This window comes from Salvelinus alpinus, chromosome 12, assembly GCF_045679555.1.
Source record: "Salvelinus alpinus chromosome 12, SLU_Salpinus.1, whole genome shotgun sequence".
In the NCBI taxonomy this organism is placed as follows: domain Eukaryota; kingdom Metazoa; phylum Chordata; class Actinopteri; order Salmoniformes; family Salmonidae; genus Salvelinus; species Salvelinus alpinus.
The window spans coordinates 45359510-45431598 of record NC_092097.1 but is presented as its reverse complement, the minus strand read 5'-3'; the positions used below and the strand labels follow the sequence as shown (position 1 = coordinate 45431598).

General features: G+C 43.0%; 4 protein-coding genes across 5 annotated transcripts in view; 2 read left to right on the top strand and 2 right to left on the bottom strand.

Annotated features, from left to right (window-relative positions):
- Window positions 1-6559, top strand: part of LOC139536227 (V-set and transmembrane domain-containing protein 2-like protein) — a 45517-nt gene extending 38958 nt beyond the window's left edge. Inside the window, exons 2-4 of the mRNA XM_071336556.1 lie at window positions 2248-2414; window positions 4395-4436; window positions 4589-6559. Coding sequence (XP_071192657.1) covers window positions 2248-2414; window positions 4395-4436; window positions 4589-4903 — 524 coding nt within the window. The 3' untranslated portion in view covers window positions 4904-6559. The remainder of the gene's footprint in view (window positions 1-2247; window positions 2415-4394; window positions 4437-4588) is intronic.
- A 3758-nt stretch (window positions 6560-10317) lies between these two features.
- Window positions 10318-14963, top strand: LOC139536226 (V-set and transmembrane domain-containing protein 2-like protein). The gene is made up of 3 exons (XM_071336555.1): window positions 10318-10602; window positions 12519-12560; window positions 12713-14963. Exons 1-3 carry the CDS (start codon window positions 10492-10494, stop codon window positions 13025-13027), a joined length of 468 nt encoding a protein of 155 aa, XP_071192656.1. The 5' UTR covers window positions 10318-10491; the 3' UTR covers window positions 13028-14963.
- Window positions 14964-23750: 8787 nt separating this feature from the next.
- LOC139536225 (protein-glutamine gamma-glutamyltransferase 2-like) lies at window positions 23751-51595 on the bottom strand. Its single transcript, XM_071336554.1, has 13 exons — window positions 51466-51595; window positions 42134-42313; window positions 33889-34107; window positions 33136-33254; window positions 32120-32248; window positions 31757-31934; window positions 29963-30098; window positions 29651-29754; window positions 29177-29416; window positions 28600-28875; window positions 26598-26758; window positions 25928-26064; window positions 23751-24189 (listed from the first exon to the last, which is right to left on the bottom strand). The coding sequence occupies exons 1-13, from the start codon at window positions 51473-51475 to the stop codon at window positions 24039-24041; spliced, it is 2040 nt and encodes a 679-aa protein (XP_071192655.1). The 5' UTR covers window positions 51476-51595; the 3' UTR covers window positions 23751-24038.
- Window positions 51596-65380: 13785 nt separating this feature from the next.
- LOC139536247 (pleckstrin homology domain-containing family G member 4B-like) overlaps window positions 65381-72089 on the bottom strand; it is a 156697-nt gene continuing 149988 nt past the window's right edge. For both annotated transcript variants that reach the window (XM_071336605.1, XM_071336604.1), the window contains exons 20-24: window positions 69520-69636; window positions 68978-69253; window positions 66255-66469; window positions 65933-65983; window positions 65381-65739 (exon numbers count right to left, since the gene is read on the bottom strand). In XM_071336605.1, the coding sequence (XP_071192706.1) occupies window positions 65945-65983; window positions 66255-66469; window positions 68978-69253; window positions 69520-69636 (647 nt within the window). In that variant the 3' untranslated portion in view covers window positions 65381-65739; window positions 65933-65944. The remainder of the gene's footprint in view (window positions 65740-65932; window positions 65984-66254; window positions 66470-68977; window positions 69254-69519; window positions 69637-72089) is intronic.

Below are 72089 nucleotides of genomic sequence, written 5' to 3'. Positions count from 1 at the left end.
TTACCACCACATGACCTCAGGCTCAACTTCTACACTTTGTAGACCAGGAACTGAATGCATATAGTCTCACCACACATTGTTAACCACTTTCATTAGTACAGTATGATGATAGATCAAATGAAGATAGATCAACATGATGGATGTGGCACAAAATGAACCGGTTGCCCTGCATGGTGTTGCATAGACCAGGGAACTCTTAAGTGCGGCCCTGGAGAGCTACTGGGTGTGCAAGCTTTTGTTTCAGCCCAACGCTAACTCAATTAATTCACCTAATCATGGTCCACATTTGAAACAGGTGTGTTATGTTGGGCTGGAGTAAAAGCCTGCACACCCTGGAGGAGATTTGGAGACCCCTGGAAAATACCTTGAATTGATAGAGGCATGATACAGTGATACTGTGTGTATTGTAACCTGTTGTCATGCATGTACGGTAGGGTTGGTAGGGCAATATGCTATTACACAAATAGGTCAAAGGATGCTATATGACAGGAATAATGTTTCCTTACATGTTCTAACAGAAGGGGTAGCTGTATGACAGTTAGGAAAACAATAGGCTGTCAAGGAGAAGGATTTTGAGATGTAACACTTCGATCATGCTATATCTTTTAGATAAGACACATCTCAAATCAAAGTTTATTTGTCACGTGCGCCGAATACAACAGGTGTAGACCTTACAGTGAAATGCTTACTTACAGGCTCTAACCAATAGTGCAAAACAAGTATTAGGTGAACAATAGGTAAGTAAAGAAATAAAACAACAGTAAAAAGACAGGCTATATACAGTAGCGAGGCTATAAAAGTAGCGAGGCTACATACAGACACCGGTTAGTCAGGCTGATTGAGGTAGTATGTACATGTAGATATGGTTAAAGTGACTATGCATATATGATGAACAGAGAATAGCAGTAGCGTAAAAGAGGGGTTGGCGGGTGGTGGGTGGGACACAATGCAGATAGCCCGGTTAGCCAATGTGCGGGAGCACTGGTTGGTCGGCACAATTGAGGTAGTATGTACATGAATGTATAGTTAAAATGACTATGCATATATGATTAACAGAGAGTAGCAGCAGTGTAAAAAGAGGGGTTGGGGGGGGCACAATGCAAATAGTCCGGGTAGCCATTTGATTACCTGTTCAGGAGTCTTATGGCTTGGGGGTAAAAACTTTTTGTCCTAGACTTGGCACTCTGGTACCGCTTGCCATGCGGTAGTAGAGAGAACAGTCTATGAGTGGGGTGGCTGGGGTCTTTGACAATTTTTAGGAAGTAGTTATGTATTATGATACATTTTGAACTCATGCTTCTCATTACCTGAAGGACAACATCCATAAGAAGCATGATTCAAAAATGTAATTAGATTATCCAGTAAAGTAACATTTGTCTGATACATTTCCAATGTCTATACGAATTAACTAAGACACACAAAACATATCTCCCTTTCTTGAAGACACATCTCCCAACCGCATGCAAAAAAATCCTCCCTAAAATCCCCAAAGTACCCTTCAACTTAATTATCTTCATCCGCCTGTTGTTTCTTGCTGAAGTTTTATCCTCGTAACAGTCGGCAGATGGTGCATCTTAAACAACAGCACATCGCTTAAACAAAATACCATTGACTACTTTATCTTTCATAGACTTGTCTATAAGACTGAAGCTCTCGGTGGAGGAAGTCTCTGTGGTGGTGAAGTTATAAAGGAGGATTAGTCTCTTGAATTAGCAATGTGTTTTTAACAGAACTGGCAAGAGGATTTAGCCTAATAGCTAGATGTGTGAGGATAGATAAGGGATATGGGGGAGTGATGTTTTCGTTTGAGAAATGTCCCAGGCTACTTTGGCCCTCTGAAGGGCCAAATTTGTCTGAGTCAACAGAGCTGGGTCCTATTCATTAGGCACCAAATGGAAGAAAAGGGACTGAAATATGGAGGGACTACCCAGGACTTGTCCAATAAGAAACAATCTTTTTCATTTTCTGTAGCAAAATGTTTGGCAACATTTAACATTCAGAGGCCGTCGCAGGAGAAAGATTTGGATTTTTAACCTTTGATCTATAACCGTTATTTCCAGTGGTACGCCAGCACCTGTTTGTAAACTTTGGGGGTGGGTTTTCTTCACTGGGAAGGAAAGTTACAGATTGTAAAGATGTTCGAGTAGTTTGTTACATTGATTGCTTGATTGGTCGGTCACTTTTTTGAGCCACTTTTCAGGTGCATAAATACTCTTCTCTCTCTTCATTCCCTCTCTCTTCACTCAGCTGTCTTCACGGAGGTTCCTCATGACATCACGACGCAGAGCGGTCAGGACGTGGAGATGGCCTGTTCGTTCCGGGGGGCGGGCCCCTCCTACTCCTTGGAGATCCAGTGGTGGTACATGAAGAACCACAGAGACTGGCCAGAGAAACCCACCTGGACCACCAATCAGGTGAGCCGCTGAGAGAAATGTTATGGTCGCAGGGAGAGTTTTATTTAAGGGAGAGTTTTATTGGCCCGGGGGTGACACCTATGAGTTATTGAATCCGAGTAACTGTCTGTGATTCTGCTCAACATAGAGTAGCAGTGCTTGTGTTTGCTCAGGACTTGATGAGCACAATAAAACAATGTAGACCTACCCACTAAGAGATTAGTAACTGTCAACACTGGTTTGTCTGTTGAAAGGTTACAAATTATGCCCTAAATCCTAACTTGAGATATGTTTGTCGGCATGTGTATAACCTCCTCCCTTACAGGTCAATGCATTATTCACTTGACTTATGTGCTTGTTTCTTAAAAGAGGAGCCCTGTATCTGATTATCATCATCATGCAAAAAACATTCATTAAGCCCACATAGACTTTGTTAACACACTATTACCATACAAAGAGATAATGTACATTACTGTGGACAGATCTGAATTGACTGAATCCACATTAGCCTACAATACAGCAGGCAGAGGAAAACATTAGCTGCAGCCCTTGGCACAGGAAAGAATAGATCATTGCTGATTAGCATTTTTCTAGCACTGTGGGAGCAGGTTGACTTCTCTAACTTAGGGAAACTTAGAGCTCCTGCTGTGGTGCTAGACACTATAATTGTCACTAAGGAAGAAATAGATTTTCCACATCTCTGTTCGATGCATAATGCATACCTATGCCCCAAAATAATTCCTTCCCCTCCCCAACTTTCCCAGATATTTTCTTCACTCGACGCCCCGAAATAGCTAGCTATCAGACACAACAACAACCAAGATATTGGGCTACCCAGTACAACAGGAACCAAGATATTAGGCTACCCAGTGACATAAAAACAACCAAGATATAAGACTACCCAGTGATATAAAAACAACCAAGATATAAGACTACCCAGTGACATAAAAACAACCAAGATATAAGACTACCCAGTGATATAAAAACAACCAAGATATAAGACTACCCAGTGACATAAAAACAACCAAGATATAAGACTACCCAGTGATATAAAAACAACCAAGATATAAGACTACCCAGTGACATAAAAACAACCAAGATATAAGACTACCCAGTGACATAAAAACAACCAAGATATAAGACTACCCAGTGATATAAAAACAACCAAGATATTAGGCTTACCAGTGACATAAAAACAACCAAGATATAAGACTACCCAGTGACATAACAACCAAGATAGTAGGCTACCCAGTAACATAACAACCAAGATAGTAGGCTACCCAGTGACATAACGACCAAGATAGTAGGCTACCCAGTAACATAACAACCAAAATAGTAGGCTACCCAGTGACATAACAACCAAGATAGTAGGCTACCCAGTGACATAACAACCAAGATAGTAGGCTACCCAGTGACATAACAACCAAGATAGTAGGCTACCCAGTAACATAACAACCAAGATATTAGGCTATCCAGTGACATAACAACCAAGATATTAGGCTACCCAGTGACATAACAACCAAGATATTAGGCTACCCAGTGACATAACAACCAAGATAGTAGGCTACCCAGTGACATAACAACCAAGATATTAGGCTACCCAGTGACATAACAACCAAGATATTAGGCTACCCAGTGACATAACAACCAAGATAGTAGGCTACCCAGTGACATAACAACCAATATATTAGGCTACCCAGTGACATAACAACCACGATATTAGACTTCCCAGTGTGGATAGGAAATTGTTTATTTGATCACAGTGCTAAAGGTTTTGAATTGCAGATGTGTGAATACTAAAATATGTACACAGTACGACATACCATTTTCAGGTGGTGGACTGTAACACATTTTCATTTGTTGATGATCTGACGTGTGACATATTTGAAAGGGTCGATATATTTCAAGTGATATTTGATTCTTATCTATACTGATACTGTATGTCACTTGCTAATGTTATTTCAGCCATGTGCCTGACTTCTTTCCATCAATTCCTTATAGGTGGTTCCCATGGAGATGTCTAAAGATGCTGCCAAAATAAGTGTGAGTAGACACATCAGTGTACAGTACTGCACTGGAAACTAAATTGACTGTAAGCTAAACATGATTAACTCATTGTCAACGTACATACTATTGATACCGAGGAAAAGGATTAATATGCTTATGATTTACAAAAACATTATCTTCTGCCACAGGTGGTAAAAGTGGCCGGGAGCAACATCTCCCACAAGCTTCGCCTCTCCAGCATCAAGCGGTCGGACGAGGGCACGTACGAGTGCCGTGTCATTGACTTCAGCGGCAGCGTGGCGCAACACCACCGCGTCCGGGCCTACCTGCAGGTGGAGGCTGAACGAAGCCTGGGCCACATCTCGGCAGACACCCTGCCTCAGGAGCCTCGGCACAGGGGACAGGGGAGCCAGGCGGACCTACACCAAACAGAGGGCCGGGAACTGAAGAGGCGTTCGGCCGATGACAGCACCACGGACTGCACTGAGAGCTGTGTGCTCTAGAGGTTATTGTGTCCAGATGGGAAGAACAGGAGTGCATGTTCCCGATTATCATAAAAAGGATGATTGTTTTAACACCCACAGAGAGGCCTGGACAAAAACAGGACTCTTTCTGCTTAATTTATATGTTCATTTATGAATCGATTTGTTTGGCTTGTTTGTTTGTCTTATATTTCTTTATGATTGTTTGGATTAGGATTGTCAAAGACCACCAGGGTGCATGATCGTACGCTATCTTGGTTCTCAATGTAATGCTATTTCTCGTCGCTTTCGTTAAAGCCCCAGTGCAGTCAAAAACGTGTTTTCCTGTGTTTTATATATATTTCCACACCATGAGGTTTGATTAATACTGTGAAATTGTCAAAATTATGATTATGCCCTTTTAGTGTAATAGCTGTTTGAAAAGATTGACTGAAATTTCTGCCTGTTTCGGTGGGATGGAGTTTGGCCTGCCTCGTGACATCATAATGGACCAATAAGAAAGAGTGTTCCAGACCTCTCTGGCAGATAGTTTTCCCCTCCCCACTCGGACCACTCCCAGACAGTCCTATCAACATTCTTGGTTTAGAAATTGCTCTTTGCTAAGAACCTATTTTTGTTTATTTTTTTACAATTAGATTTGGAAACTATCACAATAAGGTACTTAATTGTTACCCAAAAATGATTTGATATTGAGATAAATATGGCTGTATTTGACCTTTAAATGCTTTGTCCATGATTTCTGACTCTGGGATTGTGATGGGTGAAGATGAGGATATTGTTGGCTGGAGAGGAGATGGAGGTAAGGCCTGTGTCTCAAAAGTCTGAATTTCCTTCCTTCCCTTGTCTCCTTTCCTTCTTAAGCACTGATATGAAATGACTGGAAAGGGACAAGGCAATATAGTAGGAACCAATCCAGATCTTTCCCTATCTGTAGTTGTAAAGGAGAGAAAGACACACCCCATGATAGATTGATTGGATAGGGAGATTTTGCTCTCAGTGATGTATACATTGAAATGCCTCGTTCCTCAGTGGTGTTTTATGGAAATGTATGCCAAAAAAAGCTACAGTATTTACATGCAAACTACACTTTTTATTTAATCAAGGTCTGTGAAAGTACTTTGGAGAGTTGTTTTTTTGGTTTGTACTTACATTTTGCTTTATCGAAAGGGTGTAACTATTTAAACCACTTCTAGAATGTCTAACGGAAATCCAAACATACATGTATGCCTTCATTACTTGGAATAAACGGTATAATATTGTCTTCACAATACACACACACATTTTTCCTATCAACACAACACAATTTATTCAGTGCTAAGTAACCAAATGAATCATATGGCACATAGTGGGTTGGTTTTCTGGACCCAGATTAAGCCTGTGCTGGATGAAAATGCACTTCAATGGAAATTCCCCATTGAGAATGATTTTTAGTCCTGGACTAGGCTTAATATGTGTCAGAGAAACCTCCCCAGAGTATGTTAATCCTTGATTATTTTGTCATTATATTTCCAACTAGTGTTGGGCTTTTTTGTGCAATTATTTCATCAGTAGAGTTCAAATGACAGTTAAGGTATGTTTTTTTCAACTCTTTTCATGTTCGTCTTCTTGACAGTGTTTGTTCTTCAATCTAAATGCTGCTGATATCTATTCTGTTAAATACATTCATTTGATGGGAAACCTTTGGTCTTTAGATTTATTTATTTATTATTGTTTCAGTTAAAGTACTGTTATGTCTGCGTGATCTCCTGTCAGAGTAAAAAAGTAATTCACAGAAATCAAAACATTTGAACTTGATGGTTGATGAAACAGTTGATTCTCAATAGGCGGAGTGCGCTGTTTGAAATGTGCGAAGGAAAGGGAGGTCTTAAATGCACAACAGGACCATGGATGCTTGTATTCTTCTACATCTGCTTTGCTGTGATCACAAATACACCAGCAAACACCTTTTGAAGCATCTGTCAGATATACAGTAGTTGTCATGAATGACATGTAAGGAGAACAGAAGCTTCATTATTGCAGTGTTTTGAGATTTTAGGACAGACTATGTACCACCTGTTAGTATTTCCAAGATAAACGGACAGGTACATATTTAACAAAACCCTGAATAACCCGTGAATAATATATTAACTTTTACGCTTCTCTTGCTTAGCTGCTTAGCTGGTAAATTGTTTGAATTACACATTTGGAGTAGAATGAAGTTGTCGCTATACACTGAAGGACAGACAGTTCTATGTTTTAAAGTGAAATCATTCATTCCATATCATTGGAAGGTGTCGGCGTCGGTTATATACTCTGAACATTTAAAAGGAGAGGGGATGTGGAATGCAGCATCATCAATGTTATGCTGCCATTGTGAAATATTTTAGGAAATATATGGAAAAATCCTGTCATATTTATTAATATATTTATTTTGTCCCTTCAGTTGGTCTATGTTGGTTTGAGGACACAACAACGGAATATGAAGTGTTACACATCCCCCTTTTTCACTCTTCCCATCTTATCCTCTATTTACAGTGAACTACTGCCACACACAGTCCTAACAATGAATTACAATTACCAGTGCTCCTCAGCCTGCTTAATTGCACTTCCTTGTTTAAACAATAGAGGTCCGTGTTACACATCCTATCACCTGCTGACCATATTGACCATAAAAAAACAGAACCCTAACCTGCCATTACACATATCTGAGACTACTTATCCCTTTGAAAAGTAAGTTCCCAGTAACGACTCTGGTGCAGTTTTCAGTGGAGTGATTTTACAATCACGGACCACAGTAACAAAAGGTTGCACCATGAACCATGCAGTCAACTCTCTGTCTTCCTAACTTAGAAAAGTAAGGTTATGGTCATGAGGTTCTGCTGATGCCAAAATATCCACTGTGAAGTTAAAGCATGTGAGGTAATTCCCGCATGGATGTGAGGCAGTTCAAGTCTTTTCAGATGGTTGGAAACATGCTTCATTTCAGCAGAGCTAGTTCACTGTATTGCTCTTAAAGAGGCAATCTGCAGTTACCACATCAATTTAGTTTACTTATAAATTAATGACATGTAGCCATTGATTCTTGAAGAATCATGAGCTTAGTTCAACCATTATACCCCATCAGAACCCAAAATATAAACTTGTTTTATTGCAATGTTTGTAAACAAAGCCAATGTAAAGAAGCACCATATAGCGTCAAAACATGGTTAAAACTATAATTTTAATACCAGGGATGGTCAGTCCTTGCATCAATAGCTCTGTATATGAATTTGAGAGTGGTTATATTTCTCCAGCTCCATCCCTCAGCTTTTTACTGAAACGGAAGGGGAGAATGCCAACTGCTGATTGTCACTTTAAGCGTGTCTGGAAATGCTGTAGGAATTCCAGCCCAGATGAACACGCTGAAGTGATCAATGCATCAACATGACACAACAGCTGCAATGTTGAGAATATGCCAAGGGCAGGTTAGAGTTGTCTGAGGTCATTGGTAAAACTACCTTCAGAATAATAGTATGTTTGTGTTTGCACATTTGCTTTACAACTTATACTTGTACTTGTTTAGCTTGTTTTCAAACAATCAAATTATTTAACAGGAAATCATAAAGTAAGAGAAAAATAATTCAGAATTTCTTGGGGGAGGGGTTTTGTAAATCTGTCACCATCGCTTGGTAGCAGTAGATTTTATGGTATCTGACATTTTATAAATACAACGTAATGTTTTGTCAAAGTTAACAATTAAAATGAACAATCAGTGCATAGAATCTTCCTTGTGGCTAACTTGGCTGTGCACCACAAAATGGAGGTCCACTCGTAAAAACAATAGAGCTGAACCTAACCAGAACCAGACCGTTACATCAACACTTCGATCATGCTATATCTTTTAGATAAGACACACCTCAAATCAAAGTTTATTTGTCACGTGCGCCGAATACAACAGGTGTAGACCTTACAGTGAAATGCTTACTTACTTAATGCTTACTTACTTAAAGTCTAACCAATAGTGCAAAACAAGTATTAGGTGAACAATAGGTAAGTAAAGAAATAAAACAACAGTAAAAAGACAGGCTATATACAGTAGCGAGGCTATAAAAGTAGCGAGGCTACATACAGACACCGGTTAGTCAGGCTGATTGAGGTAGTATGTACATGTAGATATGGTTTAAGTGACTATGCATATATGATGAACAGAGAGTAGCAGTAGCGTAAAAGAGGGGTTGGCGGGTGGTGGGTGGGACACAATGCAGATAGCCCGGTTAGCCAATGTGCGGGAGCACTGGTTGGTCGGCACAATTGAGGTAGTATGTACATGAATGTATAGTTAAAATGACTATGCATATATGATTAACAGAGAGTAGCAGCAGTGTAAAAAGAGGGGTTGGGGGGGGGCACAATGCAAATAGTCCGGGTAGCCATTTGATTACCTGTTCAGGAGTCTTATGGCTTGGGGGTAAAAACTTTTTGTCCTAGACTTGGCACTCTGGTACCGCTTGCCATGCGGTAGTAGAGAGAACAGTCTATGAGTGGGGTGGCTGGGGTCTTTGACAATTTTTAGGGCCTTCCTCTGACACCACCTCTCACAATCTATGGAAGTAGTTATGTATTATGATACATTTTGAACTCATGCTTCTCATTACCTGAAGGACAACATCCATAAGAAGCATGATTCAAAAATGTAATTAGATTATCCAGTAAAGTAACATTTGTCTGATACATTTCCAATGTCTATACGAATTAACTAAGACACACAAAACATATCTCCCTTTCTTGAAGACACATCTCCCAACCGCATGCAAAAAAATCCTCCCTAAAATCCCCAAAGTGCCCTTCAACTTAATTATCTTCATCCGCCTGTTGTTTCCTGCTGAAGTTTTATCCTCGTAACAGTCGGCAGATGGTGCATCTTAAACAACAGCACATCGCTTAAACAAAATACCATTGACTACTTTATCTTTCATAGACTTGTCTATAAGACTGAAGCTCTCGGTGGAGGAAGTCTCTGTGGTGGTGAAGTTATAAAGGAGGATTAGTCTCTTGAATTAGCAATGTGTTTTTAACAGAACTGGCAAGAGGATTTAGCCTAATAGCTAGATGTGTGAGGATAGATAAGGGATATGGGGGAGTGATGTTTTCGTTTGAGAAATGTCCCAGGCTACTTTGGCCCTCTGAAGGGCCAAATTTGTCTGAGTCAACAGAGCTGGGTCCTATTCATTAGGCACCAAATGGAAGAAAAGGGACTGAAATATGGAGGGACTACCCAGGACTTGTCCAATAAGAAACAATCTTTTTCATTTTCTGTAGCAAAATGTTTGGCAACATTTAACATTCAGAGGCCGTCGCAGGAGAAAGATTTGGATTTTTAACCTTTGATCTATAACCGTTATTTCCAGTGGTACGCCAGCACCTGTTTGTAAACTTTGGGGGTGGGTTTTCTTCACTGGGAAGGAAAGTTACAGATTGTAAAGATGTTCGAGTAGTTTGTTACATTGATTGCTTGATTGGTCGGTCACTTTTTTGAGCCACTTTTCAGGTGCATAAATACTCTTCTCTCTCTTCATTCCCTCTCTCTTCACTCAGCTGTCTTCACGGAGGTTCCTCATGACATCACGACGCAGAGCGGTCAGGACGTGGAGATGGCCTGTTCGTTCCGGGGGGCGGGCCCCTCCTACTCCTTGGAGATCCAGTGGTGGTACATGAAGAACCACAGAGACTGGCCAGAGAAACCCACCTGGACCACCAATCAGGTGAGCCGCTGAGAGAAATGTTATGGTCGCAGGGAGAGTTTTATTTAAGGGAGAGTTTTATTGGCCCGGGGGTGACACCTATGAGTTATTGAATCCGAGTAACTGTCTGTGATTCTGCTCAACATAGAGTAGCAGTGCTTGTGTTTGCTCAGGACTTGATGAGCACAATAAAACAATGTAGACCTACCCACTAAGAGATTAGTAACTGTCAACACTGGTTTGTCTGTTGAAAGGTTACAAATTATGCCCTAAATCCTAACTTGAGATATGTTTGTCGGCATGTGTATAACCTCCTCCCTTACAGGTCAATGCATTATTCACTTGACTTATGTGCTTGTTTCTTAAAAGAGGAGCCCTGTATCTGATTATCATCATCATGCAAAAAACATTCATTAAGCCCACATAGACTTTGTTAACACACTATTACCATACAAAGAGATAATGTACATTACTGTGGACAGATCTGAATTGACTGAATCCACATTAGCCTACAATACAGCAGGCAGAGGAAAACATTAGCTGCAGCCCTTGGCACAGGAAAGAATAGATCATTGCTGATTAGCATTTTTCTAGCACTGTGGGAGCAGGTTGACTTCTCTAACTTAGGGAAACTTAGAGCTCCTGCTGTGGTGCTAGACACTATAATTGTCACTAAGGAAGAAATAGATTTTCCACATCTCTGTTCGATGCATAATGCATACCTATGCCCCAAAATAGTTCCTTCCCCTCCCCAACTTTCCCAGATATTTTCTTCACTCGACGCCCCGAAATAGCTAGCTATCAGACACAACAACAACCAAGATATTGGGCTACCCAGTACAACAGGAACCAAGATATTAGGCTACCCAGTGACATAAAAACAACCAAGATATAAGACTACCCAGTGATATAAAAACAACCAAGATATAAGACTACCCAGTGACATAAAAACAACCAAGATATAAGACTACCCAGTGATATAAAAACAACCAAGATATAAGACTACCCAGTGACATAAAAACAACCAAGATATAAGACTACCCAGTGATATAAAAACAACCAAGATATAAGACTACCCAGTGACATAAAAACAACCAAGATATAAGACTACCCAGTGACATAAAAACAACCAAGATATAAGACTACCCAGTGATATAAAAACAACCAAGATATTAGGCTTCCCAGTGACATAAAAACAACCAAGATATAAGACTACCCAGTGACATAACAACCAAGATAGTAGGCTACCCAGTAACATAACAACCAAGATAGTAGGCTACCCAGTGACATAACAACCAAGATAGTAGGCTACCCAGTGACATAACAACCAAGATAGTAGGCTACCCAGTGACATAACAACCAAGATAGTAGGCTACCCAGTGACATAACAACCAAGATAGTAGGCTACCCAGTAACATAACAACCAAGATATTAGGCTATCCAGTGACATAACAACCAAGATATTAGGCTACCCAGTGACATAACAACCAAGATATTAGGCTACCCAGTGACATAACAACCAAGATAGTAGGCTACCCAGTGACATAACAACCAAGATATTAGGCTATCCAGTGACATAACAACCAAGATAGTAGGCTACCCAGTGACATAACAACCAAGATAGTAGGCTACCCAGTGACATAACAACCAAGATATTAGACTTCCCAGTGTGGATAGGAAATTGTTTATTTGATCACAGTGCTAAAGGTTTTGAATTGCAGATGTGTGAATACTAAAATATGTACACAGTACGACATACCATTTTCAGGTGGTGGACTGTAACACATTTTCATTTGTTGATGATCTGACGTGTGACATATTTGAAAGGGTCGACATATTTCAAGTGATATTTGATTCTTATCTATACTGATACTGTATGTCACTTGCTAATGTTATTTCAGCCATGTGCCTGACTTCTTTCCATCAATTCCTTATAGGTGGTTCCCATGGAGATGTCTAAAGATGCTGCCAAAATAAGTGTGAGTAGACACATCAGTGTACAGTACTGCACTGGAAACTAAATTGACTGTAAGCTAAACATGATTAACTCATTGTCAACGTACATACTATTGATACCGAGGAAAAGGATTAATATGCTTATGATTTACAAAAACATTATCTTCTGCCACAGGTGGTAAAAGTGGCCGGGAGCAACATCTCCCACAAGCTTCGCCTCTCCAGCATCAAGCGGTCGGACGAGGGCACGTACGAGTGCCGTGTCATTGACTTCAGCGGCAGCGTGGCGCAACACCACCGCGTCCGGGCCTACCTGCAGGTGGAGGCTGAACGAAGCCTGGGCCACATCTCGGCAGACACCCTGCCTCAGGAGCCTCGGCACAGGGGACAGGGGAGCCAGGCGGACCTACACCAAACAGAAGGCCGGGAACTGAAGAGGCGTTCGGCCGATGAGAGCACCACGGACTGCACTGAGAGCTGTGTGCTCTAGAGGTTATTGTGTCCAGATGGGAAGAACAGGAGTGCATGTTCCCGATTATCATAAAAAGGATGATTGTTTTAACACCCACAGAGAGGCCTGGACAAAAACAGGACTCTTTCTGCTTAATTTATATGTTCATTTATGAATCGATTTGTTTGGCTTGTTTGTTTGTCTTATATTTCTTCATGATTGTTTGGATTAGGATTGTCAAAGACCACCAGGGGGCATGATCGTACGCTATCTTGGTTCTCAATGTAATGCTATTTCTCGTCGCTTTCGTTAAAGCCCCAGTGCAGTCAAAAACGTGTTTTCCTGTGTTTTATATATATTTCCACACCATGAGGTTTGATTAATACTGTGAAATTGTCAAAATTATGATTATGCCCTTTTAGTGTAATAGCTGTTTGAAAAGATTGACTGAAATTTCTGCCTGTTTCGGTGGGATGGAGTTTGGCCTGCCTCGTGACATCATAATGGACCAATAATATACACTGAAGGACAGACAGTTCTATGTTTTAAAGTGAAATCATTCATTCCATATCATTGGAAGGTGTCGGCGTCGGTTATATACTCTGAACATTTAAAAGGAGAGGGGATGTGGAATGCAGCATCATCAATGTTATGCTGCCATTGTGAAATATTTTAGGAAATATATGGAAAAATCCTGTCACATTTATTAATATATTTATTTTGTCCCTTCAGTTGGTCTCTGTTGGTTTGAGGACACAACAACGGAATATGAAGTGTTACACATCCCCCTTTTTCACTCTTCCCATCTTATCCTCTATTTACAGTGAACTACTGCCACACACAGTCCTAACAATGAATTACAATTACCAGTGCTCCTCAGCCTGCTTAATTGCACTTCCTTGTTTAAACAATAGAGGTCCGTGTTACACATCCTATCACCTGCTGACCATATTGACCATAAAAAAACAGAACCCTAACTTGCCATTACACATATCTGAGACTACTTATCCCTTTGAAAAGTAAGTTCCCAGTAACGACTCTGGTGCAGTTTTCAGTGGAGTGATTTTACAATCACGGACCACAGTAACAAAAGGTTGCACCATGAACAATGCAGTCAACTCTCTGTCTTCCTAACTTAGAAAAGTAAGGTTATGGTCATGAGGTTCTGCTGATGCCAAAATATCCACTGTGAAGTTAAAGCATGTGAGGTAATTCCCGCATGGATGTGAGGCAGTTCAAGTCTTTTCAGATGGTTGGAAACATGCTTCATTTCAGCAGAGCTAGTTCACTGTATTGCTCTTAAAGAGGCAATCTGCAGTTACCACATCAATTTAGTTTACTTATAAATTAATGACATGTAGCCATTGATTCTTGAAGAATCATGAGCTTAGTTCAACCATTATACCCCATCAGAACCCAAAATATAAACTTGTTTTATTGCAATGTTTGTAAACAAAGCCAATGTAAAGAAGCACCATATAGCGTCAAAACATGGTTAAAACTATAATTTTAATACCAGGGATGGTCAGTCCTTGCATCAATAGCTCTGTATATGAATTTGAGAGTGGTTATATTTCTCCAGCTCCATCCCTCAGCTTTTTACTGAAACGGAAGGGGAGAATGCCAACTGCTGATTGTCACTTTAAGCGTGTCTGGAAATGCTGTAGGAATTCCAGCCCAGATGAACACGCTGAAGTGATCAATGCATCAACATGACACAACAGCTGCAATGTTGAGAATATGCCAAGGGCAGGTTAGAGTTGTCTGAGGTCATTGGTAAAACTACCTTCAGAATAATAGTATGTTTGTGTTTGCACATTTGCTTTACAACTTATACTTGTACTTGTTTAGCTTGTTTTCAAACAATCAAATTATTTAACAGGAAATCATAAAGTAAGAGAAAGATAATTCAGAATTTCTTGGGGGAGGGGTTTTGTAAATCTGTCACCATCTCTTGGTAGCAGTAGATTTTATGGTATCTGACATTTTATAAATACAACGTAATGTTTTGTCAAAGTTAACAATTAAAATGAACAATCAGTGCATAGAATCTTCCTTGTGGCTAACTTGGCTGTGAACCACAAAATGGAGGTCCACTCGTAAAAACAATAGAGCTGAACCTAACCAGAACCAGACCGTTACATCAACATTTTGGAATTTGTTTGTGCATTTCCCCCATGGATTTGATTTCCCTCAGCTTTTTGCATGGTACTATATGTAAACTGATGGATTACTAGCTCCTCTCACTGAGGTCAACTGAGTTTTACAGCCAAGACTGGAGACCTGTTTCTTCTGACTGCACCTTGGTCCCCTCACCAACACCTCCCATCATAGTCTGCTTATGACTTCTAACCTGCTCTTAATGTTTCTGTAGCTGAAGTCCTGTAGGAGATTGGTGGTGTAGAATCAATGGAAGCGAATGGATTATACCCAGTGCAAAGGTTTAGTGGTAGTATTTAACAGGTAGTATCACCAAACCTTCCCAACATGGCATATTCCCGGGATAAAATTGCCCGAATTCTTCTTAGAGATGTCTGGTAGAACAGAATCTCAGAAGCATGGGGATATTTTTTATGATATTGTGTGTGGGTTGAGTGTTACCACAGTGCCACCACAAACTGAAACCCAAATGTATTTGATGGACACATTTTTCGTAAGGGAAAATCAAGTCTAAAATGTCAAAGTGGAAAAACTAACTTCAGAAGCTAACTTCATTTTTGCAGGAAAGGTCTCCAGCAACAGGTTGATCAAAATAAGGTCCTACATACAGTTGAAGTCGGAAGTTTACATACACTTAGGTTGGAGTCATTAAAACTCGTTTTACAACCACTCCACAATTTTCTTGTTAACAAACTATAGTTTTGGCAAGTCGGTTAGGACATCTACTTTGTGCATGACAAGTCATTTGTACAACAATTGTTTACAGACAGATTATTTCACTTATAATTCTGTATCACAATTCCAGTGGGTCAGAAATGTACATACACTAAGTTGACTGTGCCTTTAAAAAGCTTGGAAAATTCCAGAAAATGATGTCATGGCTTTAGAAGCTTCTGATAGGCTAATTGACATCATTTGAGTCAATTGGAGGTGTACCTGTGGATGTATTTCAAGGCCTATCTTCAAACTCAGTGCCTCTTTGCTTGACATCATGGGAAAATCAAAAGAAATCAGCCAAGTCTTCAGAAAAATAATTGTATACCACCACAAGTCTGGTTCATCCTTGGGAGCAATTTCCAAACACCTGAAGGTACCACATTCATCTGTACAAACAATAGTACGCAAGTATAAACACCATGGGACCACGCAGCCATCATACCGCTCAGGAAGGAGATGCGTTCTGTCTCCTAGAGATGAACGTAGTGGAGTGAAAAGTGCAAATCATTCCCAGAACAACAGCAAATTACCTTGTGAAGATGTTGGAGGAAACAGGTACAAAAGTATCTATATCCACAGTAAAACGAGTCCTATATCGACATAACCTGAAAGGCTGCTCAGCAAGGAAGAAGCCACTGCTCCAAAACTGCCATAAAAAAGCCAGACTGGTTTGCAACTGCACATGGGGACAAAGATCGTACCTTTTGGAGAAATGTCCTCTGGTCTGATGAAACAAAAATAGAACTGTTTGGCCATAATGACCATCGTTATTTTTGGAGGAAAAAGGGGGAGGCTTGCAAGCCGAAGAACACCATCCCAACCATGAAGCATGGGGGTGGCAGCATCATGTTGTGGGGGTGCTTTGCTGCAGGAGGGACTGGTGCATCACAAAATGGATGGCATCAAGAGGTAGGAAAATGATGTAGATATATTGAAGCAATATCTCAAGACATCAGTCAGGAAGTTAAAGCGTGATCGCAAATGGGTCTTCCAAATGGACAATGACCCAAAGCATACTTCCAAAGTTGTGGCAAAATGGCTTAAGGACAACAAAGTCAAGGTATTGGAGTGGCCATCACAATGCCCTGACCTCAATCCCATAGGAAATTTGTTGGCAGAACTGAAAAAGCATGTGCAAGCACGGAGGCCTACAAACCTGACTCAGTTACACCAGCTCTGTCAGGAGGAATGGGTCAAAATTCACCCAATTTATTGTGGGAATCTTGTGGAAGGCTACCCGAAACATTTCACCCAAATTAAACATTTTAAAGGCAATGCTACCAAATACTAATTGAGTGTATGTAAACTTCTGACCCACTGGAAATGTGATGACGAAATAAAAGCAGAAATAATTCATTCTCTCTACTATTATAATGACATTTCACATTCTTAAATAAAGTGGTGATCCTAACTGACAGAATTTTTTGTGCTATTAAATGTCAGGAATTGTGAAACTGAGTTTAAAATTATTTGGCTAAGGTGTATGTAAACTTCCGACTTCAACTCTATGTACTTAATGGCACACCTATTCTTTATGGCAACATCATCCAATGACGGACATTATCCAGCTAGCACATAACCATATGTTTCTTAGAGCATGTTGAGAGAGTGGTTATCCTATGGTTATTTTGCATACAACCTTTCCACAACTTTCTGGGAATCGTGCAAAATAGTTGCTTGGCATTGGAACATTCTCAGCACATTTAACGAATTTTACAAAAACAACTTTATATTCTTGGTATTTCATTACTTTAACAGAACGTTTCCTAAAAGTTAAAACATGGTTTCATTTCAATTTTGGTAATGTTTTAGGAACGTTCTCCATTCTGGTTTGACTTTGGGAATTTTCTCAAAAAGTTTAGAAAACGTTAAGAAACAATGTTCTTCTGTGGGAATTTCAGTACTTCATATCATTTCCAACAAGTTTCATCATGATTCTATTTAAAGTCATGTTCTCAAATTGTTCTGAGAACGTCAACATTTTCCATAAAAACTACAAGAACTTGATTAACTCTCAGAGAACGTTTTAAGAATGTTATTTAAAAACATATACATTCCATTCTCAGCGTCTACCAAATGCTCTATATCCTCTATCTTGTTGAGTGTGTTCAGGTGTGTTGGCCACGCCCACTAATTGGCCACATCTGATCCTAATGAGTTCTTGTTTCCTTTGAAATGGAGTCTGTGTGAATAGACTGAAATTAACAGGTTTGTATGCGCAAAAATACCTGCCACATTTGCTCCATCCTGGTGGCTCAGTGGACTAATTCCATGGATAATGAACAGAAGACTATAGGTCCAAATCTTACTGATGGAGTGTCACAATGTTTGGATGATTAATGGCTAAGGAAAGGAATTTCCATGTGTCCTATCTTTTTTTTATTTTTATTTAACCAGGTAGGCTAGAACATGTTCTCATTTACAACTGCTACCTGGCCATGATAAAGCAAAGCAGTGCAACACAAACAACCACACAGAGTTACACATGGAATACATACAGTCAATAATACAATAGAGAAAGTCTATATACAGTGTGTGCAAATGAGGTAGGATAAGGGGGGTGAGGCAATAAATAGGCCATAGTGGTGAAATTATTACAGTATGGCAAATTAAACACTGGGGTGAAAGATGTGCAGAAGATGAATGTGCAAGTAGTGATACTGGTGTGCATAGGAGCAAAATAAAAAAAATAAATAACAATATGGTGATGAGGTAGTTGGATGGGCTATTTACAGATTGGCTATGTACAGGTGCAGTGATCTGTGAGCAGCTCTGACAGCTGGTGCTTAAAGTTAGTGGGGGAGATATGAGTCTCCACCTTCAGTGATTTTTGCAGTTCGTTCCAGTCATTGGCAGCAGAGAACTGGAAGGAAAGGCGGCCAAAGGAGGAATTGGCTTTGCGGGTGACCTGTGAAATATACCTGCTGGAGCGCGTGCTGCGGGTGGGTGCTGCTATGGTGACCAGTGAGCTGAGATAAGGCAGGGCTTTACCTAGCAACGACTTAAAGATGACCAGGAGCCAGTGGGTTTTGCGACGGATATGAAGCGAGGGCCAGCCAACGAGAGCATACTGGTCGCAGTGGTGGGTAGTATATGTGGCTTTTGTGACAAAACGGATGGCACTGTGATAGACTGCATCCAATTTGCCGAGTAGAGTGCTGGAGGCTATTTTGTATATGACATCGCCTAAGTCAAGGATCGGTAGGATAGTCAGTTTTACGAGGGTATGTTTGGCAGCATGAGTGAAGGATGCTTTGTTGCGAAATAGGAAGCTGATTCTAGATTTAATTTTGGATTGGAGATGCTTAATGTGAGACTGGAAGGAGAGTTTACAGTCTAACCAGACAGCTAGGTATTTGTAGTTGTCCACATATTCTAAGTCAGAACCGTCCAGAGTAGTGATGCTGGACGAGTGGGTAGCTGTGGGCAGTGATCGGTTGAAGAGCATGCATTTAGTTTTGCTTGCATTTAAGAGCAGTTGGAGGCCACGGAAGGAGAGTTGTATGACATTGAAGCTCGTCTGGAGGTTAGTTAACACAGTGTCCAAAGAAGGGCCAGAAGTATACAGAATGGTGTCGTCTGCGTAGAGGTGGATCAGAGAATCACCAGCAGCAAGAGCAACATCATTGCTGTATACAGAGAAAAGAGTCGGCCCAAGGATTTGAACCCTGTGGCACCCCCATAGAGACTGCCAGAGGTCCGGACAACAGGCCCTCCGATTTGACACACTGAACTCTGTCTGAGAAGTAGTTTGTGAACCAGGCGAGGCAGTCATTTAAGAAACCAAGGCTGTTGAGTCTGCCGATAAGAATGTGGTGATTGACAGAGTGGAAAGCCTTGGCCAGGTCGATGAATACAGCTGCACAGTATTGTCTCTTATCGATGGCGGTTATGATATCATTTAGGACCTTGAGCGTGGCTGAGGTGCACCCATGACCAGCTCTGAAACCAAATTGCATAGCGGAGAAGGTACGGTGGGATTCAACATGGTCGGTGATCTGTTTGTTAACTTGGCTTTCGAAGACCTTCGAAAGGCAGGGTAGGATAGATATAGGTCTGTAGCAGTTTGGGTCTTGATTGTCTCCCCCTTTTGAAGAGAGGAATGACCGTGGCAACTTTCCAATCGTTGGGAATCTCAGCCGATACGAAAGAGAGATTGAACAAGCTAGTAATAGGGGTTGCAACAATTTCGGCGAATAATTTTACGAAGAGAGGGTCCAGATTTTGCAGCTCTTTCAGAACATCAGCTATCTGGATTTGGGTGAAGGAGAAACGGGGGGGCTTGGGCATGTTGCAGTCAGAGGTGCAGGGCTGTTGACCGGGGTAGGGGTAGCCAGGTGGAAAGCATGGCCAGCCGTTGAAAAATGTTTATTGAAATTCTCAATTATCGCGGATTTATCGGTGGTGACAGTGTTTCCTAGCCTCAGTGCAGTGGGCAGCTGGGAGGAGGTGCTCTTATTCTCCATGGACTTTACAGTGTCCCAGAACTTTTTGGAGTTAGTGCTACAGGATGCAAATTTCTGTTTGAAAAAGCTAGCCTTTGCTTTCCTAACTGCCTGTGTATATTGGTTCCTAACTTCCCTGAAAAGTTGTATATCGCGGGGGCTATTCAATGCTAATGCAGTACGCCACAGGATGTTTTTGTGCTGGTCAAGGGCAGTCAGGTCTGGAGTGAACCATGGGCTATATCTGTTCCTGGTTCTACATTTTTTGAATGGGGCATGCTTATTTAAGATGGTGAGGAAAGCTCTTTTATAGAATAACCAGGCATCCTCTACTGACGGAATGAGGTCAATATCCTTCCAGGATACCCGGGCCAGGTTGATTAGAAAGGCCTGCTCGCTGAAGTGTTTTAGGGAGCGTTTGACAGTGATAAGGGGTGGTCGCTTGACCGCTGACCCATTACGCACGCAGGCAATGAGGCAGTGATCGCTGAGATCCTGGTTGAAGACAGCAGAGGTCTATTTGGAGGGCAGGTTGGTTAGGATGATATCTATGAGGGTGCACGTGTTTACGGATTTGGGGTTGTACCTGGTGGATTTATTGATAAGTTGTGTGAGATTGATAGCATCAAGCTTAGATTGTAGGATGGCCGGAGTGTTAAGCATGTCCCAGTTTAGGTCACCTAACAGCACGAGCTCTGAAGATAGATGGGGGGCAATCAATTCACATATGGTGTCCTGGGCACAGCTGGGGGCAGAAGGTGGTCTATAGCATGCGGCAACGGTAAGAGACTTGTTTCTGGAGAGGTGGATTTTTAAAAGTAGAAGCTCAAATTGTTTGGGCACAAACCTGGATAGTAAAACAGAACTCTGCAGGCTATCTCTGCAGTAGATTGCAACTCCGCTCCCTTTGGCAGTTCTATCTTATCGGAAAATGTTATAGTTATGGATGGACATTTCAGGGTTTTTGGTGGTCTTCCTAAGCCATGATTCAGACACAGCTAGGACATCCGGGTTGGCAGAGTGTGCTAGGGCAGTGAATAAAACAAACTTAGGGAGGAGGCTTCTAATGTTAACATGCATGAAACCAAGGCTTTTACAGTTACAGAAGTCAACAAATGAGAGCGCCTGGGGAATGGGAGTGGAGCTGGGCACTGCAGGGCCTGGATTATCTCCACATCACCAGAGGAACAGAGGAGGAGTAGGATAAGGGTACAGCTAAAGGCTAAAAGAACTGGTCGTCTAGTAAGTTCAGAACAGAGAGTAAAAGGAGCAGGTTTCTGGGCACGGTAGAATAGATTCAAGTATAATGTACAGACAAAGGTATGGTAGGATGTGAATACAGTGGGGGTAAACCTGTGCATAGAGTGACGATGAAAGAGATATTTTCTCTAGAAATATCATTTAAACCAGGTGATGTCACCGTATGTGTGGGAGGTGGAACTAAAGTGTATTGAGCAGGGCTAGAGGCTCTACAGTGAAATAAGGCAATAATTACTAACCAAAACAGCAATGGACAAGGCATATTGACATTAGGGAGAGGCATGCGTAGCCGAGTGATCATAGGAGTCCAGTGAGTGGCTTCAGGCAGCTAGCGGGCCGGGGCTAGCAAGCTAGCAGAAGGGCCTTAGAGGAACGTTGCGACGGAAGAAATTCTGTTGTGGCCCCCTCGTTCTGTCACGTCGGCAGACGGATCAGCAGGACTCCGTGTGGTAAACCAGGCCAATTGGCAAAATAGGTATAGTGGCCAAAGAATTTGTCCGATGGGCTTCTTAAGCTAACAGTCCGATGTGCTCTAGACAGCTAGTGGGCCACGGCTAGCAGGCTAGTGGGTGAGCATTCAGGGGACGTCGCGACAGAGGAGCCAGTTGAAGAACCCTCTCGGGCGGATTACGTTGGTAGTCCAGTCGTGATGGGTCGGCGGGGGTCCGGGTCAATTGGCAAAATAGGTATTGTAGCCCAAGGAGTGGCTGATGGAACTCTTCGGCTAGCCAGAAGATGGGCCTAGCAGATGGGCCTAGCAATGGCTAACTGACTAAAAGCTAGTAGCCAGCTAGCTGGCTAGCTTTTGATGGGGGTTCGGGTTCTTATAAAAATAGCAGATCCGTACCACATTGGGTGAGGCAGGTTGCAGGAGAGTATATTGAGTCCGTAGATGGAAAGTGATATTAAAATATATACGAAAAAAACCCAAGAAAAAACTATATTTACACAGGACAGGACGGACAAGACAAAACACACGTCCGACTGCTACGCCATCTTGGAGTCTGTGATTGGAGTTCAAAAAAGTTAACCCCAAATAAGTCAGCAGTGTTATGAAAAGTATTTTTGAAACATTCAGTGAAAGTTTTAAGGAAGTTATTCAAAAATCCTTTTCAGAGTGTTAATAAAACCTCCCAGGAAAACTTTCAAGGAACCAGAGCAAAACATTCTCTGACCCTCCCTGAAACCTACAAATAAACATTCCCAGAACAGGTAACATTTTTACTTCTGATCTCAGAACATTTAAAAAATGTTACGTTTTACCGGTTAGGAAACACATGGCTTCGTTCCTACAATGAATGTGAAACCAAAAACATATGTTCCCACAACTTCCAAGGAACCAAATGTGCAAGCTGGATAAGATGTACCTGTGGCTTGTCCATTCATGATAGACTTGACTATTTTCCAGATAAAGGGTGTTGGCAATCTCTTTGTTTTTACGCTTTACGCTGACATGCGTTATCTCATCGTGGAAGTTCCGATTTATATCTCTAGCTACTGCCAACTATTTACCTCCTTAATGCAGAACACTGTCTTCCTATTTCAGAGCTGTCAAGAAGATGGAGGTGAACTTTTTGTCCTCAAGGAAATTGCTAAGTATTTGCCAAAAGATTACTTATCAGTCCTATTTGGTCATGTTGCTTAATACTTTTCTCCTTGCACAATTGTTGACACAGGGTTCATAGGCTTAGAGCTGGCGGGACTTCTGTAAAGCTGCGTCTGTCTAAATAATAAATGGGCATATCAAATACCTTTTTATGGGTATCTAAATGTATTTGTATATAGTATAATCCAATAGCTTTTAATGATAGCAGTTACCGCAAACTAAGTATACAAATAGTACATAGTAACCATTATGCCATTTCATACAGATGTAGTATCTTAATTTGATCACTCTTTTGTTACTGATAATTTTCCTGCACATTAGAAAATGCAAATTGATAGTGTATTCAAGGTTTAATTAGGCTTTTAAAATGTGTAATTTCCCCTATAAAATGTCAGACTTGATTTGCCTTAATGAAAAATGTATGCATTGTCAATACATAATTTAGAACATAGGCCACTTACTGTATCAATAACCATAACACAAATCTTACATTATTAAGCTTTACTTGAACAGATTTCTAATCCCAACAAATTGTGGATTTTCTTGACAAAAAAGAGAGCCCGAAAAATAGAAATATGTTATTTTCCATGTATTTATTAAAAAGGTGTGTAGCACTATATTGTCAATAAATTCATTTACAATATGAATTTGTTGACAACAATATGCAAAAATGTGAAAGTATTACAATTCAAAGCTTTCCATACAAAATATTTATACATCCTATAAAATGTATAAATGTATAAAACTATAGGTGATAAGTGAGATATATCTATGAGAACAGCAATATGTTGCTTTGCAAACATTTCGTAACAAGGCTTCTTTCTCATTAGGTTTTATGGAGTGTAGGCTCAGGGTGGGTCCTCTATTTTCCGATGATGATGTTCCTGTAGCCCTTGACGTGACACAACTTATTGCTATCGAAGTCGACCACCAGTTTCCTTAGGCCCGAGTGGGTGGGCGTGAAGTAGATTTTGACCTTGGCTTCCTGCCCAGGTTCCACCGTGGAGTTAAGTCTAAGAAGGGTAAATATTTAGAAGTTACTCTATCTACATGCACTGTAACACTATCACACTACATTCCCAGCATACATATTTAGACAGTTGATTATTTTTCATGAAAGTTTAGTTAAATATCTTGACTATCTATGGATGTCTTTAGCTACAGATGTAGGATCTTCATTTGATCACTCTTTTGTTTCTGAGTCTTGAAATGCAAACCTGTAGTGTATTTTAGTTTTAAAAAGGCTTATAAAGTTTGTAATGTCCATTTTGTAATTTCAGACTTGATTTGCCCTAATGAAAAATAGATCAACAAAAAATACAAAAAATACAAAAAATATCCATGAATTATAATCCACAATAATTCACATTTCCTGTTGGTGCAGGATTATTTTCCCTCTGTAGTAAACTGGCTCAAATGTAGATCCTAGTGTGATAGTGTGATTGTAATTATTTTGCTGAGCTGACCAGCAAGGACTGTGTATGTATTGTATCAGCCATAGTTCTCTACATAGATATATATATATGTCTGAACTAGAAAACACTTTGGATTAAAGCATGTGCTAAATAACCCTATTATAGTATAGGATATTTAATTATGTTTTAGAAGCTCGTCAAACTCATTCAAAACTGTTTTAATGAACAAATCCATTCATATTCTCATCTCGATTGTGTAACACCACATTGAGCCAAACATCTAGGAGTCACATGCCAACCAAACCCACAACTCATCACAATCATCTGTCATGCCCTGATCTGTTTCACCTATCCTTGTGATTGTCTCCACCCCCTCCAGGTGTTGCTTATTTTCCCCGGTGTATTTATCCCTGTGTTTCCTGTCTCTCTGTGCCAGTTTGTCTTGTATGTTCAAGTCAACCAGCAAGTTTTTCCCATGCACCTGCTTTTTCTATTCTCTTTTTGCTAGTCCTCCCAGTTTTGACCCTTGCTGGTTTCTGGACTCTGTTCCCACCTGCCTGACCATTCTGCCTGCCTTGACCTCGAGCCTGCCTACCACACTGTACCTCCTGGACTCTGAACTGGTTTTGACCTTTTGCCTGTCCACGACCATTCTCTTGCCTACCCTTTTGGATTATAATAAATATCAAAGAATCAAACCATCTGCCTCCCGTGTCTGCATCTGGGTCTCTTATACCATCTGAATGCTTGGAAAACCAACTCTGACAAAACGATACTCTCACAATCAAATTATTATTATAAATACTGAATAAATCCAGACAAACATTCACAACCTAGTGAAACAGTCAGCTTCCGTCCAGCGAACTTCCTAGTCTTTGAGGTGAAAGTGTTTGTTTTCAAATCCCTTTTTTTTTTGAGAAGATTCATGAAATTGTGGTCTTGGCAAAACACTTGGATAGTTAAAGTGTGCTTGAATTGTACATGGCTGGGAATTCAGTATCCCACTTAGCACTAATAAGACTTTTAGTCTGCTTTTGACATGTAAGCACTATTGTGAGTCTGCTACAAAACATACATTTCCATTCTCATGAACACCTCCAACTCCACCAAGGCATGGGCATGCACCACTTGGTGACTAAAACATGATTGATTATATGTCTATGAATTATACATATCCTTTTAGACATCCCTGACAAACATTACATGTAATTGTTGCTTTGACCCTCACTAATAGGTCCTATTTACACTCCTGTTGTTACTTTTAGCGGTAAATGCACTTGATCTGTAAACAGTCCCGTTTGGAAATAAACGTCACCCTGTCATGGTTCCCTCCTACCTCTCAGTGAAGATCTGTCCTCCAGTGAGATTGGACCCCTCCACGGTGAAGCAGCAGTTCTGCAGCGGTACTGGGAGAGGGTTCTGCAGAGTGATCTCAGCCGCCAGCTTACGGTTCTCTTTGGGTTCCCCAAGGATCTATATATCAGGGAACATAAATTATCTTAATGCTTTGACATATTGCATTTCATCGGCTAGGCGAGCATGGAGAACGCTCCATCTCTGATAATCACACTCAAGCTTGCAATGCCAGCTGGAACGGTTCTTTCAAACAATTTATCAGATGTTGACACATGTTGACATAAGACAGTTGATTATTTTTTATGAAAGTTTAGATAAATATCTTGACTATCTATGGATGTCTTTAGCTACAGATGTAGGATCTTTTTTTGTTGTTGATATCTCTGATAATCACACTCAAGCTTGCAATGCCAGCTGGTACAGTTCTTTCACATTGTGACCTCTGTTCTGGCATGAGTACTTCCAAGCAACTTAGTTATCTTGGAGCTGTGGTTAGCGTCCTTGGCTTGGGACCAAATGCTTGAACATTTTTGATTCCCTAGTCAGAGTACTCCACTGAGGTTGCTGCAATAAGTATAGTTATTACTCATGTTAATCACTGTATTCTTGTGTTTTGTAAAGTTTTAAAGTAGTGAGAATAGTGGCCGTACCCTGACTTTGATCTCGGGGTTAACCAGTACGACGTTCCTCACAGCGAGGTAAGCCTCTTGGGTACCGTAGTCTAGGAGCAGAGCCGCCAGCCGGATCAGGTTGTCCTCAGTGAGGTTCTCTGCATACTTGGAGTAGTTCATCCTAAGAGCAACCCGCTTTTCTGGAGTGAGACATAAAGCAGAGAAAGTGAGACACCATCCAATTCCTCAGGATGTTGACATGTTGACATAAGCAGATACATAGAACACTGGACAGTATGATTTCAATGCACACAGACACACATTCACGAATTAGCATTAGACATGAAATAACATGAAAAGATAACTCCATACACGGTCTTAAACTCTAAATGAGCTACAGTATATCACGCTCACATATACAGTGCCTTTGGAAAGTATTCAGACCCCTTGACTTTTACACATTTTGTTACGTTACAACCTTATTCTCAAATGGATTAAATAAAACAATTTCCTTATCAATCTACACACAATACCCCATAATGACGAAGCGAAAACAGGTTTTAATTTTTTTTTTGCAAATGTTATTAAAAACGAAAATATATTTACAAAAGTATTCAGACCTTTTGCTATGAGACTCGAAATTGAGCTCAGGTGCATCCTGTTTCCATTGATCATCTTTGAGATGTTTCCACAACTTGACTGGAGGCCACCTGTCGTAAATTCAATTGATTGGACATGATTTGGAAAGGCGCACACCTGTCTATATGAGGTCCCACAGCTGACAGTGCATGTCAGAATGGCTGAAGAAATTGTCCGTAGAGCTCTGAGACAGGATTGTGTCGAGGCACAGATCTGGGGAAGGGTACCAACACATTTCTGCAGCATTGAAGGTCCCCAAGAACACAGTGGCCTCCATCATTCTTAAATGGAAGACGTTTGGAACCACCAAGACTCTTCCTAGAGCTGGCCGCCCGACGAAACTGAGCAATTGGGGGAGAAAGGCCTTGGTCAGGGAGGTGACCAAGAACCCGATGGTCACTCTGACTAGAGTTCTAGAGTTCCTCTGTGGAGATGAGAAAATCTTCCAGAAGGACAACCATCTCTGTAGCACTCCACCAATCAGGCCTTTATGGTAGAGTGGCCAGACGGATGCCACTCCTCAGTAAAAGCCACATGACAGCCCGCTTGGAGTTTCCCAAAAGGAAGCTAAAGACTCTCAGACCAGGAGAAACAAGATTCTCCGGTCTGATGAAACCAAGATTGAACACCTTGGCCTGAATGCCAAGCGTCACATCTGGAGGAAACCTGGCACCATCCTCACGGTGAAGCATGGTGGTGACAGCATCATGCTGTGGGGATGTTTTTCAGTGGCAGGGACTGGGAGACTAGTCAGGATAGATGTAAAGATTAACGGAGTAAAGTATAGATATATCCTTCATGAAAACCTAATCCAGAGCGCTCAGGACCTCAGACTGGGGCAAAGGTTCACTTTCCAACAGGACAACAACCCTAAGCACACAGCCAAGACAATGCAGGAGTGGCTTTGGGACAAGTCTCTGAATGTCCTTGAGTGGCCCAGCCAAATCCCGGACTTGAACCCGATCGAACATCTCTGGAGAGACCTGAAAATAGCTGTGCAGCAACGCTCTCCATCCAACCTGACAGAGTTTGAGTGGATCTGCATAGAAAAATGGGAGAAACTCCCCAAATACAGGTGTGCCAAGCTTGTAGCGTCATACCCAAGATGACTCGAGGCTGTAATCACTGCCAAAGGTGCTTCAGCAAAGTACTGAGTAAAGGGTCTGAATACTTGTGTAAATGTGATATTTAATTTTTTAAATTTGCCAACATTTCTAAAAACCTGTTTTTGCTTTGTCATTATGGGGTATTATGTGTAGATTGATAAGGGGGGAAAACAAGGTAATCCATTTTAGAATAAGGCTGTAAACTAACAAAATGTGGAAAAAGTCAAGGGGTCTGAATACTTTCCGTAGGCAGTGTATATATACTCAAATCTTTCCATTATACAAAGCCAACTGACCTTCTCCAGGTGCCAACTGTACGTTGAGCAGGTCTTTGAACCCACAGTTCTCTCCCAGAATGCCGTTGTAGGACACAGCTCTGGAGCCGAACACCAGACGGCACTTCTTCTCATTGGGCGTGTTGTTTGTAATCACGGCAAAAACGTCAAAGTCACAGCCCTTTCTCATCTCCGTGGAAACCTTGATGACGATAAGCAGGCCAGCATTGTCTTGCTGCTGCAGTAGTTTGTTCTGGTGGTTGGCTTTTGTAAAGGCCTCCCTTTCCTCGTCAGAACCTGGGGGCACAGAAAGCAAAAGTTATACATGCTTTCATATACTGTAAATTAATATACTGACACATTTAGGGAAGAATAAGAACTTGTTTCCAGAGTAGTCTTTAGTGAACTTCACCATATATTTCTTATTTTGAAGCTCCATACTCTATCTGATTGTACATATAAAGAACAGACTACTTCAAATACTTAGGAAAGTCACATATTCTTTCTAATCTGCTGTCTTGGCGGCATATTGTGGTGTAATGTGACATTTGTGTGTCCTGGTGGCATGTTACAGTGGTGTCATAGTGAAGCTCCCTACCCTCAGGGTACTTGTACAGGTGTGTAATGTCCTCTCTCCTATCACTGCCCACGCTCTTAGTGCTGATCTTCAGCCCCACTTGGACGGAGCTGATGATCTTCTTCGTGCTGCCATCTTTCCTCTTCATAAAGGTGTGTATGTCAGCATTGACCTCCGCAAAAACAAATGAGGCGTCATATTTATAGGTGAGCTCGCCCTCCTTGATGGCTTTCAGTGGGATAGGGCCACAGCAGTAAACCCCTGAAAGAAGGACAATCTGTGAGGGAACTGAAGATTACATGTTTTTATGACATATCTGAAGCCATATCCTTATCACTTCTAGTAAAATCTGATGATTAGCAATTCAGGAGTTTTCTGGAATCACTACACATGAATTGGGGTCAGGCCCTTTAATGGGCTATTCTGAAATAGTTGGGATTATTGTAGTTTGGGTTATTGTAGTTGGGGTTATTGTCAATACCATCAAGGCCTCACCTTCACTCTTCTCCTGTGGAGTGGGGTCCATGACCTGCCAGCCGTCAAAACCTGGTTTGAGATCAGGTCTGGTCATCCAGTTCTCGACCCAGCAGTGGTAGTTCCTACAAAGACACACAACCATAGTAACCCCTTAACCATTTCCAGACGGTCTGCTACAACTGAAGGACATTTGCTCATATACCCAACCTCCGGAATGCCTTGACTATTTCCAGATTGTTGGCAAAAAGCATGAACAAATACATGGCTAGCTCTGTATTGAATTTGTCTGAGTGGAAATCCACCAATTTGATAGTCCTCATGAGGTCTCACCATATCATGTCACTGGACTTCTGAACAAGTTGTCCGTTCTCATCCACGTAGCGCTCTATCACCAGGTTACTGTTGGTGTCGTGGGCTGAATTGTAGTTGGTGACCAGTCGACAAGGGATGCCCAGGGCTCGCGAAACTGAGAGGGCACATAAATCATGTACAGTTAGCCAATACTACTCATCAACTATTCTACTACAGGTCTAACATATGGCATTATAAATACATCATATACAAGTATATATTTTACAGTTAGGTCATTTAGCAGACACTCTTATCCAGTGATGTACAGAAACAATTTGGGTAAAGTTGCTCAAGGGGACACCTAGTTGGCTTGGGGATCGAACCAGCAACCTTTTGGTTACTGGCCCTAGGCTCTTAACTGCTAGGCTACCTGCCCCCCTATTCATAGAATCAAATCAAATCAAACTTTATTTGCCACATGCGCCGAATACAACAAGTGTAGACTTTACCGTGAAATGCTTACTTACAAGCCCTTACCCTTAACCAACAGCGCAGTTCAAGAAGAAAATATTTACCAACTAGGCTAAAATAAAAAGCAATAATAAAAAGTAACACAATAAGAATAACGAGGCTATATACAGGGGGCACCGGTACCGAGTCAGTGTGCGGGGGTACAGGCTAGTTGAGGTAAGCTGAACATGTAGGTGGGGGCAAAGTGACTATGCATAGGTAACAAACAAACAGCAAGTAGCAGCAGTGTACGGGGGGGGGTGTCAATGGAAATGATCCGATAGTGATTTTTATGAATTGTTCAACAGTCTTATGGCTTGGGGGTAGAGGCTGTTGAGGAGCCTTTGGGTCCTAGACTTGGCGCTCCGGTACCACTTGCCGTGCGATAGCAGGGAAAACAGTCTATAACTTGGGTGACTGGACATTGTCTCTGACAATTTTATGGGCTTTCGCCTATTAATAGACACCACCTATTAATTTATATAGGTCCTGGATGGCAGGAAGCTTGGCTCCAGTGATGTCCTGGGCCGTTCGCACTACCCTCTGTAGCGCCTTACGGTCAGATGCCGAGCAGTTGCCATACCAGGCGGTGATGCAACCAGTCAGGATGCTCTCGATGGTACAGCTGTAGAACCTTTTGAGGATCTCGGAGCCCATGCCAAATCTTTTCAGTCTCCTGAGGGGGAAAAGGTTTTGTCGTGCCCTCTTCACGACTGTCTTGGTATGTTTGGACCATGGTAGTTCATTGGTGATGTGAACACCAAGGAACTTGAAACTCTCGACCTGCTCCACTACAGCCCCGTCGATGTTAATGGGGACCTGTTCGGCCCGCCTTTTCCTGTAGTCCACGATCAGCTCCTTTGTCTTGCTCACACTGAGGGAGAGGTTGTTGTTCTGGCACCACACTGCCAGTTTGCTGACCTCCTCCCTAAAGGCTGTCTCATCATTGTTAGTGATCAGGCCTACCACTGTTGTGTCGTCAGCAAACTTAATGATGGTGTTGGGAGTCGTGTTTGGCCACGCAGTCGTGGGTGAACAGGGAATACAGGAGGGGACTAAGTACACACCCAAGGGGCCCCAGTGTTAAGGATCAGCGTGGCATACGTGTTGTTGCCTACTCTTACCACCTGGGGGCGGCCCGTCAGGAAGTCCAGGATCCAGTTGCAGAGGGATGTGTTTAGTCCCAGAGCCCTTATCTTAGTGATGAATGTGTTACTAAAGGTGTCTTGTGCAATACAAAAAGGGGACAGAATGTCTCTTACATAATATAATGATACAGTATGTAAAAAACTCAGTCTTAATGTCTATGCATTCATGTCTAACCTGAGCAGGCCACTGCTGCAAACACCCAGCATTGGCCAAAGCGCACAGGCTGACAGGCATTTGTGTCCCAGTTCCGGAGGATCTCCACACTACCCTTCCATGACAGAGGGCTCACCCCGCCGTCATAGTCATCAATCCACCTGCCCAGCAAGACTCCCTTGTCGTCATTGCAGTTCACCTGAGGGACATGAACAACAATGGTCAGGCTCTTCATTTCACATTCAGCTTTGTTGTTATATTGAGCCTTGCTATTTGCCATCTACTATATGTTCAAGTGTATATTTTATATTCTATTCTACTGTATGAACTGCAGTGTGTAATGCAGTGCATGACAGGATGTGAAACCGATTGATGTGATCTCACCATGGCACTGAGGACTCTGGACACATAGATTGGGTTTCTCCTCCCTGAAGCGTCTTTCCCAGGGTTACACAGGCACTTCGGGTTCATATCCAGGATTCTCAGACAGGCATTCAGGATCCCATCCTCAAACTACACCACACAGAGAAAACCACACAAGGTCAAATCAATCTGCTATTTATTTTCAAAAGGGAACTAAGCATGCAAAGGTGAGCAAAAGATCGAATAAAGATCAAAGGATTAGAAGTTTGCTTCTCGTCTTTGATTCTCTTCTGAAAATATCATGTGCAAACGTTTAGTAAAGCTGAACGACAGTGTGCAGGATATGCTACTATGACACACACCAATTAGATAATGAGTTGTATCAACAATTGAACCTTGGTCTCACCATCTCAGTGGGATTATCATGATCTGTCAATTATACACAGATTGAACCAATGGAAGCATCTTGATGTGGAAAGAAAATAGCCTCAATTGGATTTTATCAGTCAACAGTTCACAAGTTCTTCTCAACCATAATTTATCTTCTCACTTTATCAAACTTGTCAGGCCAATCATACAGATGTAGGATCTTAATTTGAGCCGGTTTCCTACAGAAGGAAAATAATCCTGCAGCAACAGGAAATGTAAATTATTATGTGGATTATAATTATTGGACATTTTTGTAAGGGTTGATAATTTCTTTCATAAGAATAAAATGGAAATGATAAACTTCCTTTTTAAACCTCAAATACACTACAAGTATCACCCTGCAACAGGGTGATCAAATTAAGATCCTACATCTCTAAATATACAGTACTATGAGGCAGCATGATCTCACCTTTGAAAGTGCACAGTACAGTAGTTACATTGGAAAGCAGTTCAACATACATCTCTTGATGAATGGCTATTTCTCCCTTATCAGGGTAAGCGTAAGCCAAATTCAAAAGCCAAGCCTTTATCACTACCACCAAATTCTGGTTTGTCTCTCCTCAAGGAGGCTGTTTATACAACGATCAGAGCTGTGCTGCTGTTGGTACCTGGCCATAGTTCCAAGGTGTTGGGATGGGGTATTTCCAGCCGCCTCGGTAGATGATACCATCTTGAGCCAAGATGTACTCCCTCAGTTTCTCCTCACTGTCCATGTACACCACATCACCTGTAACATATCATACGGAGGGGATGATGTAGGAAGCAATTGGATGAATTAGTACACAAAAAATGTGGACCACTTTTGGCTCGTGATCACCACTTTCAAATCTTTAATGAGACTATCTGCTGTCCATTTACTTTGATGTCTAAGGTAACAAAATGTCTAAGTGTAACTTGTATTGTAGATACAGCACATGATAGGGCTAAACATTTAGAGATACTGGAAAATACTTATCCATCCCCATCCATCCCATTCTCCATTGTATGATTATCATATCATCTCCAAAACTACCATCCATCCATCCATCCATCCATGCCATCCTGTTCTCCCCACTGTGGGATCCTTCCTGTAAACCTGCATCTCTCCATTGGTCATGCTGGCTGTCTTTGTAACAGAGACATCTAAAGCGCCTATCAGAGTCCAAAACATGTTCTAAAAATATGTTCTAAAATATTGGACTGTTGGCTCTCTTACTTTTCTAATTCTCAGCACGGCTCAAGCAATTTCTCCAACTGTCGACACATTCCGCATAGCTATGTCTCGTCTCTGCGTCTGTCAATTACTCTTAAGGCATTCCACTCAACTATGCATAGCCCCTACTACACTCACAGACAGAATGATGTATGGAATGTTTACCTACCGGTGCACCAGGGGTTATAGAGCAGCACAAAGTCCACCCTGCCCCCCTGACCCAGGGTCAGGCGCCAGCGTCCGATGGGCGCGTCCGGGGGGGAACAGATGGACAGAGACACCATGTTCCCGGGGGGACTGGTGATGGCGGCGCTCCAGCGGGAGGTGTCGATTTGGTCGGTCAGCCCAAAGGAGGCCTGTGTACCATACTGGTCAGAGGGCTGGGGACCTAGTAGAGGACATGAAGAAGAGAAAGGGTGAAAGATGGAACACTTGACTAGGGATGATGTAAAGGACTTCAAAGCCAAAACACTAGAGCTTACCTACTTATTTTACCATTGGAGGGAAAGTAATATTGGCCATAGCTATTCTGTCATTCTTTGTCATAAGATGTGTCAATGGATCTCATTAGTCTAAAGTGAGGGTTTAAATAGGCCTTGACAAAAGTCATGACCTCGACAGAAGTTGCTGTCCTTTATAAGAATTACGTTCTTTACTGTATCATAAAAAATATGAAGCACACAGATGCTTTCAGGTCACACATGAAACATTTTCATAATTCAGACTGTACAATTGACATACTATTCCCAAACCCTTCAGCGAGAACATTGGAAAATGGTGGACAATTCCACAGGGATCAAAGACGATGGAAACTCAGCTTCCTTCAAGTGACCTCCGTTAAGATAAACTGCCTGAACTGAAATTCCATTGTGTTCAGACTGGGCATAACACCAAAGAATCACCCCTTTTAACCCCTTTGCTTTCAGCAGCATGCTGAAACAACTTAGATTCCTTCCTTGGCTGTTATGTGTATTAAAGTTTATATTACAGCCGATTAAAAAATAGTTTAACTTTCACTGTGATAGCCTTATCTTTGAAAGGACACATGCTTTCCTGTGGAGTGATCCTCTTCCTGTTCTCAAACTGGTGGATACTGTAGAAACTTCTGTGGTCTGTACAATGGCCACTCCACCCCTCTTATGACTGTTACTTACATCTGACACATTAATCTTGATTAAAACATCTGATCATTTCAGTGTTTTCCCCTAGATATTTCCAAAGGCGGGACAGAAAGGGTCATCAAACGCAACATCTATGGTTCCTCACAACAGAACCAAAGCCCAAAGCCTGGGCAGGGTGAGTAATGTTAAAGGAGGCAGGGTAGAGTGTCAGCTAACTATTCTGCAAGAGTCAATAGCGTTATCACTGAAAATTTGAACAGGCTTAAACGGTTTCCCTTTCCTTGAAACAACATTCGACCTCACCATTAGCTTTTCTTACTCCTTATCACTTTGTAGATCACAATGACCATTGGGGAAAATAAATAAGTTCCCAATGCCAATAGAAACACTCAAGTAGGCGTTGCCATAGTACCTACCCCAAATACAAGTGTGCCAAGCTTGTAGCGTCATACCCAAGAAGACTCGAGTCTGTAATCGCTGCCAAAGGTGCTTCAACAAAGTACTGAGTAAATGGTCTGAATACTTATGTAAATGTGATATTTTAAATTTTTTATATATAAATTGGCAGATTTTTTTTTTTTAACTGTTTTTGCTTTGTCATTATGGGGTATTGTGTTTAGAATGACAATGTAATACATTTTAGAAAAAGGATGTAACATAACAAAATGTGGAAAAGGGGAAGGGGTCTGAATACTTTCCGAATGCACTGCATGTACATATAGGTAGGGGTAAAGTGCCTAGGCAACAGGATATATAATAAACCGCAGCAGCAGCGTATGTCAGTGGTTCCCAACCCTGGTCCTCCAGTACACCCCAACAGTACACATTTTTATTGTAACCCTGGACAAGCACACTTGATTAAACTTTCCAAATAATCATCAAGCCCTCGATGAGTTGAATGAGGTGTGTTTGGGCTGTTGGAGAACCGGAGTTAGGAAACACTGGCGTATGTGATGAGTCAAAATAGTCATTGCAAAAAGCGCCAATACAGATATTCCGTGTAACTATTTTGAAGTCTTATTGCTTGGGGGTAAAAGCTGTTCGGGGTCTTGTTAGTTCGAGGCTTGGTGCATCGGTACTGCTTGCTGTGCGGTAGCAGAGACAAACGTCTATGACTTGGGTGTCTGGAGTCTTTGACAATTTTCAGGGCCTTCCTCTGATACCGCCTGGTATAGAGGTCCTGGATGGCAGGGAGCTCAGCCCCAGTGATGTAATGGGCCATACTCACTACCCTGTGTATCACCTTGTGGTTGGATGCCAAGCAGTTGCCATACCAAGCGCTGATGCAGCCAGTCAAGATGCTCTCAATAGTGCAGTTGTAGAACTTTGAGGATCTGAGGGCCCATGCCAAATCTTTTCAGCCTTCTGAGGAGGAAGAGGCGTTGTCGTGCCTTCTTTATGACTGTGTTGGTGTGTTTGGTCCATGTTAATTACTTAGTGATGTGGACACAGAGGAACTTGAAGGTCTCAACCTGCTCCACTACAGCTCTGTCAATGTGGATGGGGGTATGCTCAGCCCTCCGTTTCCTGTAGTCCACGATCAGCTCCTTTGTCTCCTCCCTATAGGCTGTCTCATCGTCAGACACACCGTTGTGTCATCAGCAAACTTAATGATTGTGTTGCGTTCATGTGCGGCCACGCCGTCGTGGGTGAACAAGGAGTACAGGAGGGGACTAATCACGCACCCCTGAGGGGCCCCCGTGTTGAGGGTTAGCGTGGTGGATGTGTTGTTGCCTATCCTCACCACCTCGAGGCAGCCCGTCAGGAAGTCCAGAATCCAGTTGCAGAGGGAGGTGTTCAGCTTAGTGATGCGCTTGGAGGGCACTATTGTCACGTTCGTGACCTGTTTTCTGTTGTTTTGTATGTGTGTGATGGTCAGGGCGTGAGTTTTGGGTGGGCAGTCTATGTTTTCCGTTTCTATGTTGGTTTTGGGTTGCCTGGTATGGCTCTTAATTAGAGGCAGGTGTTTTGCGTTTTCCTCTAATTGAGAGTCATATTAAGGTAGGTTGTTCTCACTGTTTGTTTGTGGGTGATTGTCGCTGTGTCTGTGTATTTTGCACCACACGGTACTGTCTCGTCTCGTTCGTTCGGTCGTTCCTGTTTATGTGTTCCTCGTTTCATGTAAGTTCATAGTTTAGGTCTGTCTAGTTCGTTTTGTTATTTTGTTAATCATTCAAGTGTATTTCGTTTCGTGTTTTTCCGTCTTGTCAAATAAACATTATGTATTCATCACCCGCTGCGCCTTGGTCTACTCACTCACCGAGGGACGGCCGTTACAGAATCACCCACCAAACCCAGATCAAGCAGCGGGTTAATGGACAGCAACGACAGCGCACGAAGCAGGATTTATGGTCTTGGGAGGAGATCATGGAAGGAAAGGGACCATGGGCTAAAGTGGAGGTGAATCACCGCCCATGGGAACAGCTGGAGGCAGCTCGGAGAGCGGAGGAGACCGGAGAGAGGAACCGGCATTATGAGGGGACGCGTCTAGCACGGAAGCCCGAAAAGCCCGTGAGTACTACCCAAAAATTTCTTGGGGGGGGGCTAAGAGGTTGTGGGCCGAGGGCAGGTAGGAGACCTGCGCCCACTTCCCAGGCTAACCGTGGAGAGCGGGAGTACGGGCAGACACCATGTTACGCAGTAGAGCGCACGGTGTCTCCTGTACGGGTGCATAGCCCAGTGCGGGTTATTCCACCTCCCCGCACTGGTAGGGCTAGATTGAGCATTGAACCAAGTGCCATGAGGCCGGCTCTACATATCTGGCCACCAGTACGTCTCCTTGGGCCGGCTTACATGGCACCAGCCTTACGCATGGTGTCCCCGGTTCGCCTACATAGCCCGGTGCGGGTTATTCCACCTCCCCGCACTGGTCGGGCGACGGGGAGCATTCAGCCAGGTAAGGTTGGGCAGGCTCGGTGCTCAAGGGAGCCAGTACGCCTACACGGTCCGGTATTTCCGGCGCTACCTCCTCGCCCCAGCCCAGTACCACCAGTGCCTACACCACGCACCAGGCTTCCAGTGCGTTTTAAGAGCCCTGTTCCTCCTCCACGCACTCTCCCTATGGTGCGTGTCTCCAGCCCAGTGCCTCCAGTTCCGGCACCACGCACTAAGCCATCTGTGCGTCTCCAGAGCCCTGTACGCACTGTTCCTTCTCCCCGCACTCGCCCTGAGGTGCGTGCCCTCAGCCCGGTACCTCCAGTTCCGGTACCACGCACCAGGCCTATAGTGCGCTTCGAGAAGTCAGTGTGCCCTGTCCCTGCTCCCCGCACTAGCCTTGAAGTGCGTGCCGTCATCCCGGTACCTCCAGTTCCGGCACCACGCACCAGGCCTATTGTGCGCCTCAGCAGGGCAGAGTCGGCTGTCTGCCCAGCGCCGTCTGAGCCATCTGTCTGCCCAGCGCCGTCTGAGCCATCTGTCTGCCCAGCGCCGTCTGAGCCATCTGTCTGCCCAGCGCCGTCTGAGCCATCTGTCTGCCCAGCGCCGTCTGAGCCATCTGTCTGCCCAGCGCCGTCTGAGCCATCTGTCTGCCCAGCGCCTTCTGAGCCATCCGTCTGCACAGCGCCTTCTGAGCCATCCGTCTGCCACGAGCCATTAGAGCCGCCCGTCTGTCCCGAGCCATTAGAGCCGTCCGTCAGTCAGGAGCCGCTAGAGCCGTCCGTCAGTCAGGAGCTGCCAGAGCCGCCAGCCAGTCAGGAGCTGCCAGAGCCGCCAGCCAGTCAGGAGCTGCCAGAGACGCCAGCCAGTCAGGAGCTGCCAGAGACGCCAGCCAGTCAGGAGCTGCCAGAGACGCCAGCCAGTCAGGAGCTGCCAGAGACGCCAGCCAGTCAGGAGCTGCCAGAGACGCCAGCCAGTCAGGAGCTGTCAGAGCTGCCCTACAGTCATGAGCTGCCCTACAGTCATGAGCTGCCCTACAGCCCGGACCTGCCAGAGTCCCTCAACCCGGACCTGCCAGAGTCCCTCAGCCCGGACCTGCCAGAGTCCCTCAGCCAGGACCTGCCAGAGTCCCTCAGCCAGGACCTGCCAGAGTCCCTCAGCCAGGACCTGCCAGAGTCCCTCAGCCAGGACCTGCCTCCCCTTATCCCGGTGCTGCCCCTTATCCCGGTGCTGCCCCTTATCCCGGTGCTGCCCCTTATCCCGGTGCTGCCCCTTATCCCAGTGCTGGCCCTTATCCCGGTGCTGCCCCTTCATTTAGGTGGTTTTAGTTGGAGGGTGGTCATTGGGAGGGGGATACAGAAGCGGGGAGTGACTATGGTGGTGTGGGGACAGCGTCCGGAGCCTGAGCCACCACCGTGGTCAGATGCCCACCCAGACCCTCCCCTGGACTTTGTGCTGGTGCGCCCGGCGTTCGCACCTTGAGGGGGGGGTTCTGTCACGTTCCTGACCTGTTTTCTGTTGTTTTGTATGTGTGTGATGGTCAGGGCGTGAGTTTTGGGTGGGCAGTCTATGTTTTCCGTTTCTATGTTGGTTTTGGGTTGCCTGGTATGGCTCTTAATTAGAGGCAGGTGTTTTGCGTTTTCCTCTAATTGAGAGTCATATTAAGGTAGGTTGTTCTCACTGTTTGTTTGTGGGTGATTGTCGCTGTGTCTGTGTATTTTGCACCACACGGTACTGTCTCGTCTCGTTCGTTCGGTCGTTCCTGTTTATGTGTTCCTCGTTTCATGTAAGTTCATAGTTTAGGTCTGTCTAGTTCGTTTTGTTATTTTGTTAATCATTCAAGTGTATTTCGTTTCGTGTTTTTCCGTCTTGTCAAATAAACATTATGTATTCATCACCCGCTGCGCCTTGGTCTACTCACTCACCGAGGGACGGCCGTTACAACTATGGTGTTGAGCACTGAGCTGTAGTCGATAGGTGTTAGGTGTACATAGGTGTTCACATAGGTGTTCCTCTTGTACAGGTGGGAGAGGGCAGTGTGGAGTGCAATAGAGATTGCGTCATCTATGGATCTGTTGGGGCAGTATACGAATTGGAGTGGGTCCAGGGTGTCTGGGATGATGGTGTTGATGTGAGCCAGGGATAGCCTTTCAAAGAATTTCATGGTTACAGATGTGAGTGCTACGGTGCGATAGTCATTTAGACAGGTTACATTGGCGTCCTTGGGCACAGGGACTATGGTGGTCTGCTTGAAACATGTAGGTATTACAGACTGGGTCTCTGGTCAAAATCTAAACAGCAAGCCAGTTCCAAAATCGACTTATTGGATAGCTCCAGTGAATACCTGTGGATGGTTCCTATTACAGAAATGCCTGTAGAAGCCAAAAATGTAAAGGTAGTGAAAAAAAAGGCCTTAGACTTCAAGGGGTTAAAACAATAGAAAAATATAGCAGAGAGTATGTTGTTATAGTGTTACACACTATGCAGCAGCACATGCATGAGGTATTTTCAAACTTGCAGGGAAGTTAAGATTTAGACTTAGGCAGCCTTTTCCCACCTGTGTTTTGTGGGTAGTTGTTTTCTGTCTAGTTTATGCACCTTACAGAACTGTTTCGGTTTCTTCACGTTGTTATTTTGTTCAAGTGTTTTGGTTAATAAAAAAATCATGAACACTTACCACGCTGCGCTTTGGTCCGATCCTCATTACGACGAGAGCTCTGACACTACTGTTGTTTAGAGGATAGGGAAACGGTTTCATCCTGCTCCAATTATCAGTGATAAGACTATTGACTCTTACAGAACAGTTAGCTAGCTGACACTCTACCCTGCCTCGTTTACCATTACTCACCCTGCCCAGGCTTCGGTTTCTGTTGTCAGGAACCGTAGATGTTTGTTTTGGGACCCTTTGTGTCATGCCTTTGGAAATATCTAGGGGAAACACTGAAATGATCTTATGTTTAAATTAAGATTAACCTTTAGGATTTAACCTGTTTGGGATAGGGGGCAGCATTTTCACTTTTGGATGAAATGCGTGCCCAGAGTGAACTGCCTCCTACTCAGTCTAGGATGCTAATATATGCATATTATTGGTAGTATTGGATAGAAAACACTCTGAAGTTTCTAAAACTGTTTGAATGATGTCTGTGAGTATAACAGAACTCATATGGCAGGCGAAGACCTGAGAAAAATCCAACCAGGAAGTGGGAAATCTGAGGTTGCTTGGCCTACCGAATACACAGTGTCTATGGGGTCAAGTTGCACTTCCTAAGGCTTCCACTAGATGTCAACCGTCTTTAGAAACTTGTTTCAGGCTTTTGCTATAAAGGAGGGGGGAATGGGAGCTGAATGAGTCAGTAGTCTGGCAGAGTGTCTCAGGCTCGTGACGCACGGTCCCGACAGATTTAGCTCTCGTTCCAGTGCTTTTCTACAGACAATGGAATCAATAATGTTCTACAGAACATTATTGAAGTTTTATTTTAAAAACAGCCTAAAGATTGATTCCATACATCATTTGACATGTTTCTACGACCTGTAACGGAACTTTTCGAGTTTGTCTGGATGTAGTGCTCGCGCCTCATGAAGATGGATTACTGGGCTGAACACGCTAACAACAAGTGGCTATTTGGATCATCAAAGGTAAGTGAATATTTATAATGTTATTTCTAACTTCTGTTGACTCCAACATGGCGGATATTTCTTTGGCTGGATTGGGCTCTGAGCGCCGTACTCAGATTATGCTTTTTCCGTAAAGTTTTTTTGAAATCTGACACAGCGGTTGCATTAAGGAGAAGTCTATCTTTAATTCTGTGAATAACACTTGTATCTTTTATCAATGTTTATTATGAGTATTTCTGGGATTTGATGTGGCTATCTGCAAAATCACCGGATGTTTTGGAATCAAAATATTACTGCACGTAACGCACCACTATAAACTGAGATTTTTGGATATAAATATGCACATTATCGAACAAAACATACATGTATTGTGTAACATGATGTCCTATCAGTGTCATCTGATGAAGATCATCAAAGGTTAGTGATTAATTTGATCTATATTTCTGCTTTTTGTGACTCCTATCTTTGGCTGGAAAAATGTCTGCTGTGTGTCGTTGTGACTTGGCTGTGACCTAACATAATCAAATGTTGTGCTTTCGCTGTCAAGCCTTTTTTAAATTGGACATGATGGGTAGATTAACAAGAAGTTTATCTTTCATTTGCTGTATTGGACTTGTTAATGTGTGAAAGTTACATATTTCAAAAAAATATTTTTGAATTTCGCGTGCTGCCTTTTCAGCGGAATGTTGTCGAGGGGTTCCGCTAGTGGAACGCCTGCGCTAGATTAATAAAAAATTAAACAACATTTATCTAGTGCTTTTCACATGGAATTGATTAGTCGACAACTCAGGAATAACACAGTACCTGTCTCTACGGTGAGGTCAAGGGCGCTGCCATCAGGCTGGTAGACGCCCGAGCGGAGGTGCAGGTTGATGGTGAACGGCTGGCCCCTTCTCACGATGAGGCGCTCCACCCCGTTGAGCTCCGTGCGGTGGTCTGTGTTGTTGAACTCACACTCCAGGTCCCATCGGGCAATGTCCAGTGCTGGGAGATGGATGAGAGAGACAAAGGAAACAGTGAGTAGAAATACCTCAGGATTGACCATCTACCCAGCCAGTTACAAGGGAATACAATCCTGCTCCACAGTTCCTGTTTGCTCTTTGGGGGTGTCAGTCCAGTCTTCAGTATAATAAGGCTTAACACTTTCTGACAAATGTGTTCGTCAAAAGTGCTATACAAATATAATTTTATCGATTGATTGTCTTCTCTTTCATGGTGCCTCAGTGGTGGACCAAACTCCCCCATTGCTTTTAAGACAATTGGGTCTATACCTGTTTTTAGCTAAGCTGATGACCTTCCTCTTCAAACTGGCTCCCCAACTCTCAACGCTGGTTCCTTCCAAGTAGACCACCCCTTCCTCTCACCGCCAATGGCACTACTACTCTGGAAATGTCTATAATAGTTGCTTTACATTATATTGTAGCATTTCAATTCTGGTACTTCATTCTATTTTTAGCACTACAATGAAGTATTCTACTAACCTCTGAGGAGAGAGTTGCTTGTATTTATGCTAGCTGTCCAGCTCTTTGACTATGTGCTTTTACAGAAAGAGCGTCTGCTAAATGTCTGTTAACACTAGAACCACTGGGCCTCAAGCTAACGACCAGCCATTCTGACTCCAACATTCTAACAGTGTAATTGAGAACATTTCATATATGCTATTGCAAAAACAATAATTTGGTTGTGTTTATGAAGGTCTTCGGTAACATTGGAATATAATATTAATTTTAGAACACCATAGCATTTCCATTAGTTTATTTTACTATAGGATATACTGTATGTAAAAACAAACACAAAAAACACAACATTTCTTATGTTCAATCAATTTTATTTGGGGAATGCCTTTATTACAACTATGAAACTAAAAGCATATGTGTTGGAACACGGCAACAGCTTATTTTTTATAACAACAAAATAAATAAAATACCCCAACCACAAAGACGCATGGTCAGCAAGACGTGCGGTCAAATGATGAAAACATCAGTAGCCTAAACATCATTATAAGTGTCAAGTGTCAAGGACGGAGGGGGGCATGACTTTACATTTTTCTTATACATGAGCTGTCAAAATGACTGCTTTAGTGGTTTTAGTTTTAAAGAAAATGTACATAAGCTATGGTATACTTAATCATATTAATAAGTGTATAGCCTATAGAATAAAACGTATGCATGGCTAAATCATTAAGGGTGTCGAATTAACTTGTGGTAAATAGGCCTTAGACAAATGGTTAAAGGACTGCTGCAAATTGTTTCCAGACATTTTCAGACCTTCTGCCATCTTATCTCTGGCAGCAGGCATGAATCCAAGGACTTTCATTGTTATTTAAACTAACCATAAGAGTTCACTTCCTGTTGTTGAGTGTAAAGAGAAAAAACCTTACCTGTTGTGTAACAGAAAGACTTGTATTGCCGTAAAAATCATAGGAATCCTTCAGACAGGAAATGCTGCTTTGCAAATAACTATCTTGGGAACTATATTTACTCAAGTACCACTAGTGGGTAAGTACTACACCAACCCATTGAGACACAGACTTGAACTCTTTCATTGATTCATTTTAAAAAAAGGGAAGTATTTCACAAGAGAGAAAACAAGAAAACATGAATGAGCAGTGTTCTGTCACTCCCTGCGAGGCGAGGTGTGCAAGCAAGTACTGTACACCTCCTTGTCCCCAGGGCTCGGTGTGTGACTAAGATCCCACCCTCTGATTTCCTATTTACAGTCATCCTGCTTCTTTAAGACAAGACTGGTTGTTGTTAAATAATATTGGCAGGAGAAAACGACATGAAAACAAAATGTGAGGTGACAAAGGTTATGCCCAAACTCCTAGAAAAGGGTTCCAAAAGTGTTCTTCGGCTGTCCCCATAGGAGAAGCATTTTTGGTTCCCAATAGAACCTTTTTCGGTACCAGGTAGATCCCTTTTGGGTTCCATGTAGAACCCTGGGTTCATAGATCCCTTTTGGGATCCATGTAGAACCCTGGATTCTTCATGGAACCCAAAGGGTTCTACCTGGAACCAACAGGGTTTTCAAAGGGTTCTCCTATGGGGTGAACCTGTTAGGTTCTTATTCTCAGAGTTAAAACTCACCGGACACAATGAAAGCTCAAACCAAGTTTATTCTTCCCAGAGGATCAATACAGCTGCATCAGACAAGGACATATTCACACAAGCACTGATATTTAACCCTTTCTTCTATGCTGAGTCTCCTCCTACACATCTGAACAAACATTGCATCTTTTATTGCTAGGCAAGAAACTAAGTGATACGGGTCATAAACTTTTCTTTCTCCCTTAACGTGACCTGACCTGCCCTCCACCCCCTTCATCACTAATCCATGGCTCTCTCCCCTTATCAATGCCTGCCACATGTGATCACTTTCCCTACACTCAGTACATTCCAAGCTTAATTGCCCCCCCCCATATACTTCCCTCCTACAGATAACCATTAACCTCTGGTGTAGCCCCTCGGCTATGGCACCCCTCAGGTCTCTGTTACAGCTAATGACTAATTAAATTGAAAGTTTAGAAATCCAAACCTATCAAACCGAAGAACCCTTATTGGTTCTAGACAGTACATAACAACAAAGACTAACTGACAAGTGTTTCCAATGGTTTGTTTTTGTTTGCATGGTGCATTAAAGCTTGGTGTTCTAACACTGGTCACTGGTTAACACTTGAAGTGTTAAGATAACACTGTATGCTGGGTTGCTCAGTCACTGACACGCAATATAACATTACCATCTTGTTTCACCAATCACTTTTGAGCTGCATTGTCAACACTCACTTATCCCAATTTCTTATAGGACAAAATGACATATCTTTCAGAAAGAATTTAACATCAAACGGCTAAGGTAATTATGTTACCTCTGATTGCCATATTACGCAATCAGAGGAATATTGTTCAAGCTTTAAAAGGTTGCTTGCCCTAGGGTGCTTAAATACCCTATCGCCAGTGTACTACTTCTTGAATAATGTTAGAGTGCTACTTTGAACTACATGCAGGGTTGGGGAGTACCTGATTACATATCACTGATTATAATGAACTAATCAGTTACTATAACAACAAAAATCTGATTACATATACTTTTTAAAAACTAGATTATTATTTAATGGATTACTTTAAATTTCATAAAGGATGTTTGCGAGAGAAAAAAATACATTATGCCACAGTTCTGTTTTCTCAATGACATTCCATTCAGAATTGAAAAAAGGTGTTTAAGTTTGTTCCATCTGAGTGAGTCTGACCACAAGTCAGAGACCTCTATGATGACACACCAAAAGCGTTTGTTAGATTCTTTATTGTCTTCTTCTAATGCCTCTTAAATGTCTCTTAAGGGAGAAGTAAATGGAAAGTACATGAAAGTAATCAGATTATGTTACTGAGTTTGGGTAATCCAAAAGTTACATTACTGATTATAATTTAACAGGTAACTAGTAACTGTAACATATTACATTTAAAAAGTAACCTACCCAACCCTGACAAATCCATTTCTGTAGGAACATCTGGATAGTGTATCTTCTACATTTGACCAACCGTGGGGAATTTTGCATGTGTTTTACACCTTGTAGTTGAAGAAAAGTGGTCTTTCAAAGGAGACAAACTTAAGTCTCCAGTCCAGCTCTTTCATCCTAAAGAGAAATTAAGTTGTCAATAAGCCTATTTTACTCAGTCATAAAGCGTCTGGGAACTTGTGCTTTTCCACAGCTAGAGGCAACAGGACTACAAACCTAGAATCTGGAGACCATTAGGCAGATTAATAGCAGATAAACAACCAAAATGTTGTTTTCGACAACACAGTCCAGACAACGCAAGCTCAATCAATGTAATGGTAAAGTGTAGTTATTGCTGCTTTTCATTCTTGTATTACACAGTTGGTATCAAATAAAATGCATGTTTATTATACACTCTCGCAATGTGGAATGAAAGCTGATGTAAGATAATGTGCAGTCTGAATTTAAACGGAACGGTTTCTGTAATTAAGGTGTAGTTATTGTTGTTTTGCTTTGTTCTATTGCACTGGGAAGACAGTGTATTACAGTCTGTCACAAACATGAATAGTGCAAAAATAAATTTCCGGACAGAGATCAAGGTGAGCTATGTGTGTAGGGGGTGTCTTCCCATTTATGTGATCACATGCCCCCATTGAGCAGGCTACTACCATGAGGTCACCATCTCCACCATGCCATCACTCGAGACTTACACTCCCTTGTTTTGCTTCCAGTCTACTAAACTTGAACAACACCACATCAAGTGTCCTGTTATAGGCCAAGCAGAATTACTGGGCCAGAATAAACCCAATAAGGTCGGGGCAATGAAAGATCCTAGTCAGGGAAAAATGCACAGAAGCAGGTACAGTAAATCCCAGGAAAAATAAATACGTTCTCTCATCTATTAACAGCAACCTATCCAGCCTAGTCACGAATGAAGCGGCAAGAGCTCTCTCTCTCTCAATTCAATTCAAATTAAGGGGCTTTATTGGCAAGGGAAACACGTTTACATTGCCAAAGCAAGTGAAATAGATAATAAACAAACAAAAAATAAACATGTTCAATTTTTCTGCTCTCTCTCTCTCTGTCTGTATGTGTGTGCGTGCTTCTCAGCGTTGTCTGTATGTGTGTGCGTGCTTCTCAGCGTTGTCTGTATGTGTCTGCGTGCTTCTCAGCGTTGTCTGTATGTGTCTGCGTGCTTCTCAGCGTTGTCTGTATGTGTCTGCGTGCTTGTGTGTGTGTGTGTGTGCAAGGTGTAAAAGGTTTGAATGGGTTCATAGGGGCTTCGCAAAATCATTCCAAGGACAAATTAAGTTCGCCACAGTTTCTGGTTGCAGTTACAGCTGCTGTCTGCTATTAAAAGCCCAAAGTTCCCTTAGCAACACTTAACTCCCTCTGAAACACATTCCTCAGATGCATTGAAGATGCATACGACTAGGCTAAAGCTTAAGGTGGGAGAAAACACTTGTGTCATCAGCAATGTTGAGCCAGAAAAATAAAAGGCTGCTTTTATATATATAAAAATTACATTTGGTTCTGTTAAGACATCAACCCCAATGGCCTATAGACAGCATGTTAAACTGTCATTTAGTGGTTATGGCAATGTGAAAAGAAGTTCTCACCCCATCCAACTTTTAGATGTTGGATGACAGTTTTTGTTGGTGCGGTTGTCAGAATGCTGTTCATTGACTACAGCTCAGCGTTCAACACCATTGTCCCCTCTAAGCTTTTCACCAAGCTGATAACCCTGGGACTGAACACCTCCCTCTGCACCTGGATCCTGGACTTCCTTAAGGTCGACCCCAGGTGGTGAGGGTAGGCAACATCACCTCCGCCACACTGACCCTCAACACGGGGGCCCCACAGGGGTGTGTGCTTAGTCTCCTCCTGTACTCCCTGTTCACCCACGACTGCGTAGCCACGCATGACACAAACACTATCATCAAGTTTGCTGACGACAAGACGGTGGTAGGCTTGATCACCGGCGACGATGAGACAGCCTATAGGGAAGAGGTCCGTGACCTGGCAGTGTGGTGCCGGAACAACAACCTCTCTTTCAACGTCAGTAAGACCAAGGAGCTGATTGCCCCCATCCACATCAACAGGGATGCAGTGGAGCTTCAAGTTCCTCTGTGTACAAATCACTAAGGACTTAAAATGGTCCACACATACACACAGTTGTGAAGAAGGTGCGACAGCACCTCTGCCCCCTCAAAAGGTTAAAAAGGTTTGGCTTGGGCCTTGAAATCCTCAAAAAGTTATACAGCTGCACCCTTGAGCGCATCTTAACTGGCTGCATCAATGCCTGGTATGGCAGCAGCACCGCCCTCGATCGCATGGCACTACAAAGAGTGGTGCATACAGCCCAATACATCACTGGGGCCGAGCTCCCTGCCATCCAGGAACTCTATATCAGGCGGTGTGTAAGGAAGGCCTGCAAAATTGTTAAAGACTCCAGCCACCCAAGCCATAGACTGTTCTGTCTGCTTCCGCATTGCAAGCGGTACCGCTGCATCAAGTCTGACACCAACAGGCTTCAGAAAAGCTTCTATACCCATGCCATAAGACTGCTAAATAGCTAACTAAATAGCTAACAAAATGGCCACACGAACTATCTGAGTCGACCCTTTACTTTTGCACTGTCTCTATGCACACACAGGACCCTACATACTCACGCACACTAACACTCCAACACGCACGCACACACACACACACACACACACAATCACTTCATCATTTGCTCACACACACATAAGATGCACACACATTTATACTGACTCTATGCACATGCACACACACTCACATACAATCATCACATACACTGCTGCTACTCTGTTTATCATATATCCTTATCCCTAGTCACCTAGTCATACAGTATATACCTCTATCACGCCAGTATCCCTGCACATTGTATATTTGGTACTGGAACTGACTGACCCTATATATAGTATGCTTACTTACTTTCTTGTGTTCTTATTTGTTATTTCAATTTATTGTCTGTTTTTTGTTCCTCCTTATGTTATTTTTAGTACTACATTGTTATTGATTACTGCATTGTTGGATTTAGAGCTTGCAAGAAAGGCATTTCACTGTATTTGTGCATGTGACATTAAAACTTGAAACTTGAACTTTCACACCATTATAACATGCACTGTAAAGAGGCTGCTGTGAATTTAACTAACAGGCAGCTCAGTGGCAGGGAAAATTCTGTATGTCATATTACAGTGTACCTCACCTGAAATTCATTGAGGGGAAGGTTTTGCATTTGAGTATTTTACTGTAATTACAGCGGATTGGTGCAAGCAGGTTGGCAGCTAGGCAAAGTGTTTACGCATTACAGCATAGCATCCAAAATACAGGGTTGTCTAACTTTTTGTTTTGCTTTGGTGAGGGGTGTGTGTTTTTTTATTGGGCACAGGGGAGGATAGTGGGTTTTGTCCCCCTGGTTTACATTAGCCGTTTTGCAGGTTTTACTGAATACAGTGCCTTCAGAAAGTATTCATGCCCCTTGATTTATTCCACATGTTGTTGTGTTACAGCCTGAATTCAAAATTGATTCAAATTATTTTTTTCTCTCACTCATCTACACACAATACCCAATTCTGACAAAGTGAAAACATGTTTTTATAAATTTTTGCTAATGTATTGAAAATGAAATACAGAAAGATCCATTTACATAACTATTCCCACCCCTGAGGCAATACTTTGTAGAAGCACCAAAAGTATGTTCAAATGAGTTGATTCAGCTATTTCAGTCCCACCCGTTGCTGACAGGTGTATACAATTGAGCACACAGCCATGCAATCTCCATAGACAAACATTGGCAGTAGAATGGCCTTACTGAAGAACTCAGTGACTTTCAACGTGGCACCGTCATAGGATGCCACCTTTCCAACAAGTCAGTTCATCAAATTTCTGCCCTGCAAGAACTGCCCAGGTCAACTGTAAGTGCTGTTATTGTGAAGTGGAAACATCTAGGAGCAACAACGGCTCAGCCGCGAAGTGGTAGGCCACGCAATCTCACAGAACGGGACGGCCAAGTGCTGAAGCGCGTAGCGAGTAAAAATTGTCTGTACTAGTTTGCAACATTCACTACCAAGTTACAAACTGCCTCTGGAAGCAACATCAGCCTAAGAACTGTTCGTCGGGAGCATCATGAAAATGGGTTTCCATGGCCGAGTAGCCGCACACACACCTTAGATCACCATGCGCAATGCCAAGCGTTGGCTGGAGTGGTGTAAAGCTCGCCGCCATTGAACTCTGGAGCAGTGGAAATGCGTTCTCTGGAGTGATGAATCACACTTCAGCATCTGGCAGTCTGACGGACGAATCTGGGTTTGGAGGATGCCAGGACATTCTAGACGATTCTGTGCTCCCAACGTTGTGGCAACAGTTTGGGGAAGGCCCTTTCCTGTTTCAGCATGACGACAATGCCCCCGTGCAAAAAGCGAGGACCACACAGAAATTGTTTGTCGAGATTGGTGTTGAAGAACTTGACTGGCCAACACAGAGCCCTAACCTCAACTCCATCGAACACATTTGAGATGAATTGGAACGCAGACTGCAAGCCAGACCTAATCGCCCAACATCAGTGCCTGACCTCACTAATGCTCTTGTGGCTGAAAGGAAGCAAGTCGCCGCAGCAATGTTCCAACATCTAGTGGAAAGCCTTCACAGAAGATTGGAGGTTATTATAGCAGCAAAGGGGGGACCAACTCCATATTAATGCCCACGATTTTGGAATGAGATGTTCGACGAGCAGGTGTCCACATACTTTTGGCCATGTAGTATATTTATTTTTGTATTCTTTTTTTGAGGGATAAAAAAACTCAATATACCTTAAAATAACTAAAACCAAATTGAAACTGTGTAGAAAAGATCATGGATCTACATTCATACAGTTTCTTGCCTGTGTCCAGCGCGCTAATAATCACCTAAATGAAAGCTAAACAGCCAGGGAGAATACATTTTTTTTTTTAAATGGAAAATAACAATTTGTTGTAAATTTTGATGGCGAGGAAATATTTTTAAAATAAATTGTGCACATGTGGCCCTCAGGCAAATTTTGATTGACACCGCTGGATAAGGTCATCAATGGCAACCTAACCTAATGTAGCAGGCGTAAAAGAAACCAGCTACCGGTAAGATATTTGCCGGTCTGTGTAGTGCAGAGGCAAAAACCAAAACGTGCACCCAGGATGTCCCCAGGACCGAGTTTGGAAAACCCTGGTCCATAGTGAAGGGATGGATCAGGTTTCACTTTGCGGTTTAGTTTTGAGATTTTTTTCTAAACGAATCAATTGTTCACCAGCCTTTTAAGGTAATATTGAAATCCTCTAAATGCTTCAAATATTTAGATACATATTCTGGCATATGGCTCAGTCCTGCAAGGAAGTATTTATTTTAGGAAGCAATAACATGATAAGCTATTTTAAATTATCTGCCACTGTCCACTGTCTAGTTTTTCGTTGATATTGAAAAGAAAATGCATTAGTTGTTAAACTGTTGATGAAACTCAAAAATGTAATTCACAGTTATGTTCAAATGCTCAATAATGCTATGCACGTACTAGAGAGAAGATTTACAGAGATACAACACACTCAATAAAACAATGCAAATAAAACATTTCAAACAGTTATTACAATCTTACCTTGAGCCATTATCGTGTTGATGTACAGCCGGGTAATAGTCTGTGTCAGGCTGTTGAAAGTATTCTCTACTCTGCGCAGCTACTCTGACTGTGAACGAAAGTCATATTTGTAGTGGTCATGCGCGTCACCAAAATTCATTGGCAGTTGACTCATTTGACCATTTTGGGGAAGCTGACGGCGTAATGCATAACGTGGGTTGGGAAGTCATCTGGGCGTGTTGGTTTTCTTCCGTCGAACGCCCTCGTGCGCGTGCTCACATGCATGAGCAAGCACGCACGCACTCACACAGAAACATCCACATACACTCTATTGACGTATTGACCTTTTAGCGACCTCGTCCTATACAATAGTTGCACAATTTCCTGCATACATTTTTGTGACAATAAGGAATAGGGAAGTCATTTTCATTCAGTCATCATGTCAGGAATAAAATGTACATCAATGTCAAAATACAATTTACTTCTAGGAAATATACTGAACAAAAATCTAAACTGAACATGCAACAATTTCAAAGATTTTACTGAGTTACAGTTCATATAAGGAAATCAGTCAATGGAAATACATTCATTAGGCCCTAATCTATGGATTTCACATGACAGGGCAGGGGTGCAGCTATGGCTGGGCCTGGAAGGGCATAGGCCCATTCACTTGGGAGCCAGGCCCGGCCAATCAGAAGGAGTTTTTCCCACAAAAGGACTTATTAGAGACATAAATACTCCTCAGTTTCATCAGCTGTCCGGGTGGCTAAACTCAGATGATCCCACAGGTGAGAAGCCGTATGTGGATGTCCAGGGCTGGCGAAGTTACACGTGGTCTGCGGTTGTGAGGCTGGTTGGACGTACTGTCAAATTCTCTAAAACTACTTTGGAGGCGGCTTATGGTAGAGAAATTAACATTGAATTCTCTGGCAAGAGCTCTGGTGGACATTAATGCAGTCAGCATACCAATTGTGTGCTCTTTCAAAATGAAGACATCTTTGGCATTGTGTGACAAAACTGCACATTTAAGAGTTGCCTTTTATTGTACCCAGCACAAGGTGTACCTGTGTAATAATCTTGCTGTTTAATTGATATGCCATACTTGTCAGGTGGATGGATTACATTGGCAAAGGAGAAATGGCAGCCACGTCGCGGACACCGACGTCTTGCTCCCGGACAAGCTAAACACCTCCTTCGCCCACTTTGAGGATAACATATTGCCACCGACATGGGCCGCTCCCGAGGCATTTAAGCGTGTTAACTTCTCTAGGGTAGGGGGCAGCATTTTCACGTTTGGATGAAAAGCATACACAAATTCAACTGCCAGCTACTCATCCCCAGAAGATAAGATATGCATATTGTTAGGGGATTTGGTTAGAAAACACTCTGAAGTTTCTAAAACTGTTCGAATCATGTCTGTGAGTATAACATAACTTATTTAGCAGGCGAAACCCCGAGGACAAACCATTCATATTTTCTTTTTTTTGAGGTCACTCTCTTTTCAATGGATTTCCATTGGGAAACCAGATTTCTAAGCGACCTGCTTGCAGTTCCTACGGCTTCCACTGGATGTCAACAGTCCTGAGAAATTGGTTGAGGTTATTCCTTTGTGTAATGAAGAAGTACGGCCATTGAACGAGAGTCACTCGACGTGTCCTGTTTGTTAGAGGCGGGAGACCATAAAGCATGCTACACATTGTTTTCCTCCAGTTGTCACGACTTCTGCCGAAGTCGTTGCCTCTCCTTGTTCGGGCGGTGTTCGGCGGTCGACGTCACCGGTCTTCTAGCCATCATCGATCTATTTTTCATTTTCCATTGGTTTTGTCTTGTCTTCCCACACACCTGTTTTCTATCCCATCCATTACCTGTTGTGTATTTAACCCTCTGTTTCCCCTCATGTCTTTGTCAGAGATTGTTTATTGTGAGGGTTATGTTTATGTGTATAGGTGTGCGACGGGTCATCTTACCCATATTGTAATTATGGTTTTCTTATGAGGGTTATGGAGCATATTGCTGGGACTTTCATTAAAAGACTCCATTCTACACTATGTTTGACTCTCCTGCGTCTGACTTCCCTGCCACCTATACACGCGACGCTGACAGAATCTCTGACCTTAAATATATGAAGTCAGCAGGAGAGGACACGACGCTCATGGAGGTGGAGGAACGCGTTCGGGAACAAGCGGAGGAGATTGACTATTTGAGCGTCGTCATGGATCGCATTGTCCAGAATATGGACCGCTGGGAGAGACAGGGAGTTTCTCCAGCGCCTCCACCACCACAACTGGGATTTACATGTAACACGTTTTCCCCTCCTGAATCTAACAAAATCCAATTACCCCTACCCACGGGTTACAACGGAGATACTGCCGGCTGCCAGGGTTTCCTCCTTAAACTGAACTTATATCTGGCCACGGTCTCCCCAGTACCATCCGACCGGGAGAAGAGTTGCGCACTCGTCTTATGCCTTACCGGGAAAGCCCGGGAGTGGGCCAGCGCTGTGTGTAAAGAGGAGAATGCGGTGTTGGACCATTTTGAGGAGTTCACCCGTCATTTCCGGAGAGTATTCGACCATCCACACGAAGACAAAACGGCGGGTGAGCGCCTCTATCATCTGAGGCAGGAGACGAGGAGTGCACAGGAATTTGCTTTGGAGTTTAGGACCTTGGCTGCCGGCGCTGGATGGAGCGACAGGGCCCTGATCGACCACTACCGTTGTAGTCTATGCGAGGACGTCCGTCGGGAGCTGGCCTGTAGAGACACCACCCTCAACTTCGACCAGCTGGTGGACATGTCCATCAGGCTGGACAACATGCTGGCTACTCGTGGACGTCTAGATCGGGGTCTGGTTGTTCCATCCTCCCGCACCCTCTCTCCCGAACCTATGGAATTGGGAGGTACGGTGCGCCGGGAGACCGGAGGGGGTTCCCGCTCGAGCACCATCTATGGTCGCAGAGATCACACTGCTGATCGGTGCCGGGTTGGTTCCTCTGGGAATAGAGAAGGCAGGCAGGGCACTCTGGCATCACCCCAGGTGAGTAGGCACCATTCTCATCCAGAGCCCTCTGTTGCTCTTATGTTTGTCTCTGTCACTTTTCCGGATTTTTCCCTGCATTCCCAGTATAAGGCGCTAGTAGATTCAGGCGTGGCTGGAAATTTCATTAATAAAAATTTAGCTCATAGTTTAGGGATCCCTATTGTGTCTGTGGATATGCCTTTCCCTATTCATGCCTTAGATAGTCGACCATTAGGGTCAGGTTTTATCAGGGAGGTCACCGCACCGTTGTATATGGTAACGCAGGAGGGTCACAAGGAGAAGATTAGTCTTTTTCTTATTGGTTCCCCTGCGTATTCTGTGGTGCTAGGTCTACCCTGGTTAGCGTGTCATAACCCCACTGTTTCTTGGCCACAGAGGGCTCTCACGGGGTGGTCGCGAGAGTGCTCAGGTTGGTGTTATGGGGTTTCCGTTGGTGCTACTACGGTGTAAAGTCCAGACCAGGTCTCCACCGTGCACATTCCTCCAGAATATGCCGATTTGGCTCTCGCCTTCTGTAAAAAGAAGGCGACTCAATTACCACCCCATCGACAGGGGGATTGTGCGATAGATCTCCTGGTAGACGCTGCATATCCCAGGAGTCACGTGTATCCCCTGTCGCAAGCGGAGACGGTGGCTATGGATACATATATCTCTGAATCCCTGCGTCAGGGGTTCATTCAGCCATCCATTTCACCCGCCTCTTCGAGTTTCTTTTTTGTGAAGAAGAAGGATGGCGGTTTACGCCCGTGCATTGATTATCAAGGTCTCAATAAAATCACGGTGAAATATAGTTACCCGCTACCTCTGATAAATACAGTTATGGAGTCAATGCGCGGGGCACGCTTCTTCACAAAATTGGATCTCAGGAGTGCGTATAATCTGGTGCGTATTCGGAAGGGTGATGAGTGGAAGACGGCATTTAACACCACCTCAGGTCATTATGAGTACCTGGTCATGCCATATGGGTTGATGAATGCTCCATCAGTCTTCCAATCATTTGTAGATGAGATCTTCAGGGACCTGCACGGGCAGGGTGTAGTGGTGTATATAGATGATATTCTGATATACTCCTCTACACGCGCCGAGCATGTGTCCCTGGTGCACAGGGTGCTTGGTCGCCTGTTGGAGCATGATCTATATGTCAAGGCTGAGAAATGCTTGTTCTTCCAACAATCCATCTCCTTCCTAGGGCATCGGATTTCCACTTCAGGAGTGGAAATGGAGAGCGACCGCATTACAGTCGTGCGTAATTGGCCGACTCCAACCACGGTAAAGGAGGTGCAGCGCTTTTTGGGGTTTGCCAATTACTACCGGAGATTTATCCGGGGTTTTGGTCAGGTTGCGGCTCCCATTACCTCACTGCTAAAGGGGGGCCCGGTGCGCTTGCAGTGGTCGGCTGAGGCGAACAGGGCTTTTGGACACCTGAAGACTCTGTTTACCTCGGCGCCTGTGTTGGCTCAACCGGATCCCTCTTTGCCATTCATGGTAGAGGTGGACGCATCCGAAGCTGGGATAGGAGCAGTGCTCTCTCAGCGTTCGGGTGTGCCACTGAAGCTTCGCCCCTGTGCTTTCTTTTCGAAGAAGCTCAGCCCGGCGGAGCGAAACTATGATGTGGGGGACCGAGAGCTGTTAGCTGTCGTAGAAGCTTTGAAGGTGTGGAGGCACTGGCTTGAGGGGGCTAAACACCCTTTTCTCATCTGGACTGACCACCGCAATCTGGAGTACATCCGGCAGGCGAAGAGAATGAATCCTCGCCAGGCAAGGTGGGCCATGTTTTTCACTCGTTTTGTGTTTACTCTTACTTACAGACCAGGCTCCCAGAACGTCAAGGCAGACGCATTGTCTCGGCTGTATGACACAGAGGAGCGGTCCATGGATCCCACTCCCATACTCCCAGCTTCATGTTTGGTGGCGCCAGTAGTGTGGGAGCTGGACACGGACATTGAGCGGGCGTCACGTGCAGAGCCCTCTCGTCCTGAGTGTCCAGCTGGTCGTCTGTACGTTCCGTCTGCTGTCCGCGACCGATTGATCTATTGGGCTCACACGTCACCCTCCTCTGGTCATCCTGGGATAGGTCGGACGATGCGCTGTCTTGATGGGAGGTACTGGTGGCCCACTTTAGCTAAGGATGTGAGGATTTATGTTTCCTCCTGCTCGGTGTGCGCCCAGTGCAAGGCTCCTAGACACCTGCCAAGAGGTAAGCTTCAACCTTTACCTGTTCCTCAACGGCCGTGGTCGCACCTGTCGGTGGATTTTTTGACTGATCTTCCACCTTCACAGGGTTACACCACGATCTTGGTCGTTGTGGATCGGTTTTCGAAGTCCTGTCGTCTCCTCCCTTTGCCCGGTCTCCCTACAGCCTTACAAACTGCAGAGGCCCTGTTTACACACGTTTTCCGGCACTATGGGGTGCCTGAGGATATAGTGTCTGATCGGGGTCCCCAGTTCACATCAAGGGTCTGGAAGGCGTTCATGGAACGTCTGGGGATCTCGGTTAGTCTTACCTCAGGTTTTCACCCCGAGAGTAATGGGCAGGTGGAGAGAGTTAACCAGGATGTGGGCAGGTTTCTGCGGTCCTATTGCCAGGACCGGCCGGGTGTGTGGGCGAAGTTCGTGCCCTGGGCAGAGATGGCCCAGAACTCGCTACGTCACTCCTCCACTAACCTTACTCCTTTTCAATGTGTATTAGGGTATCAACCGGTTCTGGCTCCTTGGCATCAGAGTCAGACCGAGGCTCCTGCGGTGGACAATTGGTTTCGGCACGCTGAGGAAACCTGGGAGGCAGCCCACGTCCACCTTCAGCGTGCCATAAGGCGCCAGAAAATTGGCGCAGACCGTCGCCGCAGTGAGGCCCCGGTGTTCGCACCAGGGGACAGGGTCTGGCTCTCGACCCGAAACCTGCCCCTCCGCCTGCTCTGCCGGAATCTGGGTCCGCGGTTTGTGGGGCCGTTTAAAGTCCTGAGGAGAGTGAACGAGGTATGTTATAGGTTACAACTGCCCACTAATTACCGTATTAACCCCTCGTTCCATGTGTCTCTCCTCAGGCCGGTGGTGGCTGGCCCGCTCCAGGAGGCTGAAGTGCGTGAAGTTCCTCCACCTCCTCTAGACATCGAGGGGGTCCCGGCGTACTCTGTTCGATCCATTTTGGATTCGAGACGTCGGGCGAGGGGCCTTCAGTACCTCGTGGACTGGGAGGGGTACGGGCCGGAGGAGAGATGCTGGGTTCCGGTGGGGGACGTTTTAGATCCTTCCATGTTAAAATAATTCCACCGCCTCCATCCGGATCGCCCTGCACCTCGCCCTCCGGGTCGTCTCCGAGGCCGGTGTCGACGCGCTGCTGGAGCCGCGCGTCAGGGGGGGGGTAATGTCACGACTTCTGCCGAAGTCGTTGCCTCTCCTTGTTCGGGCGGTGTTCTGCGGTCGACGTCACCGGTCTTCTAGCCATCATCGATCCATTTTTCATTTTCCATTGGTTTTGTCTTGTCTTCCCACACACCTGTTTTCTATCCCATCCATTACCTGTTGTGTATTTAACCCTCTGTTTCCCCTCATGTCTTTGTCAGAGATTGTTTATTGTGAGGGTTATGTTTATGTGTATAGGTGTGCGACGGGTCATCTTACCCATATTGTAATTATGGTTTTCTTATGAGGGTTATGGAGCATATTGCTGGGACTTTCATTAAAAGACTCCATTCTACACTCTGTTTGACTCTCCTGCGTCTGACTTCCCTGCCACCTATACACGCGACGCTGACACCAGTATTTAACACAGATTATCCCGCCTTCAATTTTATCGATTATTAACGTAAAAAAATACCTAAAGTTGTATTACAAAAGTAGTTTGAAATTTTTTGGCAAAGTTTACAGGTAACCTTTGAGATATTTTGTCGTCACGTTTGAGCAAGTTGGAACCTTTGTTTTTCTGGATCAAACGTGCCAAATAAATGGACATTTTGGATATATATCGACGGAATTAATCGAACAAAAGGACCATTTGTGATGTTTATGGGACATATTGGAGTGCCAACAACAGAAGCTCGTCAAAGGTAAGGCATGAATTATATTTTTATTTCTGCGTTTTGTGTCGCACCTGAAGGGTTGAAATGTTTTCTCTCTTTTGTTTACAATGGTGCTATCCACATTGACGGAACGCAGGGTAATAATGGCGCCGGAGGAGAGGGTTGCCGTTTTACGGGCTCCTAACTAACTGTTCAATTTTGTTTGTTTTTTCACATTGTTTGTAACTCATTTTGTACATAATGGTGCTGTGATCATCTCTTATGGCCGAAAAAAGCTTTTGGACATCAGAAAAGCTATTACTCACCTCGAACTAGAAGAAGATTTTTTCTTTAATGAGTCCGACGCGAAGGATATACTGCTTTGTCAAGACAAGGCCCAAATCCCTGTCATCTGCGTGAAGAAAAGACAGAGGAAAAGGGGAGGAGGGCGGGTGCCTTGTAAGAATTCGCCGACGAGTAGGTAAAGCACCACTACCCTCCGTATAATTGGCCAACGTGCAATCATTGGAAAAAATACTGGATGATCTACTTTCAAGACTATCCTACCAACGGGACATTAAAAACTGTAAAATCTTATGTTTCATCGAAACTTGGCTGAACGACGACGCGGATAATATAGAGCTGGCTGGCTTCTCCGTGTTTCGTCAGGACCGAGCAGTTACGTCTGATAAGACGAGTGGTGGTGGTCTGTGTTTATTTGTCAATAGCAGCTGGTGCGCGAAATCTACTATTAAGGAAATCTCAAGGTTTTGCTCGCCTGAGGTGGAGTATCTCATGATAAGCTGTAGACCACAGTATTTCCCAAGATAATTTTCATCTATATTATCGTAGCCATCTATTTACCACCACAAACCGATGCTGGCACAACTCAACGAGCTGTAACCAAGCAAGAAAATGCTCATCCAGATGCGGCGCTCCTAGTGGCCGGGGACTTTAATGCAGGCAAACTTAAACCCGTTTTACCTAATTTCTACCAACAAGTGCAACCAGAGGGAAAAATAACTCTAGACCACCTTTACTCCACACACAGAGATGCATACAAAGCTCTCCCTCGCCCTCCATTTGGCAAATCTGACCATAATTCTATCCTCCTGATTCCTGCTTACAAGCAAAAACTAAAGCAGGAAGTACCAAGTGGCACGCTCAATATGGAAGTGGTTCGATGACGCGGATGCTACGCTACAGGACTGTTTTACTAGCACAGATTGCAATATGTTCCGGGATTCATCCAATGACATTGAGGAGTACACCACCTCAGGCACCGGCTTCATCAATAAGTGCATCGACAATGTCATTCCCACAGTGACCATATGTACATTTCCAAACCAGAAGCCATGATTTACAGCCAACATCTGCACCGAACTAAAGGCTAGAGCTGCCGCTTTCAAGGAGCAGGACACTTATAAGAAATCCCGCTATACCCACAGGCAAAGCGTCACTACAGGACTAAGATTGAATCCAATACACCAGCTCTGACACTCGTCGGATGTGGCAGGGCTTGAAAACTATTACGGACTACAAAGGGAAAGCCTACCAGACGAGCTAAATGCCTTTTATGCTCACTTCGAGGCAAAAAACACTGAAGCATGCATGAGAGCACAAGCTGTTCCGGACGACTGTGTGACCACGCTCTCCGTAGCCGGTGTGAGCAAGACCTTAAAACAGGTCAATATTCACAAAGCCAGACGGATTACCAGGACGTGTACTCAAAGCATGGGAAGACCAACTGGCAAGTGTCTTCACTGACATTTTCAATCTCTCTCTGACCGAGTCTGTAATACCTATATGTTTCAAACAGACCACCACAGTCCCTATGCCCAAGAAAGCGAAGGTAACTTTAAAGAATATATATATTTTTTTAAAACCCTACTTTTTTGGAGGATAAATATCTTTGTTTTTTTACAGCTTTTTTGCTACATATACATACATTTTACATATACATTTTACATACATGGTACTTTCATATAAAGCAGTCACAAAACAATAATACATAAAAAAACATAAGCTCTTTAAAATCAACCCTCAGCCACTCTCAGCCCATCCCACCTATCACCATAGACCACCCTCGTTTGGTTTCTGTGTGCCATACATTTTTCAATTGTGCTGTGATGTTTTACAAAACAAAATGACATTTCTAATCGTATATTATCCACAGATTGTGAGCTAAAGATGAAAACCTTTCCTATGAGAATTATTATATTATTTATTGACTGGCTATGGCTTTCAAAATAGCCCAACACTGATATTTGTAAAGTTAATTTTAGGTGCATGATTTTTTAACCATTCTTGAACCTGTGACAAGAGACGAGCTACATAGGGGAAATACCAGAATAAATTATCTATTGATTCTGTCTCTTCGCAACAAAATCTACAGAGCTGAGATTGTTGTATGCCCCATATATATAGCATTCTGTTGATCACAAGAATGTTATATGATCATTTTAATTAAAAGTGTTGAATCAAGTGTAGTTTTTTGTACCAGTTCATAAACCATGTTTAAAAAAAAAAATATATATATATATATAGTGGGGAGGACAAGTATTTGATACACTGACGATTTGCAGGTTTTCCTACTTACAAAGCATGTAGAGGTCTGTAATTTTTATCATATGTACACTTCAACTGTGAGAGACGGAATCTAAAACAAAAATCCAGAAAATCACATTGTATGATTTTTAAGTAATTCATTTGCATTTTATTGCATGACATAAGTATTTGATCACCTACCAACCAGTAAGAATTCCGTCTCTCACAGACCTGTTAGTTTTTCTTTAAGAAGCCCTCCTGTTCTCCACTCATTACCTGTATTAACTGCACCTGTATAAAAGACACCTGTCCACACACTCAATCAAAAAGACTCCAACCTCTCCACAATGGCCAAGACCAGAGAGCTGTGTAAGGACATCAGGGATAAAATTGTAGACTTGCACAAGGCTGGGATGGGCTACAGGACAATAGGCAAGCAGCTTGGTGAGAAGGCAACAACTGTTGGCGCAATTATTAGAAAATGGAAGAAGTTCAAGATGACGGTCAATCACCCTCGGTCTGGGGCTCCATGCAAGATCTCACCTCGTGGGGCATCAATGATCATGAGGAAGGTGAGGGATCAGCACAGAACTACACGGCAGGACCTGGTCAATGACCTGAAGAGAGCTGGGACCACAGTCTCAAAGAAAACCATTAGTAACACACTCCGCCGTCATGGATTAAAATCCTGCAGCGCACGCAAGGTCCCCCTGCTCAAGCCAGCGCATGTCCAGGCCCGTCTGAAGTTTGCCAATGACCATCTGGATGATCCAGAGGAGGAATGGGAGAAGGTCATGTGGTCTGATGAGACAAAAATAGAGCTTTTTGGTCTAAACTCTACTCGCCGTGTTTGGAGGAAGAAGAAGGATGAGTACAACCCCAAGAACACCATCCCAACCGTGAAGCATGGAGGTGGAAACATCATTCTTTGGGGATGCTTTTCTGCAAAGGGGACAGGACGACTGCACCGTATTGAGGGGAGGATGGATGGGGCCATGTATCGCGAGATCTTGGCCAACAACCTCCTTCCCTCAGTAAGCGCATTGAAGATGGGTCGTGGCTGGGTCTTCCAGCATGACAATGACCCGAAACACACAGCCAGGGCAACTAAGTAGTTCTAAGAAGCATCTCAAGGTCCTGGAGTGGCCTAGCCAGTCTCCAGACCTGAACCCAATAGAAAATCTTTGGAGGGAGCTGAAAGTCCGTATTGCCCAGCGATAGCCCCGAAACCTGAAGGATCTGGAGAAGGTATGTATGGAGGAGTGGGCCAAAATCCCTGCTGCAGTGTGTGCAAACCTGGTCAAGAACTACAGGAAACGTATGATCTCTGTAATTGCAAACAAAGGTTTCCGTACCAAATATTAAGTTCTGCTTTTCTGATGTATCAAATACTTATGTCATGCAATAAAATGCAAATGAATTACTTAAAAATCATACAGTGTGATTTTCTGGATTTTTGTTTTAGAGTCCGTCTCTCACAGTTGAAGTGTACCTATGATAAAAATGACAGACCTCTACATGCTTTGTAAGTAGGAAAACCTGCAAAATTGGCAGTGTGTCAAATACTTGTTCTCCCCACTGTCTATATTTCACCTTTATTTAACCAGGTAGGCCAGTTGAGAACAAGTTCTCATTTACAATTGTGACCTGGATAAGATAAAGCAAAGCAGTGCGACACAAACAACACAGAGTTACACGTGGAAAAAACAAACGTACAGTCAATAACACAATAGAAAAAGTCTATATACAGTGAAGTAAGATTAGGGAGTAAGATTAGGGAGTAAGATTAGGGAGGTAAGGCAATAAATAGGCCATAGTGGCAAAATAATTACCAATTGAGCAATTAAACACTGGAGTGATAGATGTGCAGAAGATGAATGTGCAAGTAGAGAGCATTGGACACGTAACCGAAAGGTTGCAAGATCGCATCCCCAAGCTGACAAGGTAAAACTCTGTCATTCTGCCCCTGAACAAGGCAGTTAACCCACTGTTCCTAGGCCATCATTGAAAATAAGAATTTGTTCTTAACCGACTTGCCTAGTTAAATAAAGGTAAAATAATTTTTTAAAATAAAAATAATAGGGTGCAACGGAGCAAAAAACCAAAAACAATTATGAAAACTGTTGTCCTGGTTAAAGAAGCAATAAAACTGGCCTTCTTTAGACTAGTGGAGTATCTGGAGCATCAGCATTTATTGGTTGGATTACAGGCTGTCACGCCCTGACCGTAGAGAGCCTTTTTATGTCTCTATTTGGTTCGGTCAGGGTGTGATTTGGGTGGGCATTCTATGTTCTTTATTTCTACGATTTATATTTCTATGTTTTGGCCGGGTATGGTTCTCAGTCAGGGACAGCTGTCTATCGTTGTCTCTGATTGGGAATCATACTTTGGCAGCCTTTTTTCCTTTTGGGATTGTGGGTAGTTATCTTGTTAGTGGCACTATAGCCCTGTAAGCTTCACGGTTGTTTCTTAATTTGTTGTTTTCTTGGCGACATTCTAATAAAAGTAAAATGTACGCTCACCACGCTGCACCTTGGTCTCCTTTAGACGACGGCCGTGACACAGGCTCAAAATGCCCAGAAACAAAGTACTTTCTTCTGAATCTCATCAGTCTATTCTTGATCTGAGAAATGAAGGCTATTGCATGCGAGAAATTGCCAAGAAACTGTGGATCTCGTACAATGCTGTACTGGCTCTAACCTGAATAGAAAGTGGAGTGGGAGGCCCCGGTGCACAACTGAGCAAGAGGACAAATACATTAGAGTGACTAGTTTGAGAAACAGATGCCTCACCTGGCAGCTTCATCAAATAGTACCCGCAAAACACCAGTCTCAACGTAAACAGTGAAGAGGCGAATCTGGGATGCTGGCCTTCTAGGCAGAGTTGCAAAGAAAAAGCCATATCTCAGACTGGCCAATAATAATAAAATATTAAGATGGGCAAAAGAACACAGACACTGGACAGAGGGACTCTGCCTAGAATGCCAGTCTGAGATAGAGACGGTGGCAGAAACATTATGTACAAAATAAGTTACAAATAACGTGAAAAAACACACACAATAGCACAATTGGTTAGGAGCACATAAAACGGCAGCCATCTCCTCATAAATTCTCCCTAAACCATAGAGAAAGAGGGCTCTGGATAGATAGCGCCCGTTTTAGCATGGATAGTGTCATCACCTGGGTGGAACGTGCTATGGGTTAAGAAAGGCTCACAAAATTCCATCCAGGAGGGGTCATCCAATTACATTAAACCTTGAGCAAACATTCCATAACTGCAGATGGCAGTAAATCACCAACCTTAGCTAGATACCTGTTCAGACTATACACACTCCAGCAGACTAGGTATGCACATTTCCAGTTTATTTACAAAAAACCAATACACTCGTAGAAGTAGAAGAAGAAAACATTTACTACTTTAAAATGATGAAAAGCTCTCAATGGCGGCAGAGATACTGGATTTTATGATGAGACGCTTGTGTCTCCGCCCTAACAACAGGATTTGTTGTCCACATAGCGGAACAGCAAGCTGTCAAGCTCCTGCCTATTCCTCTCTTTGGATTGGTGGACACATTTAGTTATTTTAATACTTTTTTGAATATTCGATGAGGGGCGTTGACGTCAACCGCCTGTAATCAGTGGAAAGTGAGATGCTATGAATATGCATAGACCGTCTCTAATTTCGAACTCCGATATAAAGCATTTTTTTCTCAAAGCTGCTGGGATGTCATGTGCATCACACTTATATCAGTACACTCGTAACAACCTAAGCATTACAAAACTTCTATTAGATCAAATAAGCGTCAGGTATCATAACAGCAATACATTATTATCTTGACTATATTCAACACTCTCTCATTGCCTCCCATACAAAAACTCCCTACTTGCTTAATAATGAATGATCTGCTTAACATGGACATGGACAGAACCCTATTGCTTCGCTTCTTACTCTCTGATGGTGCTGCCCGATGGTATAACTGAAGACGCCATTTTCCAGGATAGAACGTGTGCTATATTTCCATATCTATGCCAAAACCCACAGCCATAGAAGACAACCTCCCTGTTCCTCTGTGATACATGCAAGTCATCAGACCTGACAGTATGAAAGAGATTATTTTTGGAGATCATTTTTGAACTTCATATGAAAGACATTTTTTGAACTTCATATGAAAGACATTTTGAGGAGACCCACAGACTGGTTTATGTTGACTTAACATTGACAGATTATTCGGGAGTCACTTCCAAACACTTACATACTAAACACTTTGGTAATCCAGACTTTCTGGTCCTTAAAGATGTAATAATACATTTAATGCAAACATAGCATAAGTACAAGTAATGCACACCAACACAGGTTCTGTGGTAAGAATATTTACTACATATTGAATGGTCCAATAAGGCACACAACAACATGATCATGGGTAAAAGTCTTGACATCAGAAACAAACTGAATATGACAGAAATGCTTCTTTTTTTTTTACAAAATATAAAACTTCATGTTATTGGGAAATGATAAAATCCTTGTAAATCAATGTAAATAAGAATTTGTTCTTAACTGACTTGCCTAGTTAAATAAAGGTTAAATAAAAACAAAACAAAAAAACAGAATGGTACAAGTAGAGTGCAGTAACTGTCATATAACAGAGTCATATAACACTCCTCTTTATACAGTAACACAGTTCATGCTTTCCTTCTGTTCTGGAGAATTCCAAATCTGTGAAAAAAGATACACGAATAAGATTGAATTTGATAACCTATGGAAAATGACTGAAAACAAATAACATCCATGTGTAAAATAGTTACATGCAACACAAACATACATAAAATCATATTAGAAAATAGCCAGACATATATACAGGCCAACTGTAGATGGTGCAGAGTGATGTCATCGTTACAGACAAACTTACCAAACTCAGAGCTCAAACCTCAGTTGACTTCCCAATGACTGCATTTTGAACCTGTGGGGAAAATTACCAGAACATCAGTTCATGCCTCCCATTGACATCACAGCATGATTCTTTTTTTTTAAAGGTCAACTTTTTTTTAATGCTTTAATTAAACTGTACAGATGTAGTTGGGGATAGAGATGAAGAGGGGAGACACAGGAGGAAAGGCGGACCTGGTGTCCGGTGCACAACATCAATGCATGGTTAAGTGAACATATGACTTAGCCTAATAGCATGATATTCATGGGAAAATTAACAGCTCATGGTTAGTCTCAACACACACCTTGGGAGGCTCCTTAGTCAGGCCAGGTGGTTTGGGTGGGAGCGAGGGTGAGGTGGATTTTACTGTAGACCAGATGGGACTCTTAGCCTTGTGGAGGTCGTTGTCTTCAGGTCTGCGGGCTAGAGGCTCCTTCAGGCTGACGATGGAGGCGCACACAGAGGAGGCAGAGCTGCTGAAGCCGCTCACGCTCTCTCCCGAAGACTCGGAGCTGTCCACTGGAAAAGGAAGGGAAACTTGAAGACTATTGTCCACATTCTAATCTGAAAGGATTGAGGGGCTGTATACACCAGGGTCGATATTCATAAACCATCTCAGAGTAGGAGTGCTTATTCATTCTGATTTAAAATAATAAACTGATCCGCTTTGTGCCTGGCAGTTCTCTGTCTTTAGTTATGTCAACATAGATCCCCTCTCATGTTAATAATAAAGCACACATGGAATTTATTGCCTGTCTGGCAAAAGCCAATTTGACCAGATTTGGTCTGTGTTGAGGCATCCACAGTAGCCAGACAGTAAAACAGACAGACCACACCCCCCTTCCAATTAATTTTGATCAAGTTAAAGCTAATTTAATACATTTCTTCACAATTTAAACACTAAAATGCTATTTTGAAAAAGGCGAAAACAAGCAAAATTGACTACAGCCATGATAACCTTTTGCTGCTGTCGTGTTTGTGACTTTTCATTAATGTGAAGACTGTTGTATTATCAAATACAATTCTCTGTGTAATTATTATTATGTGATTAAACTAATCATGTAAACTTTAATTAACTAGGAAGTCTGGGCACCACTGAATTTTTTTTATATAGTCTCTATTTCCAAAATCGACTTCAGATATTTTTTATATCTTATCAATTAGTCTTCTATTAATGTACCATTATTACCTCATCAGTTCTCATTACTGAACATCGCAAACCCTTGGATATCTGCACGAACCCTAGCCTAAATGATGAATCAACGATATACAAATTGGCTTAATTATTTATTTACCAACTAATTAAATTATCACAGAAATACATAAACAAACATAGTTATTGGTTGCTAACTCAATGCATTGATAAGTCCGTAGTGGGCTAAACCGGGATGACGGCTTGGTAGACAATGGAAAGGGGTGGAGACAGCGAAAGAGTGGGAGAGACAAAATGTATTCACTACACACAGTTGATTATTATTATTTTTTATATTATTAATTGAAATGCTAATCCTTTGCACATGAACGGCCTCTCACTCGAAAATAATTGCAATGTATATATTTACGCCCGTATGTCGTTGTTGTCTACTCTGTTGGAATCGCCGGTCCGTCTGCTGGAGATTCAATTCATCAGAGAGTCTCTAGTTAACTTCCCCAGAAGTCACAATGTATTTCTTGGTTGTAGCTTTCTCCGCGGCTCTGGATAGTGTCTGTTGTAATGGATACGCCAGGCGGACAGATGGTCGTTGCATAGAATAGATACTTCCGCGGTTGTCGGTATTCTCATACTAGATTTACGTAATTTCCAGCTGCAGACTAGTAATACTACGTCTAGGATTTACTCTTATTCTGTAGTGATTGATAGTCTCAGAGTTTAACCATTTCCAGCCGTGTAGCCAGCGCTACACGCTGTCTGGTCTCCGTGGCCTATAGAGTTATAGGTCTTAACCATTTCAACATGTAGCGTCAGCTCCATATTTTCTGGTCTGATGTAAATTTTGTCAGGAGCAGGTTTTATACACTTCTGAGGAAAGGGCGGTCCATGACGCCGACGTAATGTCAATGCCCACGTGGCCCCTGATTTGGTTAACTTTATATGAAAACACGTAATTTCTCATTTAGAACGTTAACATCACATTACATCTTTTCACAAATAGTTTCATGTTTAATCACATAAGTTTCACAATATTTAGATGTAAACCCCATAATTAAGAAGTGTACTCAACCAAAGACACAGTAATGTGTGTTTCCCGCCCTTCATGAGATCACCAAATAAAACACACTCGTCATGACTGTCCTTTAAGTGTCCACGGACCACTCCCACATTCTCAAACATAGAAATATTGTTTAATTATTCAAACTTTTGATTTCCAAGGGTCTCTCTGTGTTCCACAGTTTACATTCCAATCTCGAACACTACAGAGCATAGGGGCAGCATATTTTATGACATAAAACAGCTGACTTCCCGCTCTCCCTCTCTACGAGAGAGAGCACACTGTAGAGAGGACCCACTGTAACATGATCCTTCAGATCGTCACAGGAGAGTTATGACACTGCTGTAGCAGTAGCATTCCCCTCAGTTGATATTAGACTTATCATTCTACAAACATATAGCAATTAGCTGCTATGCACAAGTTTAGCACTAGGATTAAAAACTGCAGTTTAGTTTGATGTGAAGTCAAACAGCAGTTACCTAGCCATCTACAGCCATCTTCCACCTCTGCACTGTTTTAAGAGAAATATTGCGCTGTTGACATCAGATGCCTCAGCTTAATGTGAGGAAGAGAGTCTGACACATGAGACTTAAAGTGATAGTTCACCCAAATTACAAAATTACATTTGTTTCCTTACTCTTTAAGCAGGATTTGGACAAGGAAAGACAACGATTCATGCTTTGGTTTTCTTTACCTGGTTGGTGTCACCAAATGATAACTTAAGCATTTCAATCGAAAGACCAATACAAGTCAATATCCCTCAAATTAGCATGCTTTACATTTCAAACATGCTACCTTCCTTATTAAAACCACTCACTCAGTAGATTCTGACTCCCGCTCTCCTGGTCCATGTCATTCTCCTCCAGGACGCCAGGGCGCTCCGAATACCCCCCTTGACCCCCAGCAACCCCCCTCAGCTTCGGGCCGCACAGGTACCCCCCCGTCGGGGAGGCCAGGGACCCTCTCCCCGAGGAGGAAGAGGAGTGGCTGCCGGAGGTTGAAAAACAGCTCCCAGAGCCAAAGGAGTTTGGCCGCAGCACAGGAAACCTGCCCTGCAAGCCAGACGTCCCTGAGGAGGCCAACGCCTTGGATTCTGGGAGGGCCAGATGAGATCAAATTGTATGAGATGGGAGAGGACGGGATTGAGACAACAAGAGAATTGCCAAAGTAGGAACAACTAGGATTGGGTAAAAACATCTATGAGGGTGTGAAATTCTTAATCTGAATATCCATTCAGAGTCTAATTACAATATTAGATGAATTTGATGAATGAATGCGTAATAATAATGGGATGAATTGAATTCCAATGGAATTAAATTTGTCCTAATGTAATCTCTATAGTCTGCTATGGATTTGTACCTCTTCCCATCAGAGCACAGTTGACTGCCCTGTTATTGATGGCCGCGTCGCTAGGCTGGATATCCATGAAGGGCTTGTTCCCGATACCCATGAACACCCTCTCCTGCATATGGATCTCTGGAACAAACCAACCACAATAATAACATTTACCTAGATAAACTGTCACAGGTCAACCATTCTTGGAGCGAGGCACAATATAATACCATAGACAGAAATAAGTAGACTGCAGGGCTCGCCAACCCTGATCCTGCAGAGCTACCATCCTATAGGTTTTCATTCCAACCCTGATCCTGGAGAGCTACCATCCTATAGGTTTTCATTCCAACCCTGATCCTGGAGAGCTACCATCCTATAGGTTTTCATTCCAACCCTGATCCTGGAGAGCTACCATCCTATAGGTTTTCATTCCAACCCTGATCCTGGAGAGCTACCATCCTATAGGTTTTCATTCCAACCCTGATCCTGGAGAGCTACCATCCTATAGGTTTTCATTCCAACCCTGATCCTGGAGAGCTACCATCCTATAGGTTTTCATTCCAACCCTAATCTAGCGCTCCTGATTCTAATATTATTATTATTATTATTAACCCTTACACCACCTCCCCCCAACTTTTATTTTATTTTATGTACATTCTACACACATTTTAAATGGCTTTTTTTTTTTTTTTACAGTAGTTACAGAGTAAGAATAAAGTAATTTGATACTTTGATAGTACTGATACATTATACATAGTGTTTTCAGTCATAACTATTATAGAACATGAGCTTTTAAACCCACCCCTCAGCAACTTTCAGTCCATCCCACCTATCTCCGTCAACTCACCCCTCAGCAACTCTCAGTCCATCCCACCTATCTCCATAAACCCACCCCTCAGCAACTCTCAGTCCATCCCACCTATCTCCATAAACCCACACCTCAGCAACTCTCAGTCCATCCCACCTATCTCCGTAAACCCACCCCTCAGCAACTCTCAGTCCATCCCACCTATCTCCGTAAACCCACCCCTCAGCTACTCTAGTCCATCCCACCTATCTCCATAAACCCACACCTCAGCTACTCTCAGTCCATCCCACCTATCTCCGTAAACCCACACCTCAGCAACTCTCAGTCCATCCCAACTATCTCCATAAACCCACCCCTCAGCAACTCTCAGTCCATCCCACCTATCTCCGTAAACCCACCCCTCAGCAACTCTCAGTCCATCCCACCTATCTCCGTAAACCCACCCCTCAGCAACTCTCAGTCCATCCCACCTATCTCCGTAAACCCACCCCTCAGCAACTCTCAGTCCATCCCACCTATCTCCGTAAACCCACCCCTCAGCAACTCTCAGTCCATCCCACCTATCTCTGTAAACCCACCCCTCAGCTACTCTCAGGCCATCCCACCTATCTCCGTAAACCCACCCCTCAGCTACTCTCAGTCCATCCCACCTATCTCCGAAAACCCACCCCTCAGCTACTCTCAGTCCATCCCACCTATCTCCGTAAACCCACCCCTCAAATACTCTCAGTCCATCCCACCTATCTCCGTGACCCCACCCCTCAGCTACTCTCAGTCCATCCCACCTATCTCCGTAAACCGCCCTCTTCTGATTTCCATGTGCCATATATTTTTTAACTGTGCTGTGATTCTTCACATAAATCCTGAACCTGTCTAACCGCATAGTATCTCCAGATTGTAAATTAAAGATACATATTTTTCTAAAAGTAAAAGTATTGTTATGTTGTTGATTGATTGACTATGGTTTTTCAAATCTCCCAACAATGCTATTTGTAGGTTTCATTTTAGATAAATGTTGTGATTTTTCAGCCATTCTTGAACCTGTGACCAGAAACAAGCTACAAAGGGGCAATAACAAGTGATCCAATGATTCTGTCTCTTTGTAGCAAAATCTGCAGAGCTGAGATGGTTGTACGCCCCATATTCATAACATTCTGTTTGTGGCAAGAATTTTGTATAATACTATGCTTTTAACCAAGAGTTGTTTTTCGTATCAATTCATAAACCATGTGCCACAGAATCGGCACATCGAAAATCTCTTCGTAACTATTTTGCAACCTGTATGGTGCCGATTTCTACATTTTGGTCCTCAAGTAAAACTGGTATATTTTTGTATATACGTAAAATAAAACTGTGCCAATTTTGGTCTTTAATAATGGGCAAACAAACAAGTTCACTACACTCTACCCCTTCCACTTTCTGATTCTAATAATTAGCTGGTTATTAATAAACTGAATCAGGTTAGTTACAACTGAGGTTTGGATTGAAAACCTACAGGAGGGTAGCTCTCCAGGAACAGGGTTGGAGAGCCCTGAAATAGAGGGAGTTCATTATAGCCTTACCTATGTCCCAAAGGGGACGAAAATAAGGATTTAGTAAGCAAGTAATTGACCTACTAGGGGAGGAACACATTAAGAAAACTCAAACATAGAACCAACAAATCTATGGCTGTGTTCTAGTCTCAATCCCACCAGTGTGTCTTGGACATTATATCAGCGCTTAATATAGATCTTTGGTGCAAGAGCTTCCCGTCAAGACCCTCCCTTCTTCCACTTAGTCCTACAAT

What these genes read in the sequence shown, in the direction of transcription:
- LOC139536226 (XM_071336555.1), top strand. Translation starts at nt 10,492, where the DNA reads ATGGCCTGTTCGTTCCGGGGGGCGGGCCCCTCCTACTCCTTGGAGATC. An exon ending in CCACCTGGACCACCAATCAG is followed by an intron (nt 10,603 to 12,518) that starts GTGAGCCGCTGA and finishes AATTCCTTATAG; the next exon opens with GTGGTTCCCATGGAGATGTC. An exon ending in AAGATGCTGCCAAAATAAGT is followed by an intron (nt 12,561 to 12,712) that starts GTGAGTAGACAC and finishes CTTCTGCCACAG; the next exon opens with GTGGTAAAAGTGGCCGGGAG.
- LOC139536225 (XM_071336554.1), bottom strand. An exon ending in TGACCTCACCGTAGAGACAG is followed by an intron (nt 34,108 to 42,133) that starts GTACTGTGTTAT and finishes GTCCTCTACTAG; the next exon opens with GTCCCCAGCCCTCTGACCAG. An exon ending in CACCTTGGAACTATGGCCAG is followed by an intron (nt 32,249 to 33,135) that starts GTACCAACAGCA and finishes TGTGTGGTGTAG; the next exon opens with TTTGAGGATGGGATCCTGAA.